Source organism: Camellia sinensis, chromosome 14 (genome assembly GCF_055761805.1).
Source record: "Camellia sinensis isolate YWXY chromosome 14, ASM5576180v1, whole genome shotgun sequence".
NCBI classification, from domain to species: Eukaryota; Viridiplantae; Streptophyta; class Magnoliopsida; order Ericales; family Theaceae; genus Camellia; species Camellia sinensis.
In genome coordinates, this window is record NC_138974.1 from 69797539 (window position 1) to 69869627 (window position 72089).

At 35.5% G+C, this 72089-nt stretch overlaps 4 protein-coding genes and 1 non-coding gene across 7 annotated transcripts; 3 read left to right on the forward strand and 2 right to left on the reverse strand.

Annotated features, from left to right (window-relative positions):
* Nucleotides 1-5847: 5847 nt before the first annotated feature.
* LOC114295554 (uncharacterized) lies at nucleotides 5848-7307 on the forward strand. Its single transcript, XM_028239818.2, has 3 exons — nucleotides 5848-6369; nucleotides 6518-6680; nucleotides 6768-7307. The coding sequence occupies exons 1-3, from the start codon at nucleotides 6085-6087 to the stop codon at nucleotides 7025-7027; spliced, it is 708 nt and encodes a 235-aa protein (XP_028095619.2). The 5' UTR covers nucleotides 5848-6084; the 3' UTR covers nucleotides 7028-7307.
* An 8027-nt stretch (nucleotides 7308-15334) lies between these two features.
* TRNAH-GUG (transfer RNA histidin (anticodon GUG)) lies at nucleotides 15335-15406 on the reverse strand. The gene has a single exon. It is a non-coding gene; the product is annotated as a tRNA-His (tRNA).
* Nucleotides 15407-28499: 13093 nt separating this feature from the next.
* On the reverse strand, nucleotides 28500-32555 carry LOC145807063 (zinc finger BED domain-containing protein RICESLEEPER 2-like). The gene is made up of 4 exons (XM_082904981.1): nucleotides 30608-32555; nucleotides 30455-30517; nucleotides 30278-30334; nucleotides 28500-28802 (listed from the first exon to the last, which is right to left on the reverse strand). The coding sequence occupies exons 1-2, from the start codon at nucleotides 32553-32555 to the stop codon at nucleotides 30492-30494; spliced, it is 1974 nt and encodes a 657-aa protein (XP_082761107.1). The 3' UTR covers nucleotides 28500-28802; nucleotides 30278-30334; nucleotides 30455-30491.
* A 14611-nt stretch (nucleotides 32556-47166) lies between these two features.
* LOC145807064 (protein FAR1-RELATED SEQUENCE 5-like) lies at nucleotides 47167-48191 on the forward strand. The gene is made up of 2 exons (XM_082904982.1): nucleotides 47167-47700; nucleotides 47823-48191. The coding sequence occupies exons 1-2, from the start codon at nucleotides 47167-47169 to the stop codon at nucleotides 48189-48191; spliced, it is 903 nt and encodes a 300-aa protein (XP_082761108.1).
* Nucleotides 48192-57430: 9239 nt separating this feature from the next.
* Nucleotides 57431-63835, forward strand: LOC114295702 (UDP-glucuronic acid decarboxylase 6). Of its 3 annotated transcripts, none has more exons than XM_028240033.2 (13): nucleotides 57431-57645; nucleotides 58054-58170; nucleotides 58924-59010; nucleotides 59179-59266; nucleotides 60209-60300; nucleotides 61098-61162; nucleotides 61247-61335; nucleotides 61970-62047; nucleotides 62135-62228; nucleotides 62731-62797; nucleotides 62905-62968; nucleotides 63077-63117; nucleotides 63348-63835. In XM_028240033.2, the coding sequence occupies exons 2-13, from the start codon at nucleotides 58081-58083 to the stop codon at nucleotides 63525-63527; spliced, it is 1035 nt and encodes a 344-aa protein (XP_028095834.1). In that variant the 5' UTR covers nucleotides 57431-57645; nucleotides 58054-58080; the 3' UTR covers nucleotides 63528-63835. The 3 variants fall into 3 exon arrangements, with proteins under 3 accessions (XP_028095834.1, XP_082760484.1, XP_082760483.1); XM_082904358.1 differs by having other exon boundaries at nucleotides 57591-57747; XM_082904357.1 differs by having other exon boundaries at nucleotides 57632-57818.
* The last annotated feature ends 8254 nt before the right edge of the window (nucleotides 63836-72089 follow it).

A 72089-nucleotide genomic window follows, 5' to 3' on the forward strand; every position in this document is an offset into this window, starting at 1 on the left:
CCCGTCGCAACTACATTTGCTGAGGCTCAAAAAGGTAGTTGAGGAGGCAAACAGATAGTACACAGTACATGCAGAGGGACACGTGGCACCTTCAGCCTGGTGGCTCAAGGCAGAATATTCCGTGTGATCCTTTGGGACACATGTCTTCTCTCTATTTGGCCACTTGGTGTCCACTTGGAACCAAGGAAAAGCCTATAAATAAGACCCATTTCCTAAGGTTCAACAAGAAGAATTTTTGAGATTTTGGGGAGATGCTGCCCAATTTGGTACTGCCATACACTTCTCCTTAAGTCATTTGCTTCACCCTCACCCAGCTATACACTCTCCAACTTCCAAATTGTTACTGCTACTCATTCTCTAGCCACCTCCACCATTATTGGACTATTAACATAGTTTTGCCTCTCTAATCACCTCTCTAACCTTGAACCCCTCTACATTAATAAAAATACATCTTCTTCTTACTTGCTTAAGTCTTCAAATTTGTGGCATGGTAGACTAGGACATGTTAATTATGGATCTTTGCATAGATTAATTAATATGGAATGTTTACCTAAATTTGACATTGATTCAAATCATAAATGTGAAATTTACGTTAAGGCAAAATTATCCTGAACTCATTTTCATTCAATTGAAAGAAGTACGGAACCACTTGAATTAATTCATAGTGACATTTGTGATTTTAAATCAATTCAAACTAGAGGTGGGAAAAAATATTTTATCACTTTCATATATGACTATACTAGATATAGTTATGTTTATTTAATTCGAACCAAGGATAAAGCTTTGAAAACTTTCATCAATATAAAAATGAAATTAAAAATTAACTTGGTAAGAACATTAAGAAACTTAGAAATGATAGAGGTGGTGAATATGAATCACCTTTTGGTGAGTTTTGTAAAGAACATGGAATAATTCATCAAACCACCGCTCCTTACTCACCTTAGCAAAATAGAATTGTTGAAAAGAAAAATAGGACTTTAAAAGAAATGATGAATGCCATGTTAATAAGTTATGGATTACCTCAGAACTTGTGGGAGGGAAGCAATACTTTCTGCTAATTATATACTTAATAAAGTACCCCGAAAGAAAGTGAATCAAACACTTTATAAAATGTGGCATGAGAGAGTGCCATCTTACAAATACTTAAAAGTGTGGGGGTGTTTGGCTAAAGTAACTATTCCTAGTCCTAAAAAGACTAAGATATGTCCTAAAACCATTGATTGCATTTTCATTGGTTATATTAAGAATAATAGTGCATATCGATTTTTGATTCATAAGTCAGAACATTCCAAAATGCATGTAAATACTATTATTGAATCTCGAAATGCGTCTTTCTTTGAATATGTGTTTCCAAATAAAACTGGACAAGAGATTAGTACTAATAAAAGATCTTATGATGTTATTACTAGTCATGATCAAGATCAAGAACAAGAACAAAAATAAGAGCAAGAGCATGAGATAGAGATAGATCAAAATGAGGAAGAGGAACCTACGCGTAGTAAACGTGCTAAAACCTCAAAATCTTTTGGTCCAAATTTTCTAACATTTTTGTTAGAAAATGAGCCTTCAACTTTTAAAGAGGTTATGTCCAGTTCTGAGGCTCTTTTATGGAAAGAAACTGTAAATAGCGAAGTTAAATCCATTCTACAAAATCACACTTGGAAATTGGTAGATTTGTCATCAGGTTGTAAACCTCTTGGGTACAAGTGGATTTTCAAAAGAAAGATGAAAGTGAATGGATCAACTGACAAATACAAGGCAAGACTTGTGTTCAAAGGTTTTAGACAAAAAGAAGAATTTGATTATTTTGACACATACTCACCGGTTACTAGAACAACCAAAAGGATTTTCTGTTCCAGGAAAAGAAAAGAAAATAAAGTGTGTAAATTGGTTAAATCATTATATGGTTTAAAACAAGCGCCAAAGCAATGGCATGAGAAATTTGATAAAGCAATGATGTCAAATAGATTCAAAATTAATGAATGTGACAAATGTATTTATATTAAAAACACTAGCAACGGTTATGTTATAGTATGTCTTCACTACAACAAAAGTAACCTACGGTGACGAAAAGTATTGTAGAAAATAAATTTCGTCTCTAAATAAGAACAATTCGTGACGAATTATAAAATTTTATCACATATAACAAATAAAAATAATAGGTGACGAAATTTACTTTCGTCAATATATACTTCTTTTTAGGTGAAGAAAAATTATGTTTCGTCATCAAAGGTTTTCCCACTAATTTTTTTTTTTTTTTGTGGCGCCAAAATTTAAAACTTTTGGTGAGAAAAAAATTTGTCACTAATTATAAAATTATTAGTGATGAATATATTTTCGTCACCAATAATTTTACATTTTTTTTATAAAAAAAAATTGATTTTACATATTTTAAGATTATTTGGTGAGAAATATATTTTCTTTACTAATAATTTTTAATATTTTAAGACATTTTAGTGAGGAAATTATTTTGTCACTAATTTTGGAGGAAAAATTTTGACAAATTGGACTGTAATGAAAAAAAATAGACTACTAATTTTTTCCTCTTTTTTTTTTTTGGTGTGTGTGTTTATCAGTTTTCCTTTCATATCTCTCTCTTACTACAATAAATTCCAAATTTGGTGACTAAAAAATTTCATAAAATACCTAGATTTATTTTTTGGTAGGAATACTTTCACATTACTACCCAATTTATGAATTATGATTTATTTTTATTTTTTTTTCATATTTTTCTCTGTCTTTACATACACCCAAAATTAAAGTGCCAAATTTTTTTTGATTTAGCGCCTAAATTGAATAATATCAAAATTTCTGTCCAAAATAACTTTTTATCTCCTTGATTAGAACTTTGTGCCCTAATCTATCTATAGTTCCTTCACAAAGCTGTAACAGAGAACCGTCATGAGTCCATACTCCACCGTGAGGACGGTTCATCCACCACTGTGAGTTCATCCTCCATCGTGAGGACAGTTCGTCTTCCACACCGTGAGTTCATCCTACACCGACATCAAGCTACAGCACCACCGTGAGTTCCAGGTCAATTTTTTGTCTCTGTTTCTCTTTCTCTACCCCTCTCTCTCTGTTCAGGTCTCTGGGTTTCTCATTCTCTACCCTCACTCCGTCTTTGAGCGCAAGCATGTCCAATGTCTATAAATGTAATTCTTATTGCTCAAATGTTGCATTTGAATCGCATTACATTCTCATAGGAAAAATAAAATTTCCATTCCTAATGAAAATTTTTGGGGTTGTGTTTTGTATTTGTGAAGTAATTGATCTTTTATCATTCTCTGATTCCAATAGCTAATATTTAGTTGGCATAGTGCTTCTTTTTTATGGTCAGAAAGGTTGAGAACAAAAGTTCTACAATCTTAAGAGGTTGCAAGCATTTTCTGTTTGATTTATCTTTATTTATTGCTTTGTTGAGCTTGTTCTCAGATATAGGCTACCAAATAACTATGTATTTCAGACTCCATGAGGCCATGCTCGAGTTGACTAGCTTTATGGAATGAAGTGTTTGCGTTTGTGTTTGTTCTTTGGTATTAATGACACGCTGTGAAAAATAATGTCCGGAATTTATCATTTAGAACCAAAACAACTATATAATTTCATCACTTTCTGTCTCTCTTGTGTTAGTCTCATGGTTTGAGCATGACTGCAAGTGACATTTTTGTACTAGTCAATGTTTTGCCTCCCCAGACCCCGTTTTAGTGGGCGTATCGTGTTTTGGGTGTCCTTTTTATTTTGAAAATTTGCTTATTAATGATTTGGCTTGCATAAATAACTTATTAATGATAAGCATAATCTCTAAGGAAAAGATCAAAAAATTGGAGAAAATGGACCCAAATAATTAGGACAAAGGCTTACTGAGTTGAGTTAAGATTGACCAAGAGTTCTAAGAACAAAGGAAGTTTCAGAATAGTCAAACTTGTAGTTTTGATTATATATGTTGTAGTATGGTTGAAATGTAGGCCGTTAACCAATTAGGGGCATTTAAAATGATATAATTCTATTGAATTACATATATATAAATTTGTTTATTATATTATAGTTTTCTACAATTTTAGCTGTTTGAGGACACACATTATTAATTGTTCATATTGGCACTATGCAGTGTGTTTCAAATTTTTTATCCCCTCATTTTTCTTCCTTGTAACTTTAGCATCGGGTCACTTGAGAAATGATGAATGTTATCAACTGATTTGCTGTTGTGGGTTTGTTGTCTCCAGGCAAGGAGGGCATTGCATGCTTTGAGAGGGCTTGTTAGGCTGAAATCATTAATACGAGGGCCTACTGTCAAACGCCAAACTGTGAATGCTTTAGGATGCATGCCAATTGTAGCCCGTGTGCAATCTTAGATCCAGTCTAGAAGGATTCGGATGTCAGAGGAAAATCAAGCACTCCAGAGACAGCTTCTTCAAAAACGAGCAAAAGAACTTACAAGTTCACGTGTTACCTTTCTTCCATATCTCCAATCTTTTCTTTCAAATTATTGCTTTGCTCACTTAGAGTGTGATGGCAGTATCAAATTTGTTATCAAGCATCTTTTAAGATGCAAATCATGCAATCGGTATTCCATATTTGTTGTTTACAAGTAAGAATTTTATTAGAAAACATAGAGCCACAATTGGTTTTCTAGAAACTACTTTGATGCAATTCAAATGGGTTATGCACTATGAAGCATGGATATGAATACAATACAATTCGGATATGGCGATACAAAAAAATCTAGAAAATAGGATATGGGTACAGAATTCATTGTTAAGTTGAGATTAAAGTCATTCCATTCATTACTTCTAACATCTCCAAAACTTCTCTACTTTAAAGGGTTATATGAACAACTTGAATGATTTTAATTTGGGAAAAAAATATAGAAAATGGAATGATTAACATGTTATGTATTCTGATTATGATATTCATATTCTACCCAATTTAATCATTGAAGTGAATGAATTGTTGGTGATTCTACACACGGTAAAGTCTCATGCTTCTGATTATGGGTCTACTAGGTGTTTGATAAAATGCCACAATTAGAAGCATGAGACTTTACCAAATTCAGTATAATACTGAGGGCTGGTTTGGGGTGTCTTAAAAAAGTACACTTTTTGTCTTTTTGGACTAAAAAAGTTGAAAAAAAAATATGGAGGTTTGGGTTAACTTTTTGACTTTTTATGAAAAAATGTGTATTAAAAAATTGTATAAAAAAAAGTGTGTTAGAGAAGATTAGAGAGAAGTGGGCCCAGCCGTACAACCTGCGTGCGTGAATTGGAGTAGGAAATTATTGGCTAATTTTTGGGCATTGTACTAGACGTTTTGTTTGGCCCGTGGGGGTCATAACGGGTCCCATTTTAATAATCTGAACCGTTCAATGTGTGTAATGCGTCGAACACTATGTACCTATAAAAAATCACGTTAATCGGATATCGATAGCTATCTGATCAGATTTATTTATTTTTCAATCATAAATTATAACACCATCCATTAGTTGTACATAACTGACTTGATCATATAGTTATCGATATCTGATCAATGTGATTTTTTGCAAATATATAGTACCTGACGATTTCTACACATTGAACGATTCAGATTGTCAAAATGAGACCCGTGATAGCCCCCATGAAATGAACGACGGTGTGTGTAAAAAGCACACCCAATCATTTCTTGTTTTCCCCACTGCCACACAGCAGCTGCACGGGTCATCAATTCTGTGTATACGTTTGTTGAAAAAAATTAATTTTTTTAATTTTTTTTTTTATGAATAGTGATATCTTTTTAAATTTTAGAATAACTTTTTGACTTTTTGACTTATACAGTAGATGCCAAACAAGCCCTGAATTTGGTATTATACTTGTAGTCTCTGCTAATACTGAATTTGGTATTATACTTGTAATCTATTTAGTTTGGAACTTTGGATGACTTTTTTTAGAAGAGGGTCTATTTTGGTATAACAAGCGTACGTAAAGTACTTTTCAATTAAAGTGTTTTAGATATTTTGGGATTATGTTTTTCTTCTTTTATTTAATGGTGCATAATTATATTGTCTATATTTTCCAATTAAAGTTGAATTATGTTATATAGTTGTAGAAAATGGTCAAAGGAAAAAGACAATGGTTGAAACCAGGTGATTTGAGAACTAAGAAGCTAACAGAATATGAGAAACAAAGAAATAAGCGAATCAAGAAGAACTATGACATAATGAACAATCTTGGAGTGAAGAATATCACAAATTCTTTGATGAGTGTGGTTCAGCCCAAATGTGCAAATGCAAAGGAAAAGGGAATTAGGGTTGAGGTAGATGATGATGATGAGTATAAACCGTCAGAGAATGAGAACGATAGCGATAATGAGTCATTGGGTTCCTTTTACCGCAAGGTATTATATACATTATTTTATATTTGTGTGTGAACATGCCTTTTACTATTTAAATATCTTTTTCATATATCTTAAACATCATATATTTTTTAAAATATATTTTAACTGTGTTAAATATCTTCTTTACTATTTGATTATGTTATTTCAGGAACAAGAGATGCCACCGGGGTTTCGTTTACAGTCTCATTCAGGGCCATTAACTCCCACCCCAGAAGAAGGGATGGATCCCCCAGGTCAAGAGATTGGTACCCAACCCTTACCACCTCATAATGTGCAACCTGAGCATAAGGTGACTGCATCTAGTAGTGTAGGTAAGTTTGCAAAGTTGTTTATATTCAATTTAAGGTCTAACTTGCATTTGTTTACTTACTAACTCAATTAATATTATGTCCTTACAGCATCACATGACAGACGTGGTCGTGGTCCAACACGCGGCATACAAACCCAACGCATTGTCGAGAAAGATAGAAAGATGTTGGTTCCTGTACCTGAACAGTTCTGTGCGCCGGTAGGAGATCAAGCCTCTAAGTTGGCCTCCAAGATTGGCGTAGAGGTTCGAACGCAATTACCAGACTTGAGCATTCTTAGGTGGAAGAAGGTTCACGATGCTGATAAGAAGCCGATGATCCAACGCTTGGAGGTAATTATTGTCAAGTAAAAGAGGCATGACACATGAAAATTGAAATTGAAAAACCCTTCACTATTGCCTTCTATATTTTTTGAAACTGAAATTGAGGTGATAGATGGAAAGGATTAGAGAAAAATGGTGTAGCATAGGGGTTTATTTCAGTTTGTTGCTTGGTTATGCTCAAGTTTTTGCTTCTTGTGTGAAAGAACTACTCTCTTTGTTAGGGTGATTACAAGAACTTGCTGCTAAACAAGATATTACATGGTAGCATATCAAAGACTTCTAGTTTTGGAAAGAATTTAACGATTAGTAAGAGTGCCACTATAACTATGTATTCCAGTTTGCATCCTTGCGTAGTGAAACACAATAGAAAATCTAAAAATTTAACTAGTGATGCATATATTAGTAAACACTAATATAACTAGTGATACCAACAAATAAACAGGGAAGTATTCTTGTTAGTACTAATCAAATCATGGAAACAATAGCTATGAATAGATGGAGGTCATTATATTGGCTTCAGGAAAGTGACAGACAGCAGAGGGTATTTGATTTAATTAGAATAGATGGAGGAAAGAGGCAGAGATCCGTGGTTAGCTGAAGCAAGGGTGCCTAAATTGTCCAATTCAGAAACAGATGAATTAGCTAAAACAGGGGGCAGTAACTCTAGCATGTTTGATGGGCCACTTTTCACTTAATGAGTTGTGTGATGTAGTAGGCAACCTCATTTTCTGTCAACTGATAAGACTGCTGCATTTTACCAAGATTGATATTATTTTTTTAAATAAGAAAATTGCTCTCTGGGATCAAAATGTCTTTTCTCATGCTTACTAACTTCTCCTGATCATTAATCATTTTGTTTAGTAAGTCTTGGTGCAAAGGGATTTGGACTTCCTGGAAAACTATCCAACGTTAAGGTCATTGTTAATGGTGGCCAGAGGGTGACATTCCTCAAGCCTGATGGATATTTTTCATTGTATCCTACCACCTTCATGTCATACATTGAGACTTGACCAATTTTATTTTTGACTTATCTTGCTCGCATTGTATAACTCTGCACTCTTTTTTCTTTCTATGACTGAAATTGTTTGGTGTTCTACACATTGCTCTTTTCTGCTCTTTTTGGGTGTGGCTCTTTCTGGTTAGTAATAGTATCCTATAGTTTATGTAAATGATCTTAGTTGAATTGAAACCATGTTGAACAAATGGTTCCTCAACTCTTTTATTGACTACCATGTTTACTTATTATATATACCATAAAACAGTAAACTGCCATTGAATCAAAAATAGCACAAAAAGAGTATTTGAAACTATACTAGTACTGGAAAAAACAACTATTGCTTGAATGTTGCAGTGTCCTCTGTTTTGTTGAAAGTTCGACAGCGTTACAAAGTTTAGGGTTAGCTAATATGTTCTCTAGGCTTTCAACTTGCAAGTTGTTACTGGGATGATTTTTGCTTTCATAACCAGAATATTTATATAATTGTGGGTTTCTTAGCAAATATAGGATTGGTTTTGTTAACAGAGGTGCTTGGAAATTTAATTACTGAGTTGGTTGTTCTTAGCAATGAAAGAGAAATTTCACATTTATAGGAAAATAAACTAAAATAAAATAAAATGAACATCTAAATATAGAATTTCTCGTCAGTGTGAAATTAGATTTGAGAGCTTCCATGAAATTCTAACATAACTAGTGAAGCCAACAAAATAAAATGTATATATCACAGTTGGTTGCTGCTACGTCCAATTGTGTATGTGAACAAAATTTAGGTTATTTCCTCGTTTGGCAAGTAGCTTTTTTAGCCAAAAAAGCTAACAACACATATCAAAAAGTCAAAGATTCTCTTTTCTCTCTACTTTTTGCACATCTTTTAGTAAAAAGTCAAAAAGTCATCCCAAACATACTAGTTTTTTTTAGCTCATATTTTAGCTCAATAGCCAAAAAGTTACTAAATTAGCATGTTTCCAAACGAGGAACTTATAAAAAAAATGATTTTATTTTGCTGGATCAGTTTGATCTACAAGGCAATCCGAGTGATGTAGCAAGGACTTTAAACACACAGTTTGGTCGGCAATTGAGTAGCTTCACCTAAACAATACAAGCAACTTAAGGATGTAAGAAGGGAGGAGTACGCGAGAAGCTACCCACCTAGAATTGTTACTCTTAATCAATGGACATCTCTAATTGACAAGAAGTGGAATAGTAAAAAATTCATGGTATAATGTTTTATTTTAATTGTCAAAAATTAATTTTCTTCTTACTAATATTAAGTTTTGTTGTGTTTATTAGTGTTTCAATCGTGTAGGAACAATCACTAACTAATGTGAATAATAGGATGCAAATGAAAACAAAACATAGATGTGGATCAAAATCAATCCCGATCAGGGTGCACAGCTCGGTGTGTTCTGTTATTTTATTTTATCGGATTAGTAGGCTTTGTTATTTCAATATTTGAAATAACATTCAAAAACAAATGAATCAGATAATTGCAAATTGAGAAGTGCCTGAGTTGGTAGAATTTTACAAGTCCATCCACTATAATTCGAACACGCATGAATGGATTTCATCGGAGAGCCAAGCTAATTATATATGTACAAGGCAATGCATATTAATTTTGATAAAATTATTTATTTGCTTTGTAGGGTAAAATAACTAATAATTGTTCGATTTATTTTAAATTAACAAGACAACATGATACAGACGCAAGCAGAACACCTCTCACAGACTAGTGTAATCCCTTTAAGCCCAGAGGAGTTGTCAATCAAGGTGCTCAAGCCAAGGTCAGGTTATGTGAAAGGACTCGGCTTGAGACCTTCTTCTTCTATGAAGACTATTGTTGCACCTGCTAAAAATAGTGACTATGTTCAATGCCTTGAGATGCAAATAGCACAGCAAAATGAACAAATTGCAAGGTTTCAAAAGTCAGAGAAGAAACAAAGCAAGAAGATACAAAGTATCATAGTGTTTGACGCAAAAAAGGTATCACGTGAAATTTTGAGAGTGGGGAAAGTTCAGATTCTGATGGACAAGCTTCTTGGTTAGTATATTATGTTTATATGTTAATTTAGTAGAACATTTCTTCTTCAACTAGGGTAGAATAAAAAACTACTTTTGACATTTAGGCACAAGGTCCCGAGAAAATAGTGAAATATGCATCTAAAGGCCCAAAAAACATCACAAACACCTTGAGATAATCACAAACTATCATGAACACTTTGGGAGGGATCAACATAAGTTGTGAAAACTTACAGAACAATCATAGGACTCTCAGTTGGAAAACATTTAGGCTTGAAAATAGGCCGTTATGGAGTAAAATCTTGAAATAGTCGTTAAAAGGCCGAGAAATATCATGAACACCTTAGGAGGAACTAATGTAAGTTGTAAAAATTTACGGAATAAGCACAGTAAAATTTAGTTTAAAATTTACTTTGAAATTTTTATTTTTTCTCTTCTAGGTTGCATATTAACATATTTAGTGAATAGTTACCTTAACCTTTTGTTGTTGTTGTCGTTTTAGATGAACGAATTTGGTAACCTGCATAGCAAGAGTTTTTTTTGTTGATATTACCAGACACATCCATCACAGTGTAGTTGTACTTTTTGTTAATATTACCAAACATGTATTTTGACTATGTTGTTGTGGGTTATGATTATATTGTGATGGATCTTATCTTTTTGTTGATATTTTATTGAATAGATTAAAATGAACAGGTTTTTGTTGATATTACCAAATGAACAGATTTTTGTAATGATTTGTAATGGATATTATATTCTGCAAGTTATTAAAATTTACAAGTTATTTTAATTGTGTTGTAGTTTTTTATTTTACTAGAATAGATGTTATAGTTTGGATGTTATATATTAATTTCTTGATACTATGAGACATGTATTTTGCTTGGGTTGTTTTATAATAATGAACAGTTTAATTTTATATTGATTTGTATTAGATATTTTATTTAATAGATTATTAAAATGTACAGGTATTGTTTATTGAAAAAATATATATATAAATTGCAAATACAACCCTTCCCCTCCCCAATTTTTAAAATTTATTTATTATTGGCGACAAAAAAAAATTGACACTAAAACTTTCTAATCCCAACAAATAATTTCGTCCCACATATTAACTATTTCATCACTAAATTAAAATATTTATTGACAAAAGTTTTCATCATTGAAGGGCCTTTTTTTTCCATCTTTTGGTGACAATATTTTTGTCACTAAAAATTCTATCACTATTTTTAATGACGAAATATTTTGTCACCCAAAACAAATATGATAAAATTTTATTTAATTCTAATGACGAAATGGACGTTATAGGTGACAAAATATTTAACATTTTGTGACGAAATATTTCGTCACCAAATACCAATAATAGGTGACAAAATAAATTTTCGTCATCAAGTACTTTTAGTGGCGACGAATTGATGACGAACGTGGTGACGAAATTATTTCGTCACGGATCAATTTGGTGACGAAAATTTCACTATTGGAGACGAAGTGATTTTGTCATTAAAGAACCATTTTGTTGTAGTGCTTTATGTGGATGATATGCTCATCATAGGTAGGAATAATGACATGATTAAAACTACCAAGAAAATGTTGAATAAACATTTTGACATGAGGACATGGGCATTGCTGATGTAATTCTTGGTATGAAAATTACCAAAATATCAAAAAGTTATGCTTTGTCACAATCTCATTACATTGAGAAAATATTTAACAAATTCAGCAAAGATGATGATCATCTTGCTAGAACACTTGTGGATGTTAATTTGTTTCTTTCTAAGAATGTACAGGAAAGTATTTCTCAATTAGAGTATGCCCAAATTATTGGAAACTTAATGTACTTAATGAACTACACTCGCCCGGATATAGCTTATGCAGTAAATAAATTAAGTAGATATACGAGTAACCCAGGAGTAGAACACTGGAAAGCAATTATAAGGGTTCTAAGATAGCTTCGATTTACTCGTAACATTAGACTAAATTATACTAGATATCTAGTAGTACTTGAAGGGTATTGTGATGCAAATTGGATATTGGATACTAGAGACTCAAAGTCCACCAGTGGGTATGTCTTTACTCTTGGTGGTGCAACTGTATCTTGAAAATCCTCCAAACAGACTTGCATTGCTAGGTCTACTATGGAATCAAAATTCATAGTTGTAGATAAAACAGGGGAAGAGGTATAATGGTTTCCCCACTTCCTTGAAGATATTCCAATGTGACCAAAACCAATGCCTGCTATATGCATACATTGTGATAGTCAATCAGCAATTGGTAGAACACAGAGTTATATGTATAACAGTAAGTCATGACACATTCGTCGTCGACATAACACCGTGAGACAACTACTCTCTAATGGAATTAATTTCATTAAATATGTGAAGTCGAAAGACAACATAGCGAATCCACTAACCAAAGGGTTAACAAGAGAGTTTGTTAAAAATTCATCAAGGGGAATGGGATTTAAGCCTATTAAATAAGAGTTACCACAATGGCAACCCAACTTAATTGGCTGGAGATCCCAAGATCTAGGTTCAAAGGGATAACCGAGTGGTGTATGACTCAGAAGGATCACTAGGGAGTCAAACTCCTACCCATGTCTATGATGAAATAGTGATGTCTGCAGCGTTTTAGGTTAAGTAATATTTTTAATGACTCTTATGTATGGCAGGATACTTTTCATAAGAATCACCTATGTGAGTGTGAACTGGGCCGGTTCTATGAGTTTTGTAAAGAGCTACAATTCTCTAGAGCACTCATGAGAGACCAGGTTGTTCAGGGCCAAAATGAACGCAATAATGAGAACTAAACTGTGTCTTGTAATATACTGTGTGAGTTCTATTGTCTTGGTTTACACAAACAACTAAACAGTTCAAGAAATCATGTTTACTGGTTAGCTAGTAAATCCGATAGTGTCTCACAAGGAAAGGTTCAAAGCCAAAAGTTACCTATCCTTTGCAGAATATTTCTAATTTTTGTACTCTCTGAAATTAGATCATGTTGTTGCATTTTCTCTCCGTCAAATTCCATTCATATGGGGGATTGTTGAAAATTTTGGTTTTATAGGCTTATTTTGAGCCAACTTTGAACCCAAAATAGAGTGGGTCCCAAACGTTTTTTGGGGTGGATCCAAAGAGATGACGTGTTTCTTGCCACATGGCAAGTCACACGGTGAAAACGGTTCATCAAAACCATTTATGAGTAAATGGGAGCTTGACATCATTTTCGGGTTCGTGGAATAGACATTTAAATAATTAAATGTAGATTTCCTTGAAATGGGTTGTCTCACATTGAAACTTTAAGAGAGCTTGAGTAGGTATATAAGCTCTAATTAGCAACACTTGGGTTGGACCCAAAGGGGCACCCCAAGTTTGTAGAAGGGAGGAGTTATGAACAAATGGAACCTTGGCTCAAACCACCACACGCACGCATGCCGAGCTGGGCACAGGTGTGGGTTATGGGTCGGGTCGGCTCTAACATTAATTTTTTGGACAAAATTTATTTGAATTCAAATTTTTTGTCCAAAAATTGAGCCTCCTTCAGTCCCAGAAACTGCCGAACAAATTCAATTCTTCCAGACAGTTTTTTAACTACTACAGTTTCCAACAGATAGAAACTGTTACAGTTATTTGTCCATATTTTTTAACTACACTTGTTCATTTGAATCTACATCTGTTCGGTTTGAATTCAGACCTGTTCGGGTCTGTCAATTTGCTTATAAATACCAACCCTATTCGAGCAGTTTGCACATCCGAATATAATCTAAAAATTTCATTTTGTTGTCTTGTTTTGCTCCTTTGCATAAATTATCTTCATATTAGTTTTTTAAGGAAATTAAAGAGAGTATAGAACACAAGGTTTTTTGTTCGCCGTATAAATTGTTTGGAGTGTTACTACAATTTGTGAACATTATTGTATCCTGGGAAATAAACGCTATTTTTCCATAAGGACTGTAACGAGACGAATCTATCTTAAAGACTGAGTGTCACACACTCGACTTAATATTTTAATTATTTATTTGGTTCGGTAAAATAAATTAGGTAAGTAATTTATTTTTTATTTGTTTGATTTGTTTCAATTTATTTTTTACACAGAAAATTATTCCAACAAAAATTAACCAGAAAACTACCGAAAATGTTAGATTTAAGGTTTATATTTAAAATCTTTATTGGAGCCATATAATTAATGAATTTCGGCCATTGTAAATTCTTAAAAAAAAAAAAAAAAAAAAAAATTGTTATATATGTTTTTTTAAAAATTGTATAATACTTTTTGTGATTGTTTCCATTCAAACCAAAACAACCGCTATACTTACAAAAAAATTGTTTGTAAATTATTATTCAATTAATTATTTGTGATATTTTGGATAACTACTACAAATTCTAAATCTTGTGCATGGGATCCTTTATTCTTATTTTCATGTCCTTCAGTCCTAAACACCCTCTCCACCATGCTGGTATAGATTATTCTATATCTTCTCAAGACAATTCAAATTTGATGCATATAATTTGCAAACTCGATAGGTTTCTACAATTTTTATCAATTGGTTAACACGATAGGTTAATTTTAAATTAAAATATTATTTTGGTATTTCATAAAATTATTATTTGGGTATAGTTTTGTTATTGGTTTGTATGTTCGTAAACTTTTTCTTTATAATAAATGAAAAATAACCACACAAAAACCTTATTCTTTCACCATACAATTAAAAAAATAAGGGAGACTTATATACAGGTGTTACTAAGTGAATTTATTATCTAATATATCATATAATAATTAATAACATTTTTTATCATACACTATTAATAAACGTTACTAATTTTTAATTTTTTAGCGATATTTTAAAAATTGTCACAAAAAAATGTCACTAATTACAAATTTTAGCAACAGTTTAAAAAAATTGTCACAAAAAAAATCACTAATTTTTAACTTTTAGCAATAATTGGAAAAATTCGTCACAGAAAAACATCACTAATTGTCAGTTTTAGTGACAATTTATAAAATTCGTGACAAAAAAAGAAAAACATCATTAATTGTTAGTATTAGTGACAATTTATAAAATTCGTGACAAAAAAAGTCACTAATTATTAATTTTTAACGATATATGTAAAAAAACGTCACAAAAAATTATTTTTAGCAATAATTATATTATAATTTATTTTTAATAAAATTTGATGAGAATTAAATTCAACTATTATGAGGGCAGTTTACCAAAAAAGAACTCAGTGGGCAGTAGACCGAAAGTGAATAATATCGAATTAGAATTTGGAGAACACATAACGGGCCAGGCCCACAATGAAGAATTATAGATTAAAAATGGTGATGCATGTGGCTGCTGGGATTCGAGCCCAGGTCTCCACGGCCACAACGTGGAATTCTCACCACTAAACTACAGCCACTAGATACCTAAGTCGCTCTCATTGTTTTTATTTTTATGAAATTATTTCTCTTGATTCATATTTAAACCAACCTTATATTGAAGGAATCTTGTAAATTGCGAGAAATCTTACAAATTTTTACTACAAAGGGATTAATCAGAAGAAACTGCAAACACTCTTGGAATAAAAATAAAAATGCTTTTGGTATCTTTAATTCATCGCAATTCCGATCTTAAAAAAAAAAAAAAAAAAAATCATCACAATTAACTACTCCTGACTTGACTTGAGATTTAATAAGCAATTTTATTTAAGGCCATCTTATCCTTCATGATCTTTCTTTTCTTTTTTTTCTCTTATCTTTTCTTCATTTTCCATTTACAAAGACAAAATGCAAGTTATATAAATCAAAAACTATATAATTAATCTTTTGAAATTGACTATGACATAGTGTGGGGACATATTTTTTGAATGACAACACGTAACCAAGGTGGCACCGAAGTTCTAGCCAAGGTGCCACGTGTCTTGGTCATGACGCCAAGATGATCTCAGCTAGGCCGAGATTATCTGCGGAGATACCGGAATCCGAAATGAGCGAATAGGTTACAAGAGTCCTAGAATAAGAAAGGACTTCAACCTGGATAATGATAAAACTCTTAGGGAGTTTATCTTTATCTATTTGAGAGTCCCGTATAGGCATTGAGCCAGAATCCATTGAAGCTAAGCTTCTACAGGGATCAAGTCAGTGTTAGTTATAAAAGTAAGGCACCCTCGTGGGTCTAAGGTGTGCTTTTGGTATTCTGAATGGTTAGTTAAGCACTTTTGCTATCTTTGAGAGATAACTAACTTGATCGTCGGAGTGCCCCCGGGTGGACGAACCATCGCCGGAATCTTATCTTTCTGTGACAAGTTGTTCGAACTTAATCTATTCTGCCGGTGTTCTCCAGCTGAGTACCTGTTTGGCAGTGTGGTCGGAAATTGACACACACAATTTGGCGCCGTCTGTGGGAACGAAAGGAGAATAGATGGCCAACGACAGACAGAGAGAAAAGGTTGGAGAAGACATCCCTGCTGGGAGTAGTAAGCACACTAACCCTAACGTGAAGGAGGATGACTGCAACGAAGAAACTCGGGATCAGATTCCCGAAGAGAAGGACGTCGGCCAGGAAGACGACGTACCAAAGAAGGCAGACCGAGGCGGGTATTACAACGAGAACGGCCTCCATGTATGGAAAGATAAATGCCTGTAGAGGGACAGAGAGATGAAGGGAACGGCGGACAAATTGGCAGACTTGCAATCGGTCGTCAATTTCATGATGCAGAACAACGTCATGCAGCCACCGTTCCCGTTACAAGACACGCTGATTCCAGCGGCCAAGAAAGATGCCTAGAAAGGGAGGCATAAAACAATCCTTGTGGTCCCTCGGCACGACAGGACCAAGGAACATTCTCACCGGCCTTCAAGGGAGGTCGGGTATGGAGAATCAATGAGAGGAGAGTCCCAGAAGACACGTCGAACCAAAGAAACCTGCACCAAAGAACATCGGCATGTTCAAGAGAAGGAGCTCTGTTTCGACCAACCAATGGGAGGAGGTCCAAAAGGACTCACAATGACACCGGGAGTAGCGCACCAAAGAGGCTAAAATCCGTTGATAACCGAGCTCCTGGACGGACCAAGGAGGATCTGAGGGATTACCTCCATAGGAAGCGACAAGATGCCGAGGTAACCTCTCCGGTCAAGCCGAGAACACCATTCTCAGTAGAATTGGACAAATTCGAATCCCCGAAGAGGTTTCACATGCCGAGATTCCAGATATACGACGGTAAGTCTGACCCGAATTTTCACGTCGGCTTGTACTTGAACTCAATGGCATTATACACCGGGAACATGCCGTTGCTCTGCAAGGTGTTCCCCTCATCCTTTGGGGAAATCGCATCAGACTGCTTTCACAAGTTGCTGAAAAGAACTGTGAAAAGCTGGAAAGGCCTGACCGAGATGTTCGTGGCCAGGTTTGTGACGAACAAACTACAACCATTGAGGGCGGACTCCCTGATGGCTCTGAGAATTGGCAAGGATGAAAGTCTTAGGGCCTACGCCAAGAGGTATTATAAGGTGTTCAACCGAATACCAAGATGCAACCAAGAGGTGGTGGTCATGTCTTTCAAGAACGGCCTAAAAGATGGTTGCTTGCTTCGAAAATCATTGGCAAAGACACTACCAAAAGAGGAACTGATGGCCAAAATTGAGAAGTATGCGAGGGCCGAAAAAGACACGCCAGGGACAAAGGCGTCGAAACAAGAGAAGAGAAACGGCTCGCTGAAGCGAGGCCGAGGTAACACTGGGTACAACAAGTCAGAGACAGGATTAAGGGCTGCGCAGGCAGTCACAACCGTATTCCGAATCTCGGTTTACAAAGTCTTGGAGAAAATCCAAAATCAGCCCTATTACAGAACACCAGTGAAGCTTCCTAGTGAATTTATGAGAAGAAGTCTGGGGAAACACTGTGCCTACCATAATGAGGATGGGCATCTGACTCAAGGGTGCAGAGCCCTGAAGGAACATCTGGAAGACCTAGTAAGACAAGGTCATTTAAAGGACCTTGTAGACGAGGCCAGGACAAGGGAATAGCAAGCAGGACTGCCTCAGGCACCAGCAGCACCGCCTCTTCCAACACCACAACCACAGATAGACGGACCTCGAGTGATCAATGTGATTCACTCGAAGGTCAATGAGAACGAAATACGTGGGGAGACTTAAAAGGTAAAACACTTGCAACATGTGTACCAGGTCCGGCAGAAAAGACCTAGGGCAAACGAGTGCTAGGGACCAGTGGTGTCTTTTACTGAAGACAACCTAGAGATGGTGCAGCATCCACACAACGATGCCTTTGTAATATCTCTCTAGATTGGAGAATACAAAGTGAAGTGCATCTTAATTGACCAGGGCAACTCTTGTGACTTCATGTATGTCAGGTGTTACAATGAGCTTGGCCTTCACCAAGATGATCTGCAGCAGTCCAATGGCCCAATGGTCAGGTTCAACGGAACGCAAACATGGCCCCTGGAAACAACAAGTTTGGACGTGCCGGCTGGCACCAAAAAAATGAAAAGAAAATTCATAATAATTGACACCCCCTCCCCTTACAATGCTATTCTATGAAGGCCATGACTGCATGCAATGGGGGTTGTTCCCTCAACATTACACCAGTTGTTGGGATTCCCAACAGAACAGGGAATTGAGAAAGTCAGAGAGGATCAAGTGCAGACAAAGAATTGCTCCATGGCAGCAATAAAATCCACCTAAAACATACAAGAAGCAGAAGCAGCAGAGATTGAAGATGAAGACATGGAGGTCCTTGAGGACATCGACAAAGAACCAGCCGAGAAAAGTGAGGAAGCCTTGAAGAAGGTCTTGGTCCAACAAGGAGATGAAGAGCGATTCTTCCTTCTCGGCTCAGGCTTGGCTGGGGAGGAGAAAAAGGAATTAGAAGCATTCTTGAGAGCAAACCTTGAGTTGTTTGCTTGGACACCGTACGAAATGCCTGGCATTGACCCCGAGATCACTTGTCATAAGTTGAATGTGGACAGGTCGGCTAAACCTATCATCCAGCGAGCAAGAAGGCCAACGTTGATGCATGTTGAGGCAGTAGAAGAGGATGTGGATAAACTTCTGGAAGCCAGAACCATACGAGAGGTAAATTACAAGACACGGTTATCAAACACGGTTGTAGTGAAGGAAAAGAATGAGAAGTGGAGGGTTTGCGTGGACTTCACCAGCCTGAACAAGGCTTGTCCCAAAGACAGTTTTCCACTACCCAAGATTGATCAATTGATGGATGCCACTTCAGGACATGGAAGGATAAGCTTCCTAGACGCCTACATGGGGTACCATCAGATAGCCATATGCCCCCCAGATGAGGAGAAGACTACATTTATCACTCCAAAAAGGTTGTATTGCTATAAAGTGATGCCTTTTGGGTTAAAAAATGTAGGAGCAACTTACCAGAGATTGGTGACTAAGATGTTCAAACATTTGATAGGCAAAACAGTGGTGATATACATAGATGACATGGTCGTGAAGACCAAGGAACCTGAGGATCATCTGAAAGACTTAAAGGCAATTTTTGACATCCTTAGAACATATCGGCTCCGACTCAATGCATCGAAATGCGCATTTGGAGTTGGGTTTGGTAAGTTCTTAGGATACTTGGTTACCAGAAGGGGCATTGAGGCTAGCCCGGATCAGATCAAAGCCATCTTAGAATTAAAGAGCCCAACATCGGCAAAGCAAGTGCAGATGTTGATTGGAAGGGCTGCAGCCCTGAATAGATTCATAAGCTGGAGCTCTGACAAATGTAAACCTTTCTTCAGCTTAATGAAGAAAGCCACAGACTTCTTATAAACAAAAGAGTACGAAGTCGCCTTGGCCGACTTGAAGAAGTATTTGACCAGAGCTCCAGTTCTCTCAAATTCAGTACCTGGAAAGGAGTTGTTCTTATACTTGGCGGTTTCAAAACATGCAGCAAATACAGTGGTAATCAGAGAAGAAAAAGGAGAACAAATGGCAGTTTACTGTGTGAGTAAAACCATAGCAGATGCAGAGACCAGATATCTACCTTTGGAAAAGCTAACACTGGCTTTGGTAATGGCCTCCAAAAAGTTGAATCATTACTTTCAAGCTCACAAGATTGTGGTGTTAACTGAGCATCCTTTGAAGTCCCTGTTACAGTAAGGAGATCTGGCATGTAGGATAGCCAGATAGCCAGATGGGCAGTGGTGTTAAGCCAATATGACCTAGAATTCAGACCCAGAACAGCAATCAAAGGCCAAGTTTTGGCCGACTTCATGGCCGAGTACACACTAGGCGCCATCATACATCGGGCTCCGTTGAGCCGAGGTATGCAATGTCCAGGTGAACAAGGAGAAACCTAATTGGGGATAGCCAAATAGAGGAAATGAGAGAAGCTCAAGTCCTGCAGTATTTACGTCGGCGACTCCTTCAGCTTGTTTGTTGACAGAAGTTCAAACTGACAAGGAGTGGGAGCAGGAGTAATGCTAGTATCACCGGATGGACAGATGCTTGAACAATCCATTCATTTAGGGTTTAAAGCCTCAAACAACGAGGTAGAGTATGAAGCCCTGATCGTAGGGTTAAAATTGGCAGAAACAATGAAAGCCGATGAGGTAATGGTCTTTTGTGACTCCCAACTTATCGTCAACCAGGCAACAGACGAATATGCAGCCTGAAATGAAAGGATGGTGGCCTATATAAAGGAGGTAGGCAGACTGATGGCATTGTTCCAAATTGTCGACTACAGCAAGTCGACTGCAATGACAACAACCATGCTGATACCTTGGCTAACCTGGCTAGTGCAATGAAACCAGGAGAGACAAGGACAATAATGATTGACTACTTGTCAGGACCAAGTGTAGAACCACTGAACACAGAGCATGAAGCAATGTGTGTGGATATAGGACCAAGCTGGATGGATGCAATAATAGTATTCCTTAAAAAATGAAAACTACCAGATGATCATAAAGAAGCACACAAGATCAAACTGAAGTCGGCAAGATTCGGTCTGACAGCAGAAGGGCATCTCTACCGAAGATTTTTTGCTGAACCCCTTTTTAGGTGTGTGCATCCTTCACAAGTTGAAGACTTCTTGTATGAGATACATGAAGAAGTATGTGGAAGCCACACAGGGGGCATATCACTTGCTCATAGGGCCTTTACTCAAGGGTACTGGTGGCCCTATATGCAAAAAGATGTTGAAGCCTATATCAGAAAGTGTGAGAAGTGTCACAGGTTCGCACCTTTGATACACCAACGAGCAGCAGATTTAAACCCAGTATCAAGCCCTTGGCCATTTGCCCAATGGGGCATGGATCTTGTTGGACAGCTGCCTCAGGCAACTGGACAAAGGAAGTACCTGCTAGTAGTAACAGATTACTTCACCAAGTGGATGGAAGCTGAACCCTTTACAAAGATTCGAGATGTTGATGTAAAAAGCTTCATATGGAAGAACATCATCACCAGGTTTGGGATCCCAATGGCAATAATAGCAGACAACGGTACACAATTTGACAGTAAGCTAATTAAGAGTTTCTATGCAAAGTACAAGATCAAGAATTATTATTCCACTCCAAGCTTCCCTTAAAGCAATGGACAAGCAGAAGCATCCAACAAAGTTATCTTAGATAGGATCAAAAAGAGACTAGAAGTAGCAAAGGAAAAATGGGTGGATGAGTTGCCCAGTGTACTCTAGGCATATCGGACTACGCTGAGAAGATCAACTGGAGAATCCCCATTTGCCATGGCTTATGGCACAGAGGCTGTAATCCCATTGGAGGTAGGCATCCCAAGGGTCAGAACCCAGGGAGTGAAAAATAGGACTAATGATGCATTTTTAGCCCGAGATCTGGATCTATTAGAAGAAAGAAAGGGAGAAGGTAGCAATTCAATTGGGGGCATACCAACAGCAGCTTGCCAAGACTTACAATAAAAAGGTCAACCTACGAGAGTTTCAAGTTAGGGACCTCGTCCTGAAAAAGGTCGTCAACAACAAGAAGGATCCTAAAGAGGGCAAGCTTGGCCCAAACTAGGAAGGACCTTATAGAATCATCTCGGTCCTGGGCAATGGGGCATATCAGCTTGAAGACAGTGAAGGCAAAGAGTTGCCTAGACCTTGGAATAATTGCAACCTGAAGTTTTTCTATCATTAAGATTTCCTTTTGTTGTTAAGTTTTTCTGTTATTAGCTGAAGTAATTAATAAAATTTTAGCTTGATTTTTTATTCCAAAACTTGTGTAAAAGGATTGACCAGTCATTTAGCGATGTTTTTGATTGAAACATGACGAATAACTTAGACTTATTATATGGCAGAGTTGAATTATACTTGCATATAATAGAGTTGAACTAAGTTGGCGATATTTCTGATTGAAACACGAAGAATAACTTAGACTTATTATATGGCAGAGTTGCATTATACTTGCATATAATAGAGTTGAACTGAGTTAGCGATGTTTCTGATTGAAACATGATGAATAACTTAGACTTATTATATGGCAGAGTTGAATTATATTTGCATATAATAGAGTTGAACTAAGTTGGCGATGTTTCTAATTGAAACATGACAAATAATTTAGACTCATTATCTGGCAGAGTTGAAATTATACTCGCATATAATCGAGTTGAACAAAGTTGAATTAAACCTAGATTTGCTATGTCAACAGAATGAAAACTTTAAATACATATCAGTTAGATTGACAGAGACCGAGGTTGATAACCTTGGCGAGTCTCTATTTGAATCTGATCTCGGCGACAAGATTATAAGTACATACTCAATGTGAACATAAGTGAAATTTAAGTTAACATTAGGGGGCAAAGAGTTGGAGAATAATGCTTGGAAGTTGGAATTTACTAGCTAAAATTGGTTTAACACTTGTTGAAATTTTAAGAACAATTTACAAGTTGAAGTTAAGCCAAAGTTATTTTTAAAGAAGTATCTGCGCATTTGCCGAGATTACCATATTACCAAGATTTGGAAAATAATGAAAGACAGAAGTCTTGATAAACTGAAAGTAAAGTGGCATGTTTTAGATAAAACACTTGTGAAAACTTTCTTACAATGTTTTTTAAGTGTCAAGATAAGGTCGAGATAAATAGTTAGCAAGTATATCCGAGGTATTTTACCCCGAAGAGATTACACAGCTAAGGTGTACTTTGAAGACATGCAAAATATTCTAAGTATGGAAGCATACAAGACAGCAAAAGAAAGACAAGCATTCAAACACTTAGTCAAAAAAGAAGACTTGCATTCAAAAGAAAACAAGGAACTTCGGCTTACAGAAGATTACTTGTTCAGAATACCAAAAAAGGGCACATCGGCCAAATACAGAGCTAACATTGTTCAAAGACAAAATATTATAACTAAGAAGAAAACAGAAAAAGAGTACAAGAAAAAACAGAAATATCCTAAGTGTTAGGATTGGCTTCATCAACTGGGGTCGTTACACTTTTGCCGGCTTGAATCTCAACATCTATTTCTTGTAAAGTCTTATCTAGACTCTTCTCAGAGCACTGGACCTCAGCCTCGAAAATAAATGGCTTGGGAGAGACGCCCTTGGAGGGCAAGTCATCCTCCTCATCCTGAGTCAAAACAATTTGGTCATTGAGGATGGGAGACCTGGCATCAGCGGCAATCTCCTCATTCATTTCGTTGGCTTCATCGTCATCGGCATTGTCCTCTAGCTCTGGAGGGAAAGGCACCTCAAGCTGGTTGATGTCTCGAAGGTTGGAGTCCAGAGGAACAACCAGTTTGTTGAGGGCCGCCGTCCAACCAAGGTAGTAACCTTGGTTTCAAGCCAAGTTGACTTGTTGCTTGTATTGGTCGCGGACGGCTGTCTGCTCCTCTTCGAAGCCTTTTTCGTCGGCCGCCTTAACTTCGGCCTCTTTATTTGCGATGGCCTCCTGTAGCTTGGCCTCCAGATCGACTGCTTTAGCTTTAGCAGCTTCAAGGTCGGCCTTTGTAGCCTCGACTTCAATTTTTGCCGCCTTGGCCCTTTCCTCAGCCAGACTTTGAGCAGTCTTAGCATCCTTGGCCTGGTCCATGAGGGAGCGGTTACTGGTCTCGGCCTTGTTAAGAGATGACAAGAGCTTGGCTGCTTCTTTTGTTTTCTTTGCCAAGTCCTTCCTCATCATCTCAGTCTTTGTGGCATAGGAGTGAGCGTGTTTGATAGCCTGCAAAAAAGTAAACACAAATTAGCAAAATTTCACCGAGTGTGGAAAAATTATCAAAATGGAAGGCAAAATACTTACCAAAACTGAATGATGCATCATGAAGGCAAAGTCTTCGTATTCATGAAGCTCGGCCATATGGTTCATGTCCACGGGCAGAATAACTACCGTGGACAGGACTGCGCTATGACAACCCTCACCACTGTTTACTGATAATACCACTGATTACTGCTAAACTGTGACTGAACATGATTAAGTAACTGATTTGACTGACATTCTGAACTGATTGATTGAGTGTATTAGTTTAAACGCATTTTTATCTGTTTGACTGTTAATTGATCTGTTCATGTTTTAAGTTTGAACTGTAAATTGAAGGCCTTATCGGCGGCCGAGCGGCCGAATCTGAAATCGATTAATGTTTTATGCTAATTAGAATTTATATGATTTTATGGTAGATTTGATTGAAATGTGATTTAGAATGATTAAATTAGATTAAATAATGGTAAATTACATTAGTTAGCTTATTTAACAAAATGCCATAGAAGTGGGCCACTTTGTTAAGTCTTGTTAGAGCTTATGTGTTACATCATTTTGTTCATTCTTGAGACCAAAACTGATTGAGAGAGGGAGAGTATGAAGAAAGACTTGAGTTCATCATATTGGCTTAGAGAATTAGAAGATTTGGAGGATAATTGCATAATTGAGCTTCTAGACTTGAAATTGAAGACCTAAGGTAGGAGAATCATCTTCTGCAACTTGTATTTAAGTTGTATCTTGCATGGTCCATGAGCCATTAGTGATCTAAGTCTAGAATTGGTTTTAAATTATTGAATTGAAGCTTGTATCATGCATGCATGTGCACATTGTTGAGTTTTGAGGTTGATTTCATGGAAATCCTCACATGCATGTCTATATTCTAGCTATGGTCCATGAATTCATCATGTTTTTGAGTGAATTGACTCATTTGACCAAGTATTTAAAGCTTTGATTTCAATTGAACACTTGCATGTTACATATACATTATGTTTATCATGTTCATAAAGTTTTATTTGGATTTGTATTTAATTGAAATACCATTGGGCTTTGATTTTGTAAATTGATCTTCAAAACATGTCATATTATGAGTTTTAAAGTGTTTTCCAGAAAATTGTCCCAAAGGAATCGAATTTGATGCTTTAAATGTTGAGTTTTGTGCTTGGAGAAAAATCTGAAAATTTCAAATTTTGGATCCACGCTCAAGCGTAGGACTTCACGCTCGAGCGTACACTCTGAGTACATGCAGTCCGCTCGAGCGTAGAAAGTAATGCTCGAGCGTGAAATGCGTGTATCCAATACTTTGCATATGTTTACAGTCCGCTCGAGCGAGGAAATGCACGCTCGTACGAGGTCTTGTGTCTCACGCTCGAGCGGGGGTCGAGCGCCCGTCGAGCGTGAATTTCATGCATCCAGTACTTTTGCAGTCCGCTCGAGTGAGGAAAGTCACACTCAAGTGTAGCTCTTTTGTCTGCATGTCCGCTCGAGCGGATAAATCCATGCTCGAGCGAGACCCCTGTTTTTCTGAAAATTCTAAAATGTGTTTTAAAGTACATCTTTGCATTCTCATTTCATCATAGGCATTCCTAGGCCTAGTTTAAGGTATCTTAATGAGGATATAGATGTAGAACCACACCAATTCAAGTAAAGGGTTAAGTCGTTGATTCCCAAGTGTGTAACTTAGTGTGTGTTCATTCTGTAACTGTGTAGGGTTGGCATCCGAGGACGCTCACTAGCTGCTATTAGCCCAGTGCTCTGTGAGTAACAATGTTGTAAAGTTATGTTCAATCATGAATATTTTCAGAATGATCAATTGTACTGCTTTCTGAAATGATATTTCTTACTGAATGAATGTTTGTCCTATTTGCGAACTGTATTCGTGGCATCCATAGCAATTTACTGTTATTGTACTGTTACTGCTACTGTTACAGAGATCTCTGTCGGTTCCTATGTTTGGAACCACTACTGTTCACTGATATGATGGCCATCAACTGACTGTTCGGTCTGTTAAGACCTACTGTACTGTTTGTTATCGGATGTACCACATATAACTGCTATGGTTTCTAAATGACTGATATAACTGCTTATTGACTGAAAGGACATTCATTCTTAACCTCTTTACATAACTGTTATTCACTGGGCTTTAGCTCACTATTTATATATATATGTAGGTGTCCAGGCACCGGATCGGAGCTAGGAGCGTTGGGTTAAACTCCCTTTTTGTCAAGCCAACCAATGTGCCTCACTGCGAGATTCCAAGTGTGTCCAAGCTTAGGCTTTTTGGAGTGTCTCAGTTCACCCTTCTGTCTCTGTTTTGTAATACTATATAGACTTGTACTGCACTGTTATGGTAGGGATTTGGTCCCTAACCTGAATGCCTGTATATGATGTATGTACATACTATTTTTGTTCCGAATGTGAATGTGTTATGAAAGTCTTTTTGCATACAGACTGTCACAGCTCATTGGACATCTTTCATTTACTGGTTTGGCTTCCGCCAGCCCCTGTACTCTGTATTACTATTATTACCGTTAAGCAGGCCTTCGGTAATCACGGATTACTGGCCGATTACGGTGCTAAACCCATAGGGGCGGGTTTGGTCGTGACACGCGCCGACCTCAAGATTGGCAGCACTATCACCGGCGGTAAGAGGTCTACCATCGAGCATGATCTCGGGCACCCAGACCATACTACGGGGATAGCCACTGCCCTCTTATTGGTCTGACCTCGGTTTCTTAACAAGTGGGGCCTCGGAGACTGGGTCCTCAACGGGACGCTTTTTGGCAAAAGGGGCGCTTTTCTCAGTCTCAGCTAACTTAGAGATAGGAACAATGTCCTCACAATCAATCTGAGTCACTATAGCCTTCACCTTGGCCTTCTTCATGCGTTTTGGTTTTGGGGTTGGTTGAGGATAGGATGAAGACTGAACGTTGACAACGCCAGGAAGGTTGGCGAGCAAGCCTTCAAATACTGCAGGTTTTCGCCCCATCTCGTCGGCTATGGCAGCGATTGTACCCTTGTGCCAAAATAAATTGCTGGTAGAGCTGTTGGTGGATTTGCTGGGTCGTAGGCCGACGACTCAGCACTTCGGCGTCTTCGGGTTTGAGTCCTGCCTACCAGCGCAGAAAGTGGAGCTCGATGTCAGCGTTCGCACTGAGAAGACGGAATCAATTATAGAGCTGAAGTAGATGGTTGCTCTGTTGGATCAGAGGTTGACCCCTGATCTGACCGAGGTGAATAAGTTGTGGCAGGAGTTGTAGCAGAAAAAGGGGACTTGCTCTTTTTGGGGACGTCGGGCAAAGTCGATTTGTAGGTTGGGATGAAATTCAGGAATAGGAGCCTTGCGCTGATTAACAGGAAAATCCAGCAGCTTCTTGAAATCTTTACTGGATAGAAGTTTTTGCGGAAGTCCTTCGGGGGCTGAAGAAAAGCTGCAAAGACAAAAAAAAACAGAGGTTAGAGCATACAAAAATATCAAAGAAAGAAAGACTTGAAAGCAAGTGAAGGTGACACTGGGCTCTTACCATCTCCCTCTCTGAAAATTAGGCCTGTCAATGGGTCGGATCCGGGTCGGATCTGCCAAAATCCGATCCGATCCGATTAACTATTAATCCGAATCCGAATCCGAATCCGATTATTGAAAATCCGATTATACGTGATCCGATCCGATCCGTTTTACACGGATATCCGATCCGAATAATCCGATCCGATCCATTTTTTTTTTTTTTTTATAAGCCAGCCATAAAGTCAAGAAAATACCAATTATAAAAAAAACATAGCAGCTTTTTATAATGAAAAGTTCATCTTGATGTTCTGACTTTCCTAATGCAAAACATAACATCATTTCAAAGCATCTTTCCAAAACAAAACATCATAATTTCTCCCCTTGTGATACAATCAAAAATACATAAATGAGGGCTTTCACAATGTAGCATGAAGTAACAACAAAGAAAAACTTTTTAAAAAAAATATTCAATTCCAGCAAACTAAAAGTGAAATTGAAAAATATCTAGCATGTTTGACTAGCAACATCAAAATTGGAAACAAGTCTATTTCATTACACATGCTAAACATATGTTCTCGGATTTTGAACATACAAATCAAATCAAACAATACTAAGCTGAGCAGTCTAATTCAAAGCTTACAAGCCTAACCCAGCTCAATAACTCAACCTGATCATATCCCAGATAGAGTACAAAAGTCACTGTTGCATTCATGGTGTAAAAACAACTCAAAAGATGTCACCAGGTTTTGAGAGACAATGGAGCATCATTACAAAGCAACAAACCAATCACTTGGTTGCAAACTAAACGGTGATGTGATTCAGTTTCACTATCACCAATCATATCCAACTCAAAAAGAATAATTCCATCATTGACAAAAAAAAAAAGTAACATCAGCCACCAAAACATTGCCACTGCATTCTCTAACTTACAAGAGGTCAGAATTTTATGACACACTTTTGGCACAAAAGTAAAACCAGAAAAAACTCATGAAAGACTCCTATGAAGAACAAGCTATGCTATACTATCTGAGAGCTAACAATAGTTTCCCAAACATGTTTGTGTCTCTTTTGGTCTTCTCTATTAGTTCTTCAGTATCTTCTCTTGTTCTTTGCTTCTACTACGATAACATCAGCCACCAAAACATCTGCAGAAGTAATTTTATCAATGTATCAGCAAGTGTAAGAGAAGATAAAAACAATAATGAAAACAATTTTCTTGATAAAGAGCAGTGGACCCAAGTAAAGTCACCGATCAGGGAGGAGACTTATTTTGTTATATATATATATATATATTTATTTTGTTATATATATATATATATATTTATAAGGCAACTGCATCATGTGGTATGACCCTTTAGTTCCACTTTATAAGGCAATTAACATTGTGCCACATAGATGTAGACCACTTATTTTGGTTCAGCTGATAATGATTAGAGAATGAATTGGTTATATCATGAAGTAGCTGCAACTTGTCTCTATAATCCCTTTTGCTTTTGCAATTATGGGACTTCACTGTAGTTATAGAATAAAAATAAAAATAAAAATAAATATGATATGCATCTGTTGCAGTGGTTTCAGCCCCAGAAGCACTTATGGGGACAACTAGGTTCCTCTGTTGCCTTGTTTTGAGTCTAGTACATGGTAGCTTTGTGGGTATGTTCTTATTAAAGCCCAGAAAGGGGACAGATATAGAATGATGAGAACATGGTTTAGAGTGGAGGTGAGGAGATAGAGAACAGCTTGGCCTTTGAGGGCTTGGAAGCAGCTTGGCACAGGAAAGAGAAGAGACTGTGCAGATACTTCCATGTTTGACAATTGGAAGCAGCTTGGCCTTTTAGTTCCAATTCTCTCTCATTGTCCTTTCTTTTTCTTTTTCTTTTTTGTTTGCTAATATCTTATACTGTTAATTTTTGTTTTGGTTGTTCCGTAGATATTTCCCATACTAGAGGAGCAGTTCTTGCCTTGCAAACTTGGTGAGACAAAATTGGAGATGCCAGCAAGTGTGTGTGAAGATGGTTACTGGTATAGGGGCTTGCAAGGATTTGATGATACAAGAGATCTTGGGAAACGAGCGTGATGAGATGGAGAGTGAAAAGCGTTTTCGTGGACCATATAGAGAGGTTTTTTCAGATGTTGCTACAGACGATGAAACGGAAGGGGCGAGAACTACTGAACAATCTTCTCTCACTGAACTAGATGAGGTAGAGTGGCTAACTATAAGATTAAAGGCAGCAAAGAAAAGATTGAAAGAACTAGAGGAGAGGCGTGCTCAGTATGTTGCATCTCTATTGCTCAATTCTGGGGATAATGAGTGAATGTTTAGTGAAGCACTGATTTGGAAGAACCACTATCTTGCTGTCAATTATCTGAAAGTGCAACTATAGATAGAAAGAGACAACAGATTTGGAAGTAGGCAAAATCAGCACAACCGTCTACCATCTTAACAAAATATATTCAGACGATCCAACACATGTACATGGTAATTGTAAAAAGTACCAATAACCAGAGCAGTTCACATAAGCACTATTAATATTTAAACCAAGCTCCAAGAAGAAAAGTTATGTAACCACATTTCACAACAAGCAGTTCTAGTAAGAGATAATTAAAGCTATATACTCACGATTCTTCCAAGTCAATAACTTTAATAGCAACCGCTTTGTTAAGCTCATTATCAAACCTGCAAATCAAGAAAGCTATTACCTTAATATGCAAACAGATTATCAAATTATGTCAAATACGAATTTCATTGATCACTATAAAGGCATGGGACAAGCCCCATAATCTGAACCATATTTACCCATCTACTTCAAGTGATTCGATTCAATTCAATCCATCTACTCATGTCTGCATTCTTCTACATCTGCAATTTGAAAATAATGTGACATTAAGATATTCATAGAACTAAACTAAATAACATCTAATTATTTAAAAATTTCAATATTTCACTTACTTCTATTTTTGGTTGATTCAATCCAATCATGGCAAGTGATCAAGGCCTCCACAATATCTGGAAGTAATGAAGCACGTGTCTCATCAATCACCCTACCTCCTACACTAAACGCCGCCTCTGATGCAACCGTAGTAGCAGGAACACTTAAAACATCACGAGCTATCCTTGCCAAAGTAGGAAATTTTGCTTTATTCACTTTCCACCAATGTAGAATATTGAAGCTCTCATTACTTGGAAACACCAACTCCTCCAAGTATTGCTCCACCTCTGATTTTTGATAGGCATGAATGTTAGAAGCACGTTCTTGGGCATACCATGCATGAAAAGCAGCCAAACTTTCTTGTTTCGAAGAACCGACAAGCAACTGACTACCACTTGAGCTACTATTTTCAGAAACAAGTGCAATGCTACTCATAGAATCAGAAGAATCACTCCTATACTCATAAAAAAGATCAACAAAACCATTACGGACCCTCTGAATATGCTTATTAGCATCAACACCATAAATAAGCCCAAAGTAGTATTCCACCAAGTCCATTTTAAATCTCGGATCAAGAACCACTGCAATTGCTAACACCAAAGAACATTCTTCCCAATATTTTTGAAATTTCACTCTCATTGGACCGGCCATCAATCGAATGCAATCATACTCACTTTGCTCCCATTTTTTCATTTCAAGTTGAATAAGACAAATATCGGGAAAAAACACATTTGAAGTCGGAAAAGTGGTACCACTAAAGTGAGATGTAGCATCAAAAAAAATCTTCAAGCACCCACAAATCACATTTGCTACATTCCACTCATCCTCAGAAGGATTGTGCTTATATTGTTTGTCAATTTGCCCTAAGCGGTGGAATGCACTTTTCAAATCTAATGCAGCTTCAAGCATTGAATAAGTGGAGTTCCATCTGGTAGGAACATCCATGGGGACTTTCTTTTTATGATGTAACTTAACATGATTCACTGCAACATCAAATTTTTGTTTTCCATAAGGAGACCTCCCTAAATATCTCACACTTTCTCGGATTTTTGAAATAAGACTCCCAATCACCTTCAAACCATCCTGAACAACTAAATTCAATATGTGCGCGCTACAACGCACATGAAACAATTGTCCACCCAAATGTAGTAATCCTTGGTCATGTAGCCATCGCTTTAAGAGTCTCACCATGACATCATTACTCGTTGCATTATCGACTACCATTGAAAATAACTTCTTATCTATGTTCCACTCTAAAATTAGATCTTTGATAAAACTAAACAAATGGTCTCCATCATGCGGGTAATCAATGCGTCTATAAGCAAGGATTTTCTTCTTCAACTCCCAATCATTAGTCACATAATGAGCAGTCAAACATGTATAGGCAAAATTCTGATGGTCTGAAGTCCATATATCAGTTGTCAAGGTGATCTTAGAAGAGAGTTCATCCAAAAATTGATATAACTTGGCCTTTTCTATTTCATAAACATCAAGGACATCCGCCCTAACAGTGTTACGAGAAACAAGTTTGAACATTGGTTGAAGATTATTACAAAATATTTCAAAAAATTCATGCTCAACCATGTTAAAAGGATAATTGTGCTTGATTACCATCCTAGAAAAATCCATACGACTTCTCTCTTGATCGAATTTAAAATTTGCAGCCTTAGGAGTAGATTCAGAAGCAGCCTTACTAGCAATCCTAGGGGCATTTGGCCCTTTAAGTACTGGACATGTCTTCGACAAATGATTTTTTAAATGACTAGTCCTTTTCCTACTCTCTCCAACAAATTCCCTATTGCAATGCTTACATCTAGCTATGTCATTTCCATTAGGTCCTTTAAATTTGACAAAGTCATCCCATACCTTTGAAGTTAGTTTTCGAATCCTCTTTGTGGGTCCTTGAGATACATCGTCATCCAACTCGGCATCATCAGCAGTAATAGGTTCGCTATAATCCGAAGACATCTTTGGCTCTAAAACTCAAATATGCACTACACAAGAAATCAAACATAAAGGAGCAGGAGTTCATTTAAAAATAGTGTGCACCAATTTGGAAATTATATAGATTTGTGACTTAGTGATTTTTTTGTGATGTTTTTTTAAACTGTCACTAAAACTTATAGTTAGTGACATTTTTTGTGACAATTTTTATATTGTCGCCGAAAATTAACAAATAGTGACGTTTTTTATAGTGTTTAATGAAAAATGGCATTAATTATAGGACATATTGGACAATAAGTCCACCTAGTAGGACATACACGTAAGTCCCCCTTTATTTACTTTTCTGTTTTTTTCTTGTTTTTCTTTTTTTGGGTGGTCATTATGAAGAAGTAAACTATGGTTCTTAATCCAGAGTAAACACAGGTTACCACCAAGAAAAGAGAGTAAACAGGCTTATTGCCATAGCAAATTGGGTAAACTCTTTCACGTACTATTCAATCTTTCAAGGAAACAAAGAGATTGTAATTCAGTATAGACAACAAGGATAACCATCCCCAAATCATTCACCCACATATAAAATGTTGGGAAATAGGAGTAAGAGAATGTGTCGTAAGTTATAACTAAATACACAACTTTTGGAATTTTCAAAAAACAAACAAAGATCTTCTTATATATATATAAAGGTTTCACAGTTTATCCTCAAATTAAGACATTCTAATTCTAATTATAATATACAAAAGCATAGCCATCACTGTATTTAGCAATATAAAGGGCAGGAGCTAATTTATGTTGCAATGAGCAACAATGAGGAAGAAGTGGGGGTGTTCAGCAACTACCTGAGGTTTAATAATTTCTTGGACAGTCTTGAGAGCAAAATTTTCTGGTGGCCCTGACTCCAGTATGGCCCTCCTGAATAAATCCTGATTTACATATCATCGGTTCATAAAAATAGTCACACAATTAAAAAGTAACTAAATTTACACAACAACCCAAAAACAAAGAGTCAAATAGAGAAAAAGGAAAGCAGTTGTTTGTAACACATTTATATAATTTCGAATTCTAACTTTTCAAGTGACCTAGGTGAAAAAATCAGATCTTCATTAACAACATCATTTGTACTAGGACTAAACATCTGAGTGAGGCTCTCTGGGAAAGGTTGTCCATGAAAGTACCTACAGTTACTTCCATAGAACCAACCACAGAAGATAAGAATAGTCATACATGTCTGATGGTGTGTGACACGGTTGGTGCAGTGGTGAAAGCATCTGACCTTCGAGGTTGTTCCCATGTATATTTTATGTGGTTGATTTTGTATCCATAGAATTATTGATTTGGGTCACTTTCCAATCCAATAATTTGGGGAGCCTTTGTTGTGAAAGATAATTTCTTAGAACTTTCTTTTTCCTTTTCTTTTTACCTTTACCTAGTATTTGCCTTTGTAATTTTATACTAAATCGTGGAGGGGCTCTCTGAAACTCAACAACAAAAATCATGTGTTTTTGTTGAATAATTGACAAAGGATACACAATTTTATTGAATAGAATGAATTTGGCATGTTGATCTTGTCTTCTATTTTTTATTTATTAATTTGTTGTTTTTTGGTTGCATAAAGATGTGTTCCAAGATATAAAAAAATCATTTGTCATTCAAAGTAGTGCTGCAGTCCCAGCAAAAAAAATAAAAATAAACAAAGTAGTGCCAATCCAAATAATCTATGATTCAAGAACAGAAAATTATACATAGTGATCAAGTAAGAGTGATAAGTGATTTGTGTCAAACTTTACTGTCAAAAAAGAAAAGTATAAGCAAATCTAGGGAAAACCCACATAAGTACTTGTATAAGCAAATCTAGGGAAAAAAAAAAAAAAACTACTTGTATGAATCTTTATATCATACTGATGAAAACCCACATAAGTATTCTACACATCTACTTAACAAAAAAAAAAAAAAATAGTAAGATTTGAAAAACCCTCCAATCAAAAATATTCATTTGCTCTTTTTTCAAACTTGACCTTCAAAGTTCTTTCTTTCCAGATTCAAAACCCTCTACAAACTAAATTCTTTTCACACGCCCCAAATTTAAAAATTAAAATTAAAATTAAAAAAAAAATGCCCATAGTTATCAAAAACTATAAAATTAAAAAAATTAAAAAAAAAAACTTCCACATTAACAAAACCCAACTCTCATTAACAAAACCCAACTCTCAAATCAATAAAAAGAAACAATAAATTCACGGCCTCCTTTGATCTTGTTCAATATTGTAACAAAACCCAGCTCTCATTAACAAAACCCAACTCTCATTGACAGAGCAATAGGATCAGATCTGATACATACAACTTTAAACCAAGAATCAGATCTGATACGGGTAAGAATCAGATCGGCAACAAAAACAGATCTGATACGGGACAGAGACCCAACAAAAAAAATAAAAAATAAAAAGGAGCAGAGAGATGATCTCTTACAGTTCGTAGCTCCGATCTGACAAGATTTGGACTTCGTTCTTTGAAATTGAGCGTTATTGTCACGACCCAAACCCGGCCCTATGGGTTTAGCACCGTAACCGGCCAGTAATCCGAGATTACCGAAGGCCTGCTTAACAGTAAATACAGTAAAACAGAGTACAGGGCCTGGCGGAAGCCAATACAGTAAATAAATAGTGTCCATTGAGCTGTGACAGTCTGTATGCAAAAAGGCTTTTCATACATTCGCACATAAACAGTACAGAACAGTATGTACAATAATCACATCCATTCGACTAGGGACTCAAACCTACAGAACAGTACAGAAAACATTCCGTCTGTACAAAACAGTACGGTCTATACCAAACAGTAAAACAGTACAGAAGGGGGAAAAGCAGACAAAACACCCCCAAGCCATAGCATGGCAACTCGGAACCTCACAGTGAGGCACAAAGGCTGGCTTGACAAAACTGGAGTAACCCTGGCGCCTCTAGCTGCGGTCTGGTGCCTGTACACCTACATATATATATGAGCAGTGAGCTAAAGCCCAGTGAATAACATAAAGCGTAAAGGGATTTAGAATGAATGTCCTTACAGTAATGAAAAACAGTTCAATTCAATCAGTATTTCAGTTGTTCAGTACAGTAAACAGTCATATGTGGTACATCCATTAGCATAACAGTAACAGTAGGTCTTGAAAGACCGAACAGTAATGATGGCCATCAGTCAGTAAACAGTAGTGGTTCCACGAGGGAACCGACAGAGAATTCTGTCGCAGTAACAGTAACAGTAAACAGTAGGTACTAAGGATGCCACAGTACAGTTCAGAAATAAAGGACATACATTCATTCAGTAAATAATACCAGTTCAGTAAACAGTTCAGTTCAGTATTCAAAAGATAATCAGTTGAACATATCTTTACACAATTGTTACTCACAGAGTTTGGGCTACAGTAAGCTAGAGCGTGTCTCCCCAGTCGCCAACCCTACACAGTTCACAGGTTGAACACACACTAAGCTACACAGTTGGGAAATATCATAACTTAATCCCTAAATTGCCTTGGTGTGTTCTACAACGATATCCTCATCTAGATGTCTTAAACTAGGCCTAAGAATGCCTAGAATGGGATGAGGATGCAAAGATGCACATTTAAAAGCATTTTCAGGATTTTCAGAAAAACAGAGTCCCGCTCGAGCGCAGGTTTCCCCGCTCGAGCGTACAGGCAAACAAAGGTACACGCTCGAGCGTAAACTTTCCCGCTCGAGCGTATTGTAAAAGTACTGGATGGGTGAATTCCCCGCTCGACGCCCGCTCGAGCTTGAGACATGACTCCGCTCGAGCGCCCAATCTTCCGCTCGAGCGGACTGTAAAACAGTGCAAGATGCTGGATGCTCGGATTCCACGCTCGAGCGGCATTTCCCCCGCTCGAGCGGAAATGCGAAATCTGGAAAACCCAGATTGCACCTCCAAGCTCAAAACCAAGTTCAAAAGCATCAAAACTCGACCTCTTGGGCTAAATTTCCAGAAAACACATGTGAACTCATAGTTAAACATGGTTCAAAACTCAATTTGAGAGATCAAAGCCCAAGGGTGTTTTATTCAAACCCAATTTCAAATCCATTTCAAGAACAATATGAACATGCAACATGCATGAATTCAAACCACTTTGAAGCTTCGATTTGATGTTCTAAAGAGCCAATTCTTTTCAAAACATGATGAAATCATGGACCATTACAAAATTATGAACATGCATGTGAGGAAACATGAACTTACAACCTCAAAACTCAAGAATGGCAACATGCATGCAACAATCAAGCTTCAATTCAACATCTAACCCATGATTGGCTCTAAACTCCATCAATATGACATGAACCATGCAAGAATCCACTCAAAGACAAAATCAAAAGATGAAATTCATACCTAGGTTCCTCGAATGCAAGTCTAGAGGTTCAATATAGCAATCTACACTTCAATTCCAAGCAATTCAAGCCAAATCAACAAGAACAATTCTCTCTCTCTCTAACTCTCCTCTCAAGGTCGGCTAAGCTCAGGAGAAATGGCTGATGGAAATGTGTTTTGATACAAGGTGTAATGAGGCTCAAACATGTATGTTGAGTGGGCCACTAAGGGTGGCAATATGGTAATTAAGTCCAACTCTTTAATTAGCTTAATTTAATCTAATTTAATCATACCTAATCAGTTTTCAGATAAATATACCATAAAATCACATTAATTATGTGGATCATAAAACATCAATCAATTTCTAATTCGGCCGCCGATATGGCCTTCAATTAGCAGTTTAAACATATAAGCATGAACAGATAATCATACGGTCAAACAGATAAAATGCAATTTAACTAACATATACTCAATCAATTCGGTTTCCAATTTCAATCAGTCAGTTCAGTACTTTAATCAGTCCAATTATCAGTCATAATCAATTCAGTTTTAACGATAATCGATGGTTATCGGTAATCAATCAGTCATAAGTCGGTAAACAGTATGAGGGTTGTTACAGTTATGAATCCAATCGGAGCAGAGAGCTCGATTTGGCTAGGTTCATCGTCATCAATCGGAGCATTTTCAGACGATGAGAGAGAGATTTGATCTTCAGACGATGAACTTCAACAATAGAACGCACTTTTCAGACGATGAGAGAGATCTGTTTATGAGAGATCTGATTTCAATGGAATCGGATTAGGCAAACAAACGGATTGGATCGGATTTATCCGAGTCCGACCCGTTTAAAATCGGGCTACACAGATACGGGTTAAACAGATATTCGGATTCGGATTTGCATAAATGGACCGAATTAATCGGATCGGATTCGGATCGGATTCGGGTTATACCCGATCCGTTGACAGGCCTACTGAAAATTGTTCAGTATAGGGGATAGAAGTGAAGGTCACCATCTGGTTGGAACTCCCAGTTGCCCGAGGCGATGAAGTAATTGTCTCCAGCACCCTTGTTAGAGTCTGGGAAGTCGGCGACAAGTTTGTATTCCGTGGATCTCGACTTAAGGTAGTAGATATAGCCCTTTTCTGACTTCAGGCTGCACATGGTGTAACAGTATTGGATGTCGGGAAGGGTAACCCTAGCATTCTCTTTTTTGGCTAAGGCAATTATACCATTGATAACTCAGTAGGAGTTAATGGCAAGCTGCATTGGGTTCAGTTTGTAGTAGTGTAAGACTTCTCGAAAAAGGGTGTCAAGAGGGAACCTAAGTCCACACTCTATGAAGGCAACCACTGGGAAGGGCATGGAGTCGTCTTTGGTCATGATGGAGTCTTCCTCCCCTACCAACCTAAGATGAACATCGGTAGGGATGGCAAACTCCTGCCTAAAGTCTTCTAACTTAGTTGGGGTGTTTACCCTCCACCTGAACATACCCATGACGTCGGCTAAGTAGAGAAGGTGTTGATTTTAGAAGGAAGTGGTTTGTTAAGATTTAAAGGACCTCGGCAAAACCTAAATATATGCTGGGGCAAGGGTTTTGTGAGGGGCAAGGGTTTTGTGAGGATCTAAGGGGAATTTGTTTCAATTTTTCCTAAAGTTTGTATGATCTAGAACAAGTCCCAAACCTAAGATTATGGAAACAAGAATTGAAGGTAAGAATCTGGAGAAGACAAACAAGGAAACAGGGCAAAAAACATGATTCAGAAGCAAGAAGGAATTCAAGAACATTTTTTCAAAAAATGTACGATATACAACAAAAAAAAAAAAAAAAAAAAATTGGCAAAGTACCAAATATTTGTACTCGGTCCAGAACCCAGAAAGCAAAAGTCAAGAACATTCAAAAGTGTGAACAGCATGTGAGTGTGTGTATATACTCAGAAACGAATGAGATAGAGCATGTTCAAGCATATGAATGGTGAAATTTGAAACACAAATGAAGATTCAAGAACATGAATACATCCACCATGGTAGTAAACCAAAGCAAACAGAGTATGAAACTAAAAAGAAGGAAAATAGTAACTCATCGAAGAAAATAACGTCGATATGAGATTCACCGGTGTCAGACGGTGACAATAAGCAAAGAAGTACAGCAAAAGCTTCGTCGTAGGAGGTGAACGGAGTGGTTGCAGAGCTTGAGAGCTTGAAGTAATGGAGGATTTGGGAGAGAAAGTCAGAGAGAAAAAGTTTGAACAAAAACGAAGATGCAAAAGTGAAACGGCAAAGAGAGAGGGAAGTGATTTTGTCAAAACATGAAAAGGCAGCAAAACGCAATTAGTGTGCCTAAGACGACGTGCTTGTCAGATGGCGCACGCAAGTGCGATACGACTTAATGGCGCGTGTCAGGTACGGTTCAGTAGGGAAGAGACGCGTGGCAAACACAGTTGAAATACTGTGCGTGACAGCTCATACGCGTGTTAAAACTCTTGGAGTTCTCGATTTAATAAAGACCTCGGCTTGGAGGACGATCTCGGCTAAGTAAACAAACTTGGTTATTGGTTTTAAGGCATTAATTAAAACAGACTACAAGTCTTGGTCATGTGGAGCCGACTAAATGATGACCTCGGTAACAAAATGATAAAGCAAGTTTAGCTGACGTGCTATGGGTTCAAATGATATAGGTTCCATCACCTCAGGATGCCGAGGTAATAGAACCTATAGGGCAATTGTGGGGACATATTTTTTTAATGACAACACGTGGCCAAAGTGGCACCAAAGTTCCAACCGAGGTGCCACGTGTCTTGGTCATGACGCCGAGATACCGGAATCTGAGATGAGCGGATAGGTTACAAGAGTCCTAGAATGAGGGAGGACTTCAGTCTGGATAAGGATAAAGCTCTTATGGAGTTTATCTTTATCTATTTGAGAGTCCCGGATAGGTAGTGAGCCAGAATCCATTGAAGTTAGGCTTCTACAGGGATCAGGTCAGTGTTGGTTATAAAAGTAAGACACCCTTGTGGGTCTAAAGTACGCTTTTAGTATTCTGAATAGTGAGTTAAATACTTTTGCTATCTTTGAGAGATAATTAAATTGATCGTCGGAGTGCCCCCGGGTGGACGAACCACCGCCGGAATCTTATCTTTCTGTGACAGGTTGTTCAGGCTTAATCTATTATGCCGGTGTTCTTCAGCTGAGTACCTGTTTGGCAATGTCGTCAAAAATTGACACACACACATAAATCATAGACCATACAACTTCATATTAAATAGAGTAAAAGAGTGAAATATGTCCGTTATTTATCTATTGGAGCCTTTTTGTAGTCGTATCATATATTTAACAAAAATGTTAAAGACTCCAAATTATACCAAAAATTTTATCAAATGTCTCACATACCCATGTAAGACATTTGATAGAAATTTTGGTAAAATTTTTGAAATCTCTAGCATTACTCTATTTGAAATCGAATCCTCATTTTACTCAGGGGTCATCAATTACTTGAAAATTCTGTTGGCAAATTTGGTTTTTATAGACTTATTTTGGGCCAACTTTGAGCCCAAAATGGAGTGGGCCCCAAATGTCTTTTGGGGTAGATCTGAAGAGGTGACGTGTTCTTTGCCGCAAGACAAGTCACACAGTGAAGACGGTTTGTCAAAACCATTTATGAGTGAATGAGAACTTGACGTTGTTTTTGGGTTCGTGGAATGGACATTTAAAATAATTAAATGTGGATTTCCTTGTAAGACTTGTTCCACATTGAAACTTGTAGAGAACTTATATGTGTATATAAGTCCAAGGTGACAACACTTGGGTTGGGCCCCAAGAGGCACCCTAAGTTTGTAGAATGGAGGAGTTATGGACAAATGGAACCTTAGCTCAAACCACCACACACGCGAGCGCGCCACTGCCGTCGTCCGACCGGGCGCGAGTGTAGGCCAAATTGGTTCTAATATTAATTTTTTTGACAAAATTCATTTGAATTTCTTTCCAGAAATTCTTAATAAAATTAAATTAAAATTTTGTGCCAAAATTTAATTTAATTTTTTGTCCATAATTGTGTCATTTCCAGTCCACTACAGATTCAAACTGTTTACAAGTTTTTTAACTATCCAAATAGTTTCCATCTGTTGCACCCGGACAGATTCTTTTTTTTTTCAAACAGATTTAAATATGCCCAGGCAGATTGAACAGATTCAAATGTTCAAATAGATTGGAAAAAACTGCCAGCAGTTCTGGATAGTTATTTAACTGAAGAAGTTACCATATCTGTTCAGTTTCAAATTTGTATCTGTTGGCAGATTTCATACTTGTTCAAACTTTTCTGGACAAATCTATTAGCCTCACTTTGCCTATAAATACAGCCTTTTCCAGCAGTCTTTTGGGACTAAAAAATTCATTTTTTGCTATCCAATTTTTGCTCTGTTGCATATATTCTTCATATAATTTTAAGAATAAATTTAGAGAGTATAGAACACAGGTTCTACTTCACCGAACAAATTGTTTGGAGTGCTATTACAATTTGTGAAGATCATTGTATCTCGGGAGATAGACGCCATTAGTCCGTAAACACCGATGCGGGACGAATCTATTTAAGGACAGAATGTTACACACTTGACTTGATCTTTTAATTTTTCATTCAGTTTGGTAAAATAAATTCTATAAATTATTTATTTTATTTATTTAATTTGATTTTAATTTATTTATTACACACAAAAGATTATTTCAACAAATTCATCCTGAACTTAAAAAAGTGCACCTAGTGTGCAATGACCTTGCCGTGCACTAAGGAGAAAAATTATTCAAACAATTAGGACCCCCAGAACAAAAGTTTATATAAAATATATTAAACTCTTATAAGGTTTTTGACTAATACATTAGTACCTTTGTAACTCAATTATATAAAAGTTATAATTAAAAAAATTATAATCAAATATCACATAAAATATAATTAAAAATTAATATATCATATCTAAAATAATATCATAATACATATCATAATAAATTATAATAAAAAATTATAAAAATCGCAATGAAACGTGGTACACGCCTCAACAGAATTTCTCAAAACAAAAAATATCTGCAACCCCGCATTTGATAAGCTGGAATCATGAACAATGGTTCTGCACTACACAACCTATCAGTTTTTCACTTTACTAAAGCATTTGTCATGTAGTCAGTATTGTTTTTTTCTTGTACAATTATGAAATTATTCTCTGTTTGTTTGTTCTTATTAGGTATAATGCCATTAGCCCCGCATCTCCCTCCCACAGTTCAACTCGAACACCACCGTAGATCATCTGTCAAAAAATAAATAAATGAAGTTGAGAGACTAAAAATAGAAATATTGAACACTGAAGAACACTATCAAAACCCACGATCCTACGGTCTAAAATTGATCCATCATGATGATTTCAGTTAACAAGAGTGGATCATGCAATCTTATTGACACCTGATAAATGTGCATTCTCAGTGGGTGGATTTTGTATCAATTTGAATTATTTTTAGGTTAGTTGAATAATTATTTACATAAAAAAAATTAAATTGATTAAATAGTGATAGTCACATAATCATATTGAATTATTTTTAAAAATAAATGTGAATTACTCATGTAATTTTATGTAAATAATTTATTCAACAGATATTGTTAAATGAACGGATTGAATGTCTAAAGTGAGTTCAAAGTGATTGGGCCGAAATTATCATATGACATAAACCACCGCTTGATTTTGCAGGTTTTGGTAATTTTTTATATTTAAAAAAAGAAAAATTCCTACTCCTTTGTTTTTTTGTGGTACAACTGAATAAATACTCTCCTTTGGGAGAAGTTATTTAAGGGTTATTTAGAGTGTTTTAAATAAGGAGTAATGATTCATCCTCCCGTTTCCCCCACTCTCTTTGATCCTCTCTCTCTCTCATTGGTTACCTTTTCTTTCTTTTTTTCTGCTCCTCCAATCACCACCTGCCACGTGGCAAAAGGGGGTGAGGGGATGACCCCCAAAAGGGGGTCCCAAGCATTATTCTTTAAATAAGTTTGAATTAAAAAATATAAGAAAAAAATATGATTGTTTGGGAAAAGATAAAAAAATACTTTTTATCTTTTTACAAAAAAATGTGTATTAAAATATTATATAAAGTAACAAAATTACAAATTTACCCCTATGTCCTAGACTAGTGTAGTTGCGCTGACTTTCTCTCTCCTTTCTTCTTCTTCTTCTTCTTTTTTTTTTTTTTTTTTTTTAATGTAAGTGTGGCTTACATTGTGTCATGTTTTGCACTTTTATGAGAAATTGTGGCTGCTGCGGCAATGGCTGCACAGTTTGACCTGTTTTGAATTTTTTTTTTTTTTTTGGGAGAGATTTTCCGCCAAAAAATAGGTGAATAGTATAATTTTTTTTATTTTTTTAGTGACTTTTTGACTTTTGTATATCATGCCAAATCAACCCTTACTATCCAAGGACAACAACATGGTGCCATAAATTTGGAATGAATAATGTTAAGGGGTGTTTGGGAAGAAAAAAAATTGCCTAATTTAGGCTAAAATTCACAAAAAGACAACATAGGCTAAAATAGCTAATAAGACAAAATATCACATCAAACCCATAATCATTTCACTTTTTCTCTTACAAACATTACATCCAACCATAAAAAAAATTCAATCATCTTTCCAAACACAAAATTTTAGCCTACTAAAATAGTCAAAAACTAAAATAGCCTACTAAAATAACAACTTCCCAAACGAAGCCTATATGTACCAATTAGTGTACTAATAGGTGATGTGACATCATTTTAGAGGTTTTGAATATTTGTAATGTGTATAATAAATGTGGTCAATAATAATGTCATAATAGTATTTAGTATACTAATTAGTGTATATAACACCACCGATTTGGAATTGGGTTCCTGTTGTGCCGTAAAGTACAGCTAGCTGTTGTGAGGCTCATTAAGGGCATGGTCCAAGTCTTTTTTAATAATTTGAATCGTTCATATTATAAGATTCGTCGAATAAATCATCCATACAAAAATCAAATAATTTGGACATTTATAGCTTTATAATAAGAGCACATTAGTTTTTCAAAAAATAAACAGTTATCATGATTTTAATAATTTTTTAAAAAAAATTAGGACTTAATCATAAGGTTACAAATGTTCAATTAATTTAATTTTATATATAGATCATATACTTGACAAACTTTACAATATTAACGGTTCATATTGTCAAAATACACTCAATAAATATCTTTATAGGCCCTCACAATATGACTATTGTGCCATAAAGTGCAACACTAACCCTCAATCCCATAAATTTATTATAATTCGTAAAAATAGTAAGTGTTACCTATTTTATGTTAGTGATGGAGTAAACAGTAAGGTTGTATTGTAATTAGTGATTGAGGGGTGACATCGTCCAGTAGTTATTGGGGAGAAAAAGTTCATGCAATGGTAATATTGGCCTTGTTAGGTTTATCTCTTGGGAGAATTTTTGAAAAAAATTTAAACAATTTATTTAGTTGGAAATTTTTGAAAAATAAAAATATAAAATTCCTTTTTTCTTTACTACATATCAATTAATAATTTTTTCTTTTTCCTCTCTCTTTCTCTTACATTTTATACATCAATCAATTATTTTTTCTTTCACAGCCATTTATTCAACTACTATAAAACAAAATAATTTGAATCATCCTAAATTCCGAAACTATTTTCAACACATATAACCAAATAAATTTTTAAATTTTAAAAACTATTTTCATAAAATTATTTTCCAAAATTGTTTCACAAATACAAACCAAACATGACTATTATATTTTTAATGACACATGGTATTATCATCTAATAAAAATCTATTATGTACACCATTATGTAGATGGATCTAGTTTTATTTTCATGGTAGAAGTTACTCTCTTAGAGTGTCATTATCAAACTCATTAGAGTTTTCTCTTGGTTATTTTATAGTACAAAATTATAGAAATACACTCTATCACACTTAATTCATGACTAGCTCCTTTAGTTGAATATCAAACTACTAGTTACACGTAATTAGAGAAAGAGGCTCACAAATTATTTTAGATAATAAAATATTTAATATATTTATTATATTTTATTTATCATTTAATAAATAACTAAACTAGTGCAATTGTAATACATGAGCTAAAAAACATAATTTGATAAATTAAAAAAAAAATCATAAACAAAGTTTGTATAAAAAACTAATCAAAATGATATAATTATGTTATTTTTAAAAATATAAGTTAGAATAATATGTATTTTAAATTGAGATAAGCGGAGCGTAAAGTATCACATCATTTTGTATGTAAATTTAATATAATTGTTTTATAGATAAATTACATTGACTTCCCTAAAATTTGGATACAACAAACCATATATTTTAAAATAATTAAATCAACATCTTTATTTGTAAGCTTAAAGGAATTAGAACGAAAGTAGGTAGTGACATCCTCTCCTTGCAAACCATGCTTGCAAGCCTCCAACGGCTGAGATTAAAAATAAAAAATAAAAATTGGTTTCTCGCCCAAAACAAAACACAGCTTATACACAGATTTTCGTTTGAAATCAGAAGCAAAAAAACTCACAATCATTCCTTCTTATCCGTCGAACCCACCATAGGCAGTCTCGACACCGTTGCAAGGACCGACGACACTCATTCCTTCTTCTCTGTCGAACCCACCATAGGCAGTCTCGACGTCGTTGCAATGACCGACGACGGTGAAACCAGAGGTTAGTTCCCCTCTGTCTCTGTAAGCAGAGGTTTGCCAAAATCGTTAAACCAGAGCCAAATCTATCATCTATTTTGAATCAGTGTGAGTTTTTGGGAAACTGAATGGAAGTTTGTATCGTTAAACCAGTGATTTCTTATGTTAGATTTTTCTACATTCACCACACTCTATCTCTGTAAATCAGAGGTTTGCCAACGAGTAAACTATTAAAGATTTTCTGCACATACTATTAAAGATAATTTTTAATATGTAACTAGAGGTTTGCACATCAGAGGTTTGCACATACTATTCTGCACATACGAGTAAACTATTAAAGATATTCTATAAATCAGAGGTTCTGCACATATTAATGAGAGGTCCATACTATGTTCTGCACATATTAGTGAGAGGTCCATACTATGCATACTATTAAAGATAATTTTTATTATGGATGCACAACCACAATACATACTATGGATGCACAATGAGTATACATAGCTAAGATATGCTATATATTAAAGATATTCTGCATTAATACATTATGAAGATAATATGCTGCATTAATTCAATTATGGATGCACAATGAGTATACTGAAGATAATATGCTGAATGAGTATAAATTAATGGAGAATGAGTATACATTAATGAGTGTATTATTACATTAATGCACATAATACATTAATGCAGAATGAGTATACATTCAATTATGCAGAATAATGCAAAATGAGTATACATTAATTATGCTAACTCACACTGTCATGTGCATCGATAATTGAATTATGCCAATGCATTATTCTGCATATTAAAGATATTTAGTTCTCATTTCTTGTTTCTTTATCCAAGTGTGACAGTGAGCTAAGATTTTATTTATGTAGCTAAGATTTTATTTATATGGGTTTTCAGTTGCATTTTCATATGGATATGGAATCTGAGAATGATTATGGTTGGAAGCCAAAACAGGGAATGACATTCGATTCAGAACAATGTGTGTATGATTTTTATAATACATATGGAGGAAGAATTGGGTTTAGCATAAGAAGAGATTTTTGTAGGAAGAATAAGTTCACTAACCAACTTATTTGTAGACTTTTGGTTTGCAACAAGGAGAGATTTCGGAAGGTTCACAAACGAGACGCATTGTCAAAAAACCCCAGAGCTGAAACTAGGACTGGATGTGAGGCTCGACTTTATGTTAAATTAGATGAGGGTACTGGGAAATTTGTTATGACTGGTTTCAAAGAAAAACACAATCATGATCTTGCATCACCCGAGTGTGCCCACAGTTGCCGTCACAAAGAAAGATATCGACTACCCAAGCAATTGAGTTAGATTTGGCGGCACAATCTGGTCTTTGTTTAGGCCAGTCATTTGAACTAATGGGTAAGGAAGCTGGTGGGAGGCAATGTCTTGGGTTTACAAAATTAGATCAAAAAAATTATTTGAGAACCAAAAGACAACAAAGTTTAGCATATGCGAAAGTAGGCAATGTGTTGCAATACTTTAAAGAAAAATCTTTGTAGAATCCTTCCTTCTTTTATGCTTTTCAGTTAGATAATGAGGAGCAAATAACGAATATGTTTTGGGCTGATACACAAATGATCATGGATTATGCCCAATTTGGTGATGTTGTCATTTTTTATACTAAAAACAAAGAACATAGACCCTTCGCGTCTTTTGTGGGATTCAACGATCATAGGGAAACAGTTATATTTGGTACAGCCTTGTTGTATGATGAGACCGCCGAATCGTTTGTATGGTTGTTTCAAAATTTTCTAGAGGCTATGTCAGGAAAGGCACCAAAAACGTTGTTCATTGATCAAGATGCTGCAATGGCTAAAGCCATACCCATCATTATGCCTGACACAAGTCACCGATTGTGTACTTGGCATTTGATGCAAAATGCATTAAAACATGTTAATTGTTTGTTCCAAGATAAGGGGGTAAAGGGTGTACTAAATAAGTTCTTCTTTGACATTGAAGATGCAAATCAATGGAATGCAAATCAATGGAAGTTAGAGTGGGCGGAAATGCTTGATAAATATGATGCGCATGAAAACCATTGGTTGAAATTAACTTTTGCGGTGAAAGAAAAATGGGGCTGGCCATATGTTAGATCAACATGGGCTGCGGGAATGAGTACCACACAACTTAGTAAATCTTTAATGCTTTTTTAAAGGATTACATTCATTCTGATTTTAACTTAAATGAATTCTTCATGCATTTCAAAAAGGTACTTTACGAGAAGCGATACAAGGGGTTAGAAGCAGGATATGCTTTGTGCCAAAGGTTGCCAAAGGTGAAAACAACAATAAGAATGTTAATTCAAATAGGTAATGTTTACACAAAAAAGATATTTAAGGAATTTCAAAATGAGTACTTTCGATCCATTGAATCGAAAATAAAAGCAATTGAATATAACGAGGCTAGTACCATTTACACAGTTGTTGATTTTGGTAACAGACATGCAAGGAAAGTGAAGATGAAGAGGGATGGCTCATTGGGTTGTAATTGTACAAAGTTTGAAAGGGAAAGAATCTTGTGTTGTCACTCATTGAAGGTTATTAGAGACATATTGAAGATGAAAGAGGTTCCTCCATAATACATTCTAAAAAGGTGGACCAAACAAGCAAGAGCCGAAACTGTGAAGGACATTGAGGGGAATGACATTCAAGTGGATGTGAAATTCCAACAAGCCTCGCGGTATAAGACATTGATGACCGCATTTAGAGCACTAGCAAGTAGAGCTGCTAAAACTGAAGAAACCTATGATTTTTGTATTGCACACCTTGCTACATTAGGTGCAAATATTGAAGGCAAGTTAAGTGCTCTTTTTGGTGTTGGAAATGAAGTAAGTAATGATGATGACACCCAAAGCTTTGAAGTGGATTGCGAAAATGTGAATCATGCTGTGCAACCAAAAGGATTGAAGAAAAATGTGGCAACTAGTAAGGGCAAAAAGAGGGTAAAAGGTGGATTCGAAACGGCGTTGGTAGCGAACTCCAAAAAAAAATCCCGTGCTAACAGCTTGGCTTCGTCACAATCTATTGCAAGTCCAACAGCTGCACCGTCTCCATTATCTGTTGGAGGAGATATCTATGTTCGTCAACATGTTCCTCCTCTTCAACCTCTTCCCCCCCCCCCCCTTCAGCATTTTCCTCTATCTTTGCCCATGGGTGGTAATTCTATTCCTCTGCCATTAATGAATCCCACATATCATGTAAGGTTGGTACAATGTATGTATTTTTTGTATGGACATAATATGTGACTCAAACCATGATTGCGAAGCCTAATATATGACATTGTTCTTCACCTAATTTGCAAGAGATGTATGTAGTGCATAATTCTTTGCCAAATTCAATGCCTTAACGGTATCCTGCTGAACCAATATTCCAGTCACCACTTCGAGGTTCAAGTGGATATGACATTGGGTTTCGATATTCTCAAGAATTAAACAGTCCAATGTATAGTCAGGTTTGTCCTTGCTGTCTTTTTAATTTGTACTTGCTGAAAATTCTAGATTTTGAGTTGTTGAAAATTCTATTTGAAGTATGTATTTAGTTGTTGAAAATTATGGAAAATAACTGTGAACATGAGGCATTTTACAGAAAATAAATTATGAACATGAGGCATTTTACAGAAAACTATAGCAGAACATGAGGCATTAAAATAGTTTATTCTATTTTTTTCAATTAAATTATGTCTTTGTCCATTTTAAGCTATGGACAAGCACAAAGACAAGCAAACTGAAGCTGAAAAGGGCCTGCAAAGTGAAGTCATACCATCTCAAATTGTGAAGCAAACTCATGCTGGATTGCTGCACAAATTGTGATGTTGCTGAGAAGTGAAGTAATGACCTGTATGTGTATTCAAATGCCTTGCTAGCTGGAAAGTGATGTTCAAATTGCTGTTCAAACTCTAGTCGAATGTGTGTTGAAATTGTGTTAAACATGTGTGTTCAAACTGCTGCTGTATGTGTGTTGAAATTCTGATGTTGCTGGAAAGTGAAGTAATGAGAATGATTGTGTTTTCAAATGGCTTCTGAATGTGCTACTGGTTCTAGTGTTAAACATGTGTTCAACCTGTATGTATGTTAATGGCTTGTTGAATCTTTTATTGGCTTGTACCTGTATGTATGTGTTAATGGCTTGTATGTTAATGGCTTGTTGAATCATTTAATGCTGGAAATGGTATGCTAATGGTTAATGGTTCTGGTCTGGCTCTGCTGTTAAACCAAAATCTGCTGGTTCTGTTGTCATCTGGTTCTGGTATGTTGGATCTGCTGGTATGTTCGTGCTAATGTTGGATCTGGTATGCTCAGAACCATAACATGCTTGGTAACATAATTACATGATTGAACTAGCAGAAGTGCAACCCTATAGTTCAACACACCCCTTGAGAAAATCAAAAATAGTATTAGTTTTGGCACTCAACAAGGCTTTCAAGACAATATTAGTGTAACAAACTCCACATCAAAATAAAGAAGGGAAAAAGAAGAGTAAGATAGAAAACAAAATCAGAATATAAGAGCTCACCTTAGCCTCATGCTGGGCTTTGATAGGTCTATATACAACTGAATGCCAGACAAGTATGGCACATAGTATTGCACAACAGAGTTTCAAATCAACTGAGCTGAACATAACTACCTGGCTTAGTTCAGCTAAGAGTTTTAAACATAAAATTCAATTTTAGCACACTAGGTATCCTCTAAACAATGATACTAAGAACCATAACATGCTTGGTAACAGATAACAAATAACAAATAACAAATAACAAAAGTTACATCATTCATTCATTCCATCATTCCATGGTTCTGCTAGAGCTTCATTCCATCATTCATTCATCATTTATTCCATAACAAATAACAAATTGAATGTTTCCGAAAATTCATTCCATCATTCATTCCATAACAGATAACAAGTTGAGGGAAATCAACAAAAGTTACACCATAAAGTACATAAAACCCAAAATGTTTCCCAAAATACATAAACATAAGTTAGTTCATGATGAAGTACATAAAACCCAAAATGATACAAATTTCCATTCAGTTCCCCAAAATAGAATAAAGTACAAAAGTTACATTATAAAGTACAAAATGATAGAAAATACAATGAAATACACCATCGCTTTCATATTATTTTCCATCCTTTGAAGCCTTCGACCATAGTCATTTTCCATGTAGTCAAGCCTCGTCCTTACACCATTAAAGTCTTCGACTATCATACCATCACAAGCTATACAGTTGGAACGGATTCTAGATGTAACGTCTTCATCATCTTCATCCACGAACTTGAAGTAATTGTAATGGGGAGTGAGAGTGTTACTCTGCAATACATGAGAATCAGTTAGTTCAATAAGACAAATATTAATGTAACTACTAAAGGAAGAAATTTTCCAATACAAACTTACATATTTTGATGGGCAAACAAAGAACAAACGCCCTTAATTTCCATTCTCATTGGTTCTTACAATATGTATGGCAGCGGTTCTTCCACAATTGCACAACCTCAGTTGTAATCTTATGTTGCTAATGTTAGAAGAAGAAGCCATTTTTTAAATCTGCATACATGACAACTTTTTTAAATGGCAGTTCCATAGAGGAGAGGGACAGAGTGCAAAGGCTAAAAGAATTTGAGCCAAACTGAAAAGATCTTCACTTAAAATGGGACAATGTGGAACAACTAGTGTAACATCTTCAACTACAATTTCTTAGTTCTTGTGGAACAACTACAATTTCTTAGTTCCATACAGGAGATGGACAGAGTGTGGAACAACTACTAAGTTCTTGTGTAACATCTTCAAACACAGAACAAACTTAGTATAAGAAACTTAGTGTCATGGATATAATTTCTTACAAGCACATGCCTCAAGAACTTAGTATAAGAAAAGATCTTCTACTCAAACAGAATCTTTCCTATCAGAACTTAGTATAGTTCATCCTAAAACAGAATCTTTCCTATCAGAAAAGATCTTCTAATACTTTTCTCCACAAGAACTTAGTATAAGATGTTCTAATCTATGCATGTGTTCCATTGCTTCAATTAAAATAAAGTTCCCTCTCATTTAATTTTTCATAATTCATGTTGCTATAGACATCATCCTTTAATTTTTGTTTGTTTAGCAGCATCCTTTCCAAGTTAGTTTGACTACAGACATAAATGCTTTCTATTTTTCACTGTAAGAGACAACCACAAAATTCTAGAATAAATAATTTAATTATAGTTCAATGTGAGCCTGCGCTGCTAAATGTAACATCAAAAGACCACAAACCATTAATACTTCATAATTCTTTGTTTTGTCAATCAGATTTGGTTTCATCACAAGCAAGCTATACAATGAAACCAACAAAAAGAATGAGACTACATTAATGCTTAAGTAGTGCAACTGGTCCAGTGTTCAACAAATGCATATAATGTTGTGCAGATTAGTTACTAACCAGAAAATGATAAAGTGGAGACATAACAAAATAAATGAGAAGAGGAAGCAAGACAATAAAGACGAAACTTAAGTAAGACAACGAAGACAATGAACACAACTCAAGTACAAAATTAATCAATTTGACAAACTAATTCATCCAAAACCCACAAAATCTCAGCCGAAACTGTGAAAGCCCTAATTTCTTTCACAGTGAAAGCCCTAATTTTTGTCACAGTGAAAGCCCTAAATTCACAGTGAAATCCCTAATTTTTCACTGTTCCAATCCCAAATCAAAGCCCTAATTTTGAAATTTCAATCTCAATCACACAACCCTAATTTCTTAATTTCAGAGTTTCGAATACAAACATGGTTCCCCATGAACAAATTTCTTCACTCAGCTGATGGTGGTCGCGGTGGAGCTATGGTTCACGAAGCAGAGAATATTAGGGCTGGAATGGGTCGCCGGTGCCATCTGGGGGACTGGTCGTCGCCAGTGCCGTCTAGGGGACTGGTCGCCGGTAAGGGTGGGTTCGGTGGAGGAGGATAGATAAGTACGAGGCTGAGTGAAATATAGCTTGGCTGAATGATTATGCTTCAATGTATAACTAGCAACGGGTAGGAATAAATGAAATTTCAAAATATTTTTTTTTTTTTTTAATCTCAACCGTTGGATATACAACGGTTGATCTCAGCCGTTGCAAGGAGGCTTGCAAGCATGGTTTGCAAGGAAAGGATCTGAACTCAATATAAACCACCACTTGATTTTGCAAGTTTTGGTAATTTTTTATATTTAAAAAAAGAAAAAATCCTAAGCCTTTTTTTTATTGTGGTAAGACTGAATAAATACTCTCCTTTGGGAGAAGTTATTTAAGGGTTATTTGGAGTGTTTTAAATAAGTGTATTTTTTAATTTTTTGGACTAAAAAATAGAGGAAAAAAATATGGTTGTTTGGGATAATTTTTTATTTTTTTACGAAAAAATGTATATTAAAATATTGTATAAAGTAGCAAAATTACAAAATTACCCCTATGTCCTAGACTAGTGTAGCTGCGCTGACTTTCCCTCTCCTTTCATTTTTTTATTTTATTTTAATGTAAGTGTGGCTTACATTGTGTCATGTTTTGCACTTTTATGAGAAATTGTGACTGCTGCGGCAATGGCTACACAGTTTGACCTGTTTGGAATTTTTATTTTTATTTTTTTGGGGACAGATTTTCTGCCAAAAAATATGTGAATAGTATAAACTTTTTTATTTTTTTAGTGACTTTTTGACTTTTGTATATCATGCCAAACCAACCCTTACTATCCAGGGACAACAACATGGTGCCATAAATTTGGAATGAATAATACTATATGTACCAATTAGTGTACATGTGGCATCATTTTAGAGGTTTTGGATATTTGTAATGTATATAATAAATGTAGTCAGTAATAATGTCATAATACTAGCTAGTACACTAATTAGTGTATATAACACCACCGATTTGGAATTGGGTTCCTGCTGTGCCATAAGGTACAGCAAGCTGTTGTGAGGCTCATTAAGGGTATGGTCCGAGTCTTTTTTGATAATTTGAATTGTTCATATTATAAAATTCGTCGAATAAATCATGCATACAAAAAATCAAGTAATTTGGACATTTGTAGCCTTATAGTAAGAGCACATTGGTTTTTCAAAAAATAAACAATTATCATAATTTTAATAATTTTTAAAAACAATTAGGACTTAATCATAAGGTTACAAATGTCCAATTAATTTAATTTTTTGTATGGATCATATACTCGACAAACTTTACAATATCAACGGTTCAGATTATCAAAATACACTGGATAAATATCTTTACAGGCCCTCACAATACGACTACTGTGTCATAAGGTGCAACAGTAACCCTCAATCCCATAAATTTATTATAATTGGTAAAAATAGTGAGTGTTACCTATTTTATGTTAGTGATGGAGTAAACAGTAAGGTTGTATTGTAATTAGTGATTGCGGGGTGACGTCGTCCAGTAGTTATTGGGGAGAAAAAGTTCATGCAATGGTAATATTGGCCTTGTTAGGTTTATCTCTTGGGAGAATTTTTGAAAAAAATTTAAACAATTTATTTAGTTGGAAATTTTTGAAAAATAAAAATATAAAATCACTTTTTTCTTTACTACATATCGATTAATCATTTTTTCTTTTTCCTCTCTCTTTCTCTTATATTTTATACATCAATCAATTATTTTTTCTTTCACAGCCATTTATTCAACTACTATAAAAAAAAATAATTTAAATCATCCTAAATTCCGAAACTATTTTCAACACATATAACCAAACAAATTTTTAAATTTTATAAACTATTTTCATAAAATTATTTTCCAAAATTGTTTCACAAATACAAACCAAACATGACTATTATATTTTTAATGACACATGGTATTATCATCTAATAAAAATCTATTATGTACACCATTATGTAGATGGATCTAGTTTTATTTTCATGGTAGAAGTTACTCTCTTAGAGTGTCATTATCAAACTCATTAGAGTTTTCTCTTGGTTATTTTATATTACAAAATTATAGAAATACACTCCATCAAACTTAATTATTGACTAGCTCCTTTAGTTGAATATCATACCACTATTTACACGTAATTAGAGAAAGAGGCTCACAAATTATTTTAGATAATAAAATATTTAATATATTTATTATATTTTATTTATCATTTAATAAATAACTAAACTAGTGCAATTGTAATACATGAGCTAAAAAACATAATTTGATAAATTAAGAAAAAAAAATTATAAACAAGATTGTATAAAAAACTAATCAAAATGATATAATTATGTTATTTTTAAAAATATAAGTTAGAATAATATGTATTTTAAATTGAGATAAGCGGAGCGTAAAGTATCACATCATTTTGTATGTAAATTTAATATAATTGTTTTATGGGCAAATTACATTGACTTTCCTAAAATTTGGATACAACAAACCATATATTTTAAAATAATTAAATCAACATCTTTATTTGTAAGCTTAAAGGAATTAGAACGAATGTAGGTAGTGACAAGACTAAAAGAAAAATAAAATAAAATATATATTTTAATGTAAAAAATGACAAAAATTACTTTCTTATTCATGAGACTAACAAATTATGAAGAAAAATAGGTTAAGTGTTACGTAAATCAAAACCTTAAAGGAGTTTAATATAATATGCAAATTTATGAAATTTATTGTATTTGCTTCAAATTTTAAGAGATTTAAATGTAATTTATCTAATATTTTATTTATATATCATTACTCTAAACAAATGTGATCATTCACTATTTTAATTCTCTCTTGAATATTAAATTTGAAATTGGAAAAAATAAAATAAAAATAGAATATAGTAAAAACCAGAGAATTTATTACAGAATGCATTTGAAAAAATAATTAACTGAAATAGAAAAATATATTTTTAGTTAAAATTTAATCAAAATTTTAATTTTTTTTTGATAGAGATGCCCTTATTTGATACAAGCGACATGCTCAATCAATAATATAGACTAGAATTACATGAGTCTAAAAATAAAAATATAATAAAAAATTAATAATATATTATTAGATGCGCATATGAGAGAATCTTCCAAACACATATGATAATTCCCGCAAAATGAGACCACCACCCAAATAAATAAGAAAAATGCTTTGGAGCTCTAATTTTTAAGCTCTAAAGGTAGCTCTAATGAGTTGGTAGTGGGCTCCACTTACAATGATGTGATATTTTGGTCTTGGTTTGTTTTTATTTTATTTTTTTTGTTCATTGCCATGTCATTAGTGCTCTATTAGAGCACCAAAATTAGTGATATGAATCATTGCTGAATAAATAAGGAGTGAGCATCGTTCGGATTTGAGTAAAATCAGAACTAATTCGTTATCTACGGATCTTGAAAAATTGAAATCAATTTAATCCATTTAAATCGTAAAACCAATTCGAACTAATCCATTTAAAGGCGAATTAGATCGGTTTAGGATCACGAATTTACATAATTAAATAACAAAAAAATATATATAACACTTTAATTTCATAAAAATATAAATATAGCACCATATTAGTTTCACAATAGTAATATGTCTTTTTATAATAGCGATAAACTATTCTAAAATTTAAACTAGGGGTAGGCGCGGGTCGGTTGCGGCCACGGAACCTCCAATCCGCCATCCGTCCGCCAGATTGGCGGATTGGAGAAAATTAATCCGCATCCGTCCGCCAATCCAGCGGATGCGGATTGGCGGTTTGACGGATGGATACGAATCGGTTTGGCGGTTTGAAATTTTATAAATTTTCAACATAGTTCAACTTGTACACTTCCTCAAAAAAAAAAAAATAAATAAAATATTACAGTCATTGACTTAAAAAAGTATTACAATTACTGCATGCCTCATCCAAAGAAAAAAAGTTTGAAACTTTAGATTATCATAATCACTGCATGCCTCATCCACATATTACAATCACAGCATGTCTCATCCATATAAAGTATTACAATCTGTGGTTCTTAAAATATAAAAACAATTCAAACTACCAAAACATGAACAGAACAATAGTAAAGATTGTATGTCTCTGTATTGTTACATTTATAAATATTTTTGAAAACAAAAACCAACCAGCATATATCATATTTTCTATTTATTACTTTTAGAGTTAGATTTAAAAACCAAAAAATATATTCAAGTTGAAAACTTTGTTTCAACAGAATATTTGAACTCTTTTTCAATTGAAAACACAAACAAAATATTTAAACAAATTGAAAACACAAAGTCTTATAAATTACTAAAGGTGCTCGCGGTTTGGCGGTTCGGTTGCGGCCAAAGGAACCTCAAATCCGCCATCCGTCCGCCAAATTTGCGGATTTGAGAAAATCAATCCGCAACCGTTCGCTTGTCATCACGCATCTGTCCAAAATGAGGCGGATCGGTTCGGTTTGGTCGGTTTTGGCGGATCGGTATATCCGCTGCTCACCCCTAATTTAAACAACTATAAGAAAACTAGTTCTATCATTAGTATTTAGATCATTATAAATTAACACTAAAAACTAGCAAACAAAAGTAATAAAATAAGATACTACGCAAGTTTAGGTTTGGATTTAAATTTTATATGAAATAAGAGAAGATGCCATGTATGAAGGTGTATAATAAAAATATAAAATATTTGTATACGGTCCGGATCGGTTCCAATCCAGAACCGTGGGGTTCAATCTGGAATCAATCCGTGAATTACGGATTTTTAATTTTTCAATCGGGAACCAAACCGCAGATTCAAAAAACTAGTCCAAACCTACTAGATTAGACTAAATTAGATCGGATTATAAATTTCACGGATTCCTTAATCAGTCCTAAAATAAACGTGGCATAAGTAGGACCCCCAAGAACATAATATTAAAAAATAAATAAATTTATTTTAAATAATATGAATATCGGTGAAAAACCATGCATGAAAGTCTAGAAGGACAGAAAGAATTTCGTCTCCTAATCAGATACAAACCTCCCAAAAGAACAATAATTTGAGTTTGATTTTAACAACAATCGGAGCCAACAACAGTTCAGATCTGAAAGAGCCAAAAAGTGAATTGAGAGTTCAATTCAATCACATTAATTTTTGAATAGTACTTTATAACACAGGTTGGTGTCGACTCTCTGTTTCGGTTATCGCTTTCCAACACCTTTCAATAACTTTTACGTTTCGTGATTTTCAAGTCTCTCTCTCTCTATATATATATATAGGTGAGTGAGTGTTGTGTTTTGCAAAGGATTAGGGTTTTGGGTTTGTTTTGCTCTGAGGATTTACGATTAGGGTCTGTCCCATGTTTTCTTCTTTCGTTTTCCTTATCTGGGTCTTTCAATTTTGAGTTTTATCTTCAAAATCGATATAAAATACGAAGATTTTTCTCCTAAAGTTTGTGTCTTTATTTGAATTTTTATTGTATTTGAAGTTGAATTGTTTGATAAGAACAGTTTGATTTGTTTCAAAGTGGATTGACCCATATTCTTTGAAAATATAAACAATGTGAATTGTGTAAATTTTGGCAGGTACCGAGTTTTGGTTGAATCAGAGCTATGGCAAATAATTCTTCAAATGGGGATCATCAGACACCCAAAAAGCCACCTCCGCCTCCTTCCCCATTGCGGTTTTCTAAATTTTTTCAGGTATAGTCAATTTCTATATTCTATAGAATGTATGTTATCCATTCAAATTAAGCTTTTTTATATTTTGATGCTCTTTTCAAGATCTGTTTGCTAATTGCGACAAAACATTGTTTATGGTTATATATTTAATTGAAAATTGTGTCTTCATACTTTTGTTCATACATTTGAATATTTGTAATTCAATTTGTCGTCTTCTTATTTTTCTATCCACTAATTACGATCTTTGTGGGTAGGAGTCATCTGTTACAACATTTTGGAATTGTAGAGTTTCGTGGCATGTAACAATTCGTAAACTTGATCCAGTTTAATATAGATCAGCTTGAGACGCGTAACTAAAGGGATTGCTTGATGGACATTAACCAAAATTAGTCAAATTGAATGTATAGATTTGTCGGTCGCCTCGCCTTGTTATTAGTTCGAGGAAGTGATGAATGTTGTAGAGTGCGATACTAGAACTGGGGGCTCTTGTCTGATTAAATCTGAAAGAAAAAAGAGAGATTGCCCATATTATTCCCCTATTTTTTTATTCCTAATCTATGGACCAATTGGCAAATGTTCATGATCTTTGTGGAATACTTTGGCTCTGTGCTGGAATGAAGAGTTGTTTATTACTGCATTCTTACACATTGTGGAATAAATTCCCTTTTATTGTACGATTATCACCTCCATGTGAGTAGCATTCTCATGGTAGTCATTTTTATATTCTTGATAGTCCAAATGCTCCTCAATAACATTCATTATTATTGATGGCAGTCTAATATGAGAATCTTGGTTACTGGTGGAGCTGGATTCATTGGTTCTCATTTAGTGGACAAATTGATGGAAAATGAAAAGAATGAGGTGAGTATTTATTCTTTCATCTTTTGTAGTGCTAGTTGGGTTTGTTAACCAAAAGAAAATTGGTAAGGCCACATGGGAAAAAAAACGAGCATTAATCCGAAAATGTCTATCTTTATCGAAATAAAATGAATAGGTTCTCTAACAAGATGCATTTTTTTTGTCACTAAGGTAATTGTCGCTGATAATTACTTCACTGGTTCAAAGGACAATCTTAGGAAATGGATTGGTCATCCAAGATTTGAGCTTATTCGTCATGGTAATTCTCATATTTTCTCTCCTAACTGATGTCCATAGTAAACAGTCAGCGAGATTCACCTCCATTGAGCATTATCTACAAAATGTTACTATAATTTTGTTGTTTCCTACTTGCTTTAGGATGTATTCTACCAAAGGTCATCATTGTAATCAGGATTGCACATGATTTTTTCCTTATGCCCACCTGTGTTGAACCTCGTGCATGTACTCAAATTTGTTACACAGACTCTTCAAAATAAATCAAATACCCGTGTCAAACACTTGGCACTTGGACTAGGGTGTGACATGTGTATAATACTTTTCATTTGACACTTCTTATATATGTGTGCAGTGTTCAAGATTTGTGTGATGTAACAAATCACAGTGGTCACACCCTAGGTGATCGTATTCATTTTGGGGAACATTCGTGCCATTATTTGACCTCAAACTTCATAAGCTTGTGTATTAAGAATTCAAATTTCTAGGCTAATTTTCAATATACTATCATTTTAAGTATATATTGTTGTATAGTTGCTATAAAATAAGTAAAAATTCCCCTTTGACATTGTGTGCTACATATAACACCATTTTATATCACATAATAGATTAAAAATATAAAAACATGGCCATTTTTAGCCGAGTCTTCTACCCTCATATAAATCAAGCATGGTCAATTGAAGTGTTTTTTGTGCCAAGTGGAGGCATGTTTTTATTTTCTTGATGACCCAAAACTGTTTGTCAGACAAACTTTAGCGTTAGCTTAATGTTGTAGAATAGATGTATGTATGTATGTAGAAGTATCCACTGAAGTAGATGGACTAGAACCCATGTCTGCAAGATTGTTGAACATCCATAGAAATTTTACATTCAGGAGCTGACCTCCTTCTTCTTATAAGTTTGCTTTCTTTGATGATGTTCCTTGATGATTAGAATTAATGATGTGATCCGTTTTGTTTTTTCATAGATGTGACAGAGCCATTGTTGGTTGAGGTTGATCAGATATACCATCTTGCATGCCCAGCTTCACCAATTTTTTACAAATACAATCCTGTGAAGGTGTGTTTATCGACATTCCATTTTTCGTGATCATTTTACATCATTATTACTATTTTTTTGTTCTATCATTTACTTTTCATATATTCTCTTCTGAATTGTGAAAACAGTTTAATAATTTATAGCCACAAATGATGTAACTTTCTGTCCGATTGCATCATCTATGTGGTCAACACAATATTTAACTGCAATATCAATATTTATCCTTTATCACTATCCTATGATCCCATCTTGTTCATCTTAGGATACACAAGAATTTTTAGAACCAAAAGCCATCAAAGCTGCCAGAGTTAAATTAAAATGGAAAACATTGGCCTATTTCAACTATTCTTATATTTGCATTTCAACTACCAATAGGATGTGATTATCTGCTTTTTGGGAATCTAGTGATTGTCCCTGGATATCATGATGGTCAGTCTCATGGTTTATACCACTTGTTGGAAAAATACACCAATAACAAATTTACAAATCTACTTTGCTGATACAAAGATTAGCTTGATTTTTCATAATGATTAATCTCATATTTCATCACAGCAACAGTTGTACTTTTTCTTTGGAAACCACAAATTCTGGATGGCATTGTTCTATGGCCAATTGACATTAATATTAATATGATCAGATAGAATTGCAATATTTAGCTCAAGGACATTTATACTGACAATATTTTCATGGCAACTTGAAAATATCTTATCGTGTTTCATGTTTTATACTTAATATTGAAGTAATTATGTGTTTATGCCTATAAATGTAAGTTGGATGTTTAGAGCCAATCTAATATGCCAGCATACGTACTCCAACAGACAATAAAGACAAATGTGATTGGCACACTGAACATGTTGGGACTTGCCAAGCGAGTTGGAGCAAGGTTAGGAAACTAATCTGTGCGTGTACAATTTTCAGTAGGTCTTATTTATGTTCTCATTTTACTTATTTATGTAACGTTGGACAGGATTTTGCTTACCTCAACCTCAGAGGTATATGGAGATCCTCTGGTGCATCCCCAACCTGAGACCTATTGGGGCAATGTTAACCCAATTGGTAAGTTCATGTCACACCCGCCCAGTGGAAGAAATACATATATCTATATATATGCATGTATTAAAAAATGTAAAGAGGCTTTGTTTTAAGTTTAAAAATTTTAATTTTATCTTTGGTTTGCATGTGAAAAGGGCAAGCTAGTATCTCTGGAGTGACCAATACTAAAAAAAGAATGATTTTTGTTTTTATTTTCCGTGATTGTTTTCAAATGCTTAAATGGAACATATTGCTCAAATTGTAATTTGCTACAAGTGATTTCCATTTTTCCCTTTTCTTAACTTAGTATGATGTGGAAATAATTGTTTGCATTCACGTATATGCATTTCTGATGCCTGAACAAAGAAATGAACAGAAACTTGTTGCAATAGCTGTAATCTATACAAGAGCTGCATTCCTCAGTCTTCCATTTCTTCAATTTGTTCATGCATCCATTATCTGATAAATAAATTTTTTTGGACATCACTGTGTAAAGTGATCTGAATTAATGCTAGTTACCAATATATGTTGTTGTATCCTTGTCACATGGTCTGTAACAATCTTAGCATTTGCAGTTTTTGCATAACATCAAATTCAACAACCCATAATATAATTACTTCTTGAATAATTACTTGAAGATCTGTTAATTGTATCGTAGGAGTTCGGAGTTGCTATGATGAGGGGAAGCGTGTTGCTGAGACTTTGATGTTTGATTATCATAGACAACATGGAATAGGTGAGCCTGTTTCCTCCTTACAATTGTAATTACAATTTTTTTTATTATTTTTTTGTGTGATGCATCTCGCATTTCTATTTTTACCAGAAATACGCATTGCTAGAATTTTCAACACATATGGGCCCCGCATGAATATTGACGATGGACGAGTAGTTAGCAACTTCATAGCTCAAGCAATTCGGTGAGTCCTTTATGTATTTGCAGGGTTTTGAAAGCATCCATAAATCACAGTCCTCTTTAATATATTTGCCAAGAAGACAACTATTAGACTGTATCACTACGCTTCTGTTCTGTGTGCATTATAGAGTCTCATGAGTTATGACTATCAAAATGCTCATCCAATACCATTGTATCAGATAGCGACATGGTGTGTAATTATAGAGGCCTAAATGTTATGTAAAGCATTGTGCTCATACAAGTCCGACTCTGATGCACAATAAGGATAGCAAAAATGTGATGAACACAAAAACCAAACATAAAATGGATCACAGACACTCACGTGGTTGGGACCTACACAGTGTGGGGTCCATAATTATGTAAGTCTGTGGCCCATCCCGTGTATAGTGCTAGATAGTAGCTGGTCAGTTGGCACTCTGTAATTTATTACCATTCCTGTACTAGGTGAATTGTCAGAAATCCGTGTTCTTCACTCATGATATTGCCTCTGATTTGCATTATTGTAGTGGTGAACCATTGACAGTTCAGGCTCCTGGAACACAGACACGCAGTTTCTGTTATGTCTCTGATATGGTAAGCAAGAGGTCTATATTAATTTAATAAGTTTCTAGCCATGAGATTGATTATAATTGGGCATTTCTGACCACCTATTTGCTCAATTTATTTTTGAAATTGTGAAGGTTAATGGACTTATCCGACTCATGGAAGGTGAAAACACAGGACCAATCAACATTGGAAACCCAGGTTTTCTTTACATACTGTTTTCTGGAGATACAGATACTGTGTTGCTCGTTTTAAAACATCAAGATGTTGTAATACATTCTAACCTCATTAATTTCTTGACATATTTAGGTGAGTTTACCATGATCGAACTTGCTGAGACGGTGAAGGAGGTAAGTTTCCATCTCCGCCACCATCCCTTTTTATCCACAAATCTGACAGTTTTGATCTCCATGTCGATTCATTAAGTGACATTAGTGAAATGAGAAAAATAAATATTAGTTCATTGGATTTTGTGAAATTTTACGTTTTCATTTTCAGTGAAATGAGAACAATGTACATAGCATTGATTTACATTTTCTCTTTTTTTCATTGAAGTTTCACACTGTTGACTTGCCTGCAGCTTATTAATCCTCATGTGGAGATAAAAATGGTGGAGAACACTCCCGACGATCCAAGGCAAAGGAAACCCGACATTACAAAGGCAAAGGAATTGCTAGAATGGGAGCCGAAGATCAAGTTGCGGGATGGGCTTCCCCTCATGGAGGAAGATTTCCGCCAGAGACTTGGAGTTCCCAAGTAGTAATGAAATGGCAGTCTTAGGTGTGCTGAGAGTGAAATTTTCAGACAATTTTCCATTTGACAGAGGGCTTTTCTGGTAGCTTCACCAGTTTTTGTTTGTCCACGATGTGTTTTCTTACTATTTTTTGATAATTTCTCTGTGATCTAGGTAAATAAATGGTAGTGATTTCTATTTTTTTTTATACCTTTTTAATTATGGACTCTGATACTTTGAGAACATTGCTCACTTGAGTTTGGCCACCACCTATTCAGGCTTAAGTTTATTCTTGGTTAAAAATAAATATTTGATATTCACTCTTTCCCCAGTCATTATATTGTCAATTGAATTTTTGCTTGGGCAGTTCAATAATTGCATTGGCTGCTTAATTTGTAGAGTTGCCTATCAATTTTAACTTAAATTTGCACTGACTAGTCTTAAGAATTTAATGCTAAGTTTGGTTTACTTGAATGATCATTTAATTAAAATGTTTATACTCGTGTTTGTTTCGTAAAAAATAGAATGATTAAAATAAAATAAAATGTATTATAATTATTTACTATCATAAAAGAATAATCATTGAGCCTTTGTTTGTGAATAGCTAATTCAACCTAACTAAATTAGTTCTGTGTGAGATTTTTTTTTGGCTTAGATGTGTTGATTGTGAGGGAAAAAATAAAACGATTATAATTTGTATGTAACGTTTTGTCTTATTGATTAAATTACGCCAAGTTTGGCATGATTGAAAAAAGACAAAAAGTCAAAAAGTCACTATCCTATTTAAGTCACATCATCTTATTTAAGTCACATCACCTCTCTAACACATCACTTCAAACCCAACCCAAACCCAACCCATATTTCATAAAAAGTAAAAAAGTGCACTTATTTAGTCTTCCCAAACTAGGCCTTAGTCTGTTTTATCTTTTTGTGCTTATTTACGACTCGTTTGGGACCAGGTTATTTTAGTAATTTTTTTATTTTTTACGAAAAAATATACAGAAAAATAGAGAGTGTGATGTGATATTTTATAGTGATTTTTTATCATTTTAACTAAAATGTATAGTTAACAAACAAGGCCTTAGGCACCATTTTAGCTCTTTCTATACAAACTTTTAATAAGTGTTAAGGAATGATTTTTCATTTTAATTAACTTTGTATGAAATGGCTTGGGCAAGTTAAATACAACAATATATTTTCCTCAATAATGGACCTTCAATGATTTAATTATAAAAATTAGAGAAATTTAATACAAAAAGTTTGAATGTCAAATTAAAAATTATCATTAGGTTGGAGTGTGTCACAACCCAAACCTGGTATCCAAAGGCTCGGCGTCGTAACAAGGTAAGAATAAAATAATTTAAACGAGGCCATCGGCATCATTTTAAGGCTCGGCGTCGTAACAAGGTAAGAATAAAATAATTTTAACTAAAATGTATAGTTAACAAACGAGGCCTTCGGCATCATTTTAGCTCTTTCTATACAAACTTTTAATAAGTGTTAAGGAATGATTTTTCATTTTAATTAACTTTGTATGAAATGGCTTGGGCAAGTTAAATACAACAATATATTTTCCTCAATAATGGACCTACAATGATTTAATTATAAAAAGGGGTATTTTTTTTAAGGTCCCTGATATTATGATTTTCTAGTATAAATGACATCAACTATTTTCATGATGTCTAAGGTCCCTCAACATCAATCCAGAGAAATTTCAGTCCCAGAGAAAATTCACATCACAGAGAAATTTGGTTCAGAGAAATTCTGAATTTCTCTAGACTTCCCAGAGAAATTTTGACAAATTTCTCTGATTTGAGAAAGGAAGGGAAAATTAGAAAATTGATTCAGATCTGCCATCTCTCGAATTTTCTCTGATTTGAGAAAGGAAGGGAACTATTGGCTGCCAATTCTCAAGCAACCAATAGTTCTTTCTCTAGTTTTGCATTCTGTAGAGAGAGCTTTGTGACTTCACCAGCCAAATTCTTCAACTCAACGGCAGTAGCAGAGGCCAATTCCTTTGCATAAGAAGCTTCTTGAGACAATTTTTTATTCTGTACATGTAAACCACTGTTCTCCTCTAAAATATGAACATGTTCTACCATTAGTTTCTCATTCTCAATTTCTTACACAAAGAAACAAAACCAGCTATGTAAGGTCCATTATGCAAAAAAAACTATAAAACCCACATCAGTTCATTCTGAAGTCAGAGAATTTGGTTAAAACACATTTCGAAGTCAGAGAAATTCAAAATTTCTCTGGAGAGAAATTCAAAATTTCTCTGGAGAGAAATTCTGAAGTCCAGAGAAATTTCCAGAATTTCTCTGGAGAGAAATTTCTCTGGACCAATTTTCTCTGGATTTAATTTCTTAGATATAGCAAGAGATGATGTTAAATTTGTGGATCTTACTTGTCCATCATCAGTACAATTGGTGCCTTCTGCCAAGAAGCATTCACAGATATCTTTCATCAGCTTCACCACAGAGAAACCAGCTTCACCATAACGCACCCACGGCCACGCTATAGTCACCACATAGTGTAACAGCAACAGCAACACTGGTTTCCACAAACCAACGTAGACCTCTATCGAAGTCAACAACTACTCTCTAGGAGAGAGAAGCTCACAGGACCACCATGAAAACCACCTTGCAGGTGATGGTCTCGTCCTCCGCCGACTTCTTCTTGCAGATCATGCAAATGCCATATCCGTCGCAGGGGAGGTCGAGGTATCCGAAGATTAGCTGACCGATGACGGTCCCTAAGAGTGCGATGGCAACCATGGCGGAGGTGATGGCGATGGAGACTGAGTTACGGCGGGAACAGCGGCCATCGATCCGAAGATTACTTGACCGATGACGCATCTCATCTTCGACCAATCGATCCACAATGTTTAGTTAGGAGAGAGAACCTGGAAGTTGAAGCTGGGAAGAGGAAGGAGCTCGTTGAGGAAATCAGAGGGTTTCTTGGAGCTGCGACACATCTCCTCTTCGACCAATCGATCCACCTCTTCTTTGACTTCGACCAAGTTTCTCTGATACATGTTTAGGGATCTTAGACATCAAAAAATAATTTTGTGGATCTTTTCCATTACGAAAAGTGTGAGAGGGACCCTAGACCAATTTTCCCTTATAAAAATTAGAGAAATTTAATACAAAAAGTTTGAATGTCAAATTAAAAATTATCATTAGGTTGGAGTGACTATATTGACGTGGGAATGTAAAAAAATGTATCTCCACGAACATGGCTGCAAAAAGTATATTTTATCAAAAAAAAAATTAATTCGACAAATTTGTTTTTCACTTAAAAGCTCACTTTAACTATTTCATAAAGTCATTGAACGGGTAAACAAAATAAATAAAATTTGACAAATATATAATATAAAAAATATAAATAAAAAATTAAGGTCCCTGACATCAAGATTTTATAGGATAAAGAACATGCAATATTTTCATAGTGGGTGGGGTTCCTCAATGTTTTTCCAAAGAAATTTCAAAACGAGAGAAATTTCGCTGAGTGTATTTGTGTGTTCATGTTCGGAATTTCTTTGGACACATAAGAATCCCCTTAGGCCTCGTTTGTTTTCAGAGGTAGAATGGAGGGGATTCATAGTGAAGGGATTAAGTACAATTGTGTTTGTTTTGATAATAGTTGTTAGGGTAAGAATTGTTAAATTATTTTTATATAAAATAATAAAACAAATAAAAAATATATAAAAAATTAAACATTAATATTTTTTAAAAAATTCTCAATATATAAAAAATAAAATAAATAAAAAAATTTCTAATCCCCTTATTATTTTTCTAATACCATCTCTACCTCCTCCTTCCCAATCCCTCTTCCAAGGCCTTTACTAATACCAAGGGATTAGGAGTCCGCTCCCCATCTCTCAAAACAAACACCCCATATAGTAGTCCCACCTCACTATCAAACCCAATCGCCTCCCTATAAACCCAAACAAACGGGGCCTTAGAATTTCTCTGAGCGTGTTTGTGTGCTCATGTTTAGAATTTCTCTAGGCATTTTCATTGAAATTTCTCTAGACACATCACAATCCCACAGTGTTTGAGAAAATTCACACAGTGACCATAGCCAGAGAAAATTCATACAGTGATCATAGCTATAGAAAATTCACAAAATTACAAACAGTGACTACAACCAGATAAAATTTGCACAGTGATCGCAATCAAAGAAAATTCATAGAGCTCGAGAAAATTCACAAAACTCACACAGTTCCCACACCCAGAGAAAATTCACACAGTCTAGAGAAAATTCGCTCTACTTGAATTTCAATAGCAAAATAATGAGAAAAAAAAGAATGCCAAATCCTATCAAATCTAATTGGTAACTCCTAAAAGTTCTCTGTGTCTTGAAATTTCTCTGGTTTGCTCAATATCTCTGATTTTATATGTATTTTGAAATTTCTTTGGGTTGCTTACAGATTTCTTTATGTTTTGACTAATTTTTCTTTGATTTACTCACAAATTTCTCTGTGTTTTGACAAAATCAGAGAAAATTGAACACTATAATCGGAAAGACCAAGGATACTTGAATGAAATATTTACTTGGTGGCATCGGATTCTGAAACACATGAACTTCTTGAAGCATTTTTTGGATAGTTAGGACGAATAAGAGAAACATATGAAAATTGGGTTTTTTAGAGCTAAACCTCTCATTCTTTATGTCGTCCACTATATGGGCCAAATCCATGACTGTGCTTCCGAGACTTAGACCAAGGATACTTGAATGAAATATTTACTTGATGGCATTAGATTCTGAAACACATGAACTTCTTGAAACATTTTTTTTTATAAATAAGATGAAAAAAGAGAAACAGATGAAAATTAGGCTTTTTGCAGCTGAACCTCCCATGCTCTATGTCGGTCCACTATATGTGCCAAATCCATGGCTGTGCTTCCGGGACTATGACTGTAACTGGAATGTGGATATTTTACAAGAATTTGCAAGTAATGCTGCTCATTGAAGATAGTGGAAATAGAGAAATCATATTCTCATATATATACATATATATGTATGTATGTATATATGTATGTATAAAACCCCATCCACCATATTAGCACTCAAAAACCCCATCCACCTTAAGCTGGTTCTAATTTCTCTCTGATTCAGAAATCTTACTGGAATCTTTTGCACAAATCAAGAACTCATCAATGCATATATATAAATTTATAGAGTTTGAGTTTTCAAAGGCAAATTCAATTTTCTCCACAAATTAGAGATAAAAGATAGTGATCCATCTCACAGTCACCTCCACCATGGAAGCTACGAAATCCACACAGAACATGTACTCGAAGTGCTTTGCGACGGGGTCGATCTTGGCGGTGTCGCGGAGGTTGTTGAGGCATCGGCATGGGAGATTAGAGGAGGAAGAGAGAGAGAGAGAAGAAAAAGAAAAAGCAGAAAGAGAATGAAAATGGGTGTGATACGGGTGTAGGTGAGGGACCTTAGGCTATAAAAAAAAAATTTGTGGATCTTTCTCATTATTAAAAGTTAAAGAGAGATGTTAGATTAAAATTTCGAAAAAAAAAAAATTTTTGATAATGCTTCACTTGTTTTACATAAAATGTTTTTTTTTTCAAAAATATTTTGCTCATTTTCTGTTGTTTGTTTGAACAAAACATAAATAAATGTTTTTTAAGGAAAATATTTTTACATCACTTTTTTCAAAAACCACTTACCTTTAAAATTTTTGTAAATCAATTTTTACAAAGTTGACTTTAATTCACTGTCTTTTTAACACATTTAGCATTTTTAAATATTTTAACTCATTAAAAAGTCATAAACGACACTTTATTGAATCAAAACTGTTAGCCCCAAAGTTATTCAAATTTAATTTATTATTGATTTTGATTATTGACAAATATTTTGAATTCATTTCACTATTCAAAATTTTCAAAATATTTTATTCAATTGCATTTCAATGGTTCTAAAAGATATATGCTTCTATAGTATTGTTTTCCCATAGTTTTTAACCCCCCAAAACATGATATTAGTACATGTATGCAAATACACTATTTATGCTCAAAACAGGTTCAAGGGTCGACACCAAAATAGTAAAGGTCGGCACTAGAATGAAGTTCACAATGCCTAAGTGTTTCAGTGGCAATGGTTGACACTAAATTTCATAACACAACCTAGCAGCAAGGGTCGACACCAAGAATAATAAAGGGTTGACACTAAATTTCAAAACACAATCCAACAACAATGGTCGACACAAAAAATGACAATGGTTGACACTAAAACTCAGTAAACTAAGTTTAAACTTCCAGCAAACAAAAGGGTCGATACCCAGTTACGTAAGGGTCAATACTAGGAACATCTGGAAATTAACTCAGAGAATAAAAGAGAGAGTAAAGGGTCAACACCCAATCTGCAGGGGTCGACACCCTTAAAATCTAGGTTTCAAAAATCTAACTGCCTAATCAGATCTAGACTGACACAACTCATTTCTTAACCACTTTTTCTTATTTATGTGTAGAATATGTCATCATTTATGATCCCTGAGCAGATCTTCTAACATTATGGGATTGTTTGGGATGACCTAAATAAGTACACTTTTTGCCTTTTTACGAAAAGATGTGCAGAAAAGTAGAGAAGTGATGTGATGGAAAAAAGATAAAAAGATGGATTATTTTATATTAGCCAAACTTGGCCATATTATACCAAGATTTGACTTATGAGGTTGAGTATTTAATGAAAGTTTGTGCATTTAATGAACCTCCTCTTCCCAAGACTTGTCTACAGCCTGTATACACCATGCTCTGATCAACAAAGTTGGAAGATATCCTCCATGATTTGCTCTAACGGCTAGAAGATTCAAATCTGCTTATCTCCAATAGCTGGAAGCCATTTGAATGTCGATCCTAAGTGCAAGCCGATCATTCAGAAAAGCCGGCGGTCAGCCGCAGAGCACACTGCCACCGTTGTTAAGGAGGTTGATAGACTGCTTGACGCCAGGGCAATTAGGGAGGTGACCTACCCTACATGGCTCTCTAATACAGTGGTGGTGAAGAAGAAAAATGGAACTTGGCCAGTGTGCGTTGACTTCACGGACCTAAACAAAGCCTGTCCAAAGGATTGTTTTCCTCTTCCCAAGATAGACCAGTTTGTAGATGCTACGGCGCGTCATCAGCGTATGAGCTTCCTTGATGCCTATAAAGGTTATCATCAAATCGCTATGCATCCGAAGGACCAAGAGAAAACTACATTCCTTACCCCAAGAGGAACCTATTGCTATAAGGTAATGCCTTTTGGGTTGAAGAATGCAGGGATAACCTACCAGAGACTGGTCACCACCATGTTCAAGGAGAAACTCGGCAAAACTATGGAAGTGTACATTGACGATATGGTGGTCAAGTCCAAAGAAGAGCAGAACCATATAGCCGATCTGGAAGAGACATTCGACATCCTACGCAAATATGGAATGAAGTTGAACGTTTCCAAATGTGCGTTTGGTATCGGCTCTGGCAAATTCTTGGGCTACATTGTCAACCACAGAGGAATCAAAGCCAACCCAAGGCAAATCATAGTAATCTTGGAGCTCGGCTCCTCTCGTTCAGTAAAGGAGGTTCAAAAGTTGATGAGGATGGCTGCCGCACTCAACAGGTTTATCAGCCGGTCCACGGATCGCTGCCGACAATTCTTTCATACAATACGGTAAAGCAAGGCCTTTGAATGGTCTGCCAAGTGCGAAGCCGCTTTTAATGGCCTGAAGACCTACCTCCGCTCAGTACCACTCCTGATAACACCCTCTGCTGGTGACCCACTCATTCTGTACCTGGCAGTTTCTAACCGAGCCGTCAGCGCCGTATTGATAAAGGAAGAGCTAGGGGAGCAACGACCAGCGTATTATGTGAGCAAGGCAATGGTTGACGCTGAAACACGCTATCTTCTGCTGGAAAAGCTCATCCTAGCCCTAGCTATGGCGGCAAGGAAGCTCATGCATTACTTCTAGGGGCATAGCATTGGGGTGCTAACAGATTATCTCATTTCGATCAGTACTACGCAGTGCGGAAGCATCTGGACGTGTTTCAAAGTGGGCTTTGGAACTTGGCCAATACGATATTCAATTTATACCCAGAACCTCAATCAAGGGACAGGTGCTTGCTGACTTTATCTCTGAATTCACCGGGGGCCTTGCCGACTTCAAGTCTGATGTCGCCAACTTCAAGTCTGATGAAATTTGACCGAAGTCAAACTGGAGGATTTATGTTGGGGACATCTGGCAGTTGTATTGTGATGGATCGTCCAATCAACGAGGCAGTGGAGCTGGGGTTGTAATCATGACCCCCGACGGCGCAATAATTGAGTAGGCTGTCAAGCTCGGCTTTGAAGCATCAAATAACGAAGCCGAATACGAAGCCCTTTTAGCCAGCTTGCGGAATGGGCATATTCTGGGTGCTCGGCGTTTGCTTGTGTTTTGCGACTCAAAACTGGTGATCAACCAGCTAAAGGGGGAGTACGCGGCAAGAAACGACCATATGGCGGCCTACATGAAAACGGTCAATTCCCTGTTGGCAAAATTTGACCATCATGAGTTGAACCAGATAACACGTGATCAGAACACACATGCAG

What these genes read in the sequence shown, in the direction of transcription:
- LOC114295554 (XM_028239818.2), top strand. Translation starts at nt 6,085, where the DNA reads ATGGTCAAAGGAAAAAGACAATGGTTGAAACCAGGTGATTTGAGAACT. An exon ending in TGGGTTCCTTTTACCGCAAG is followed by an intron (nt 6,370 to 6,517) that starts GTATTATATACA and finishes ATGTTATTTCAG; the next exon opens with GAACAAGAGATGCCACCGGG. An exon ending in GACTGCATCTAGTAGTGTAG is followed by an intron (nt 6,681 to 6,767) that starts GTAAGTTTGCAA and finishes ATGTCCTTACAG; the next exon opens with CATCACATGACAGACGTGGT.
- LOC145807063 (XM_082904981.1), bottom strand. Translation starts at nt 32,555, where the DNA reads ATGTCTTCGGATTATAGCGAACCTATTACTGCTGATGATGCCGAGTTG. An exon ending in TGAATCAACCAAAAATAGAA is followed by an intron (nt 30,518 to 30,607) that starts GTAAGTGAAATA and finishes TTCAAATTGCAG; the next exon opens with ATGTAGAAGAATGCAGACAT.
- LOC145807064 (XM_082904982.1), top strand. Translation starts at nt 47,167, where the DNA reads ATGTTTTGGGCTGATACACAAATGATCATGGATTATGCCCAATTTGGT. An exon ending in AAAAATGGGGCTGGCCATAT is followed by an intron (nt 47,701 to 47,822) that starts GTTAGATCAACA and finishes CATTTCAAAAAG; the next exon opens with GTACTTTACGAGAAGCGATA.
- LOC114295702 (XM_028240033.2), top strand. Translation starts at nt 58,081, where the DNA reads ATGGCAAATAATTCTTCAAATGGGGATCATCAGACACCCAAAAAGCCA. An exon ending in GGTTTTCTAAATTTTTTCAG is followed by an intron (nt 58,171 to 58,923) that starts GTATAGTCAATT and finishes TATTGATGGCAG; the next exon opens with TCTAATATGAGAATCTTGGT. An exon ending in TTGCTGAGACGGTGAAGGAG is followed by an intron (nt 63,118 to 63,347) that starts GTAAGTTTCCAT and finishes ACTTGCCTGCAG; the next exon opens with CTTATTAATCCTCATGTGGA.